Consider the following 69288-nt stretch of genomic DNA (forward strand, 5'->3'; position numbering starts at 1 on the left):
ATCCAACAATAAAAATATTCTCAGATTTGGGTCCAAGAGACAAAATCTCATCAAATGGGGGTCCGTGGCCCTAATGTGGACTAAATTAGGGGTCCTTGATATGAAAAAGGTTGAGAATCACTGATCTAGACGATTCCCCAGCAGAAGAATGACAACGACTGTGGAGTTTTTGCTAGAGTACATCTCCAGAGGAAGGCCACTCACCTTCAGACAGGTACAGTCCATCTATATTACTTCTCTCTTAGCTTATTTTAATTCCTATTCTTATTATTGTTCGTTTATAAGCTGTTGTGTATTGACAGTGATTGTGTGTCTTTATTTCTATCAAATGTCTTTTGATGAAAAGACTGAATAACAAGCAACTCAGACTGTGCAACAGTCTTGTGATTGAATACACACAGTGAGGCCTGACCCACAAGCTAAATCACAGCTGATGAGTTGTTGCTTTTTATCAATTAATGCACTCACTCATTGGTTGTGCGTGTTTTATTTGAATGTGCACGTCATGTCCAATGAATGTCTGTTTTTTCCTCCTGCCATTATTGAGAAAGTTGATGATTTGGGAGATTGTCAACCAGAAGCTCATCTACAGCCACACAAGTGCTACAGCTACACCATATACATGTAAATACCTGTTTGATTACAGCTTTGTTGTACTGCTGTTTATGTCTGAGCTGAGTGCTGAGTGATTAGTTGTTTGGCAATTAAAAACACTTTTCAAACTATGGTTTCTTGTTGTCTGATTAAATAGCATACTATTCCCAGCCAGTTTTGTGAAGTCTTAACATTTAGATTTTTTTCATTTTTTTAATCTTTTTTTTAATCTCTGTTTACTCCTATTTGTTTTTGTCTCTTACCGTGTTTTTTAAGATTTTTTTATTGTACCTTCCTATCCTGTAATGTACACGTTGGAAGCTACTGTACACCAGAATTTCCTTCGGGATCAATAAAGTAGTTATCAATCTATCAATCTATCTATCTATCTATCTATCTTTAAAAAAAAATAGCCTAATTTATCAGTTTTACTCATATATTTGCGTGTAACAACCAGCTGTACTAAAACCTTACTTCACATTTGTCAAACATTTGGACACCAGACACACAGACAAGTTTTGTGAAGATTTAGAAGAATAAATATGAATCACTAAGAGTGTTTCAGTACAGTTTACCTGTTTTACATTGTAGCTAGAAAACATTATGACATGAAGCCCCTGGAGCCATAGAAAGGTATTTGGTGTATTAGAGAATGAATATGATTCACTGAGAGCAGGTGTTTCAGTACTTTTACATTATAGAGAGCATTATGACATGAAGCCCCTGGAGCCATAGAAAGGTATTTGGTGTATTAGAGAATGAATATGAATCACTGAATTACTCAGAGCATATATTTCAGTACAGTTTGCCTGTTTTACATTATAGAGAATATTATGACATGAAGCCCCTGGGGCCAAAGAAAGGTATTTTGTGTGAATAAATATGAATCACTGAGAGCAGGTGTTTCAGTACAGTTTACCTGTTGTACATTATAGAACATGATGACATGAAGCCCCTGGGACAGGTATTTCATTCCTCTGTATCGTTACACTAGAGACCACTGACAACCTGTGAAAGACTGTAACTGTAATCAAGAAAAGAGTAGCTAAGCTACACAAGACGATCTTGCTGTTATTAAGATAATGCAGCTAAAATGCATTTTCCAATGCACTTGTATACTATCGCCCAGTATTCCATTTACAAAAGGTGCTACAGTTGTACAAATGAATTATCGGAAATCACTGTAATCACTGTGAAAGGTACAATGCTAACAACGTAAAAGTAGCGAGCTAAGCTAACATGTAAACAGTGAAAGCCAGCTCTTTGCATTTTTGATGCTCGCTGTCAGTTTACTTCTCATACCGTTCTGCTGTTCACTCACTCGTTATGTTGTATGTTAGGAACCGGTGAGAAACTCAAGGAACAACGTTAAACCAAAAAAGTAATTAACTTATTCCCCAGAACTGTAAACGTGACCTGACCTGTATGATCTGTAGCTCAGACGCAGCTGAAAATCCTGTTTGCCCACAAGGATCAGGTTCATCGTAAGTGACACTTAGATAAAATTCCACCAAAGCCATACTTACTGTGTAATCTTGCCTTGCTTGTTTGTTTTTTTGGCAACTCCACAATCAAGACAAGGAAGCAGTACTACGTCTGCCTATAAATATGAACCTCTGTCCCACACTGAACTCATTGCCTGACAGCCAGCAGGGAGACAGAACATTACAGACTCTCATCACAAACCCTCAGTGATTTCTTTCAAATACTTTTTTCCTGACTTTTCCTTGACTCAACAACATGAGTCATAAGAAGTTCGATAGAGATGTTCTACTTGAAGCTTTGTCCGTGGCCTGCCATGCCAATATAACATCTGTTCAGAAACAAAGGTCGGAGGCTGGGTTTCTGAAAGATGGGTTATCTGGAGCAGCAACACTTCCCCTGCTGACTGTCAATCAGCTCATCCCTACACTCCTGGATGCTGATCAAACCAGGTAATTATGGAAGATTGGATTTTTGGTACAATTATCTAGAGATAATGTTTCTGAAAATTCGTTCCATCTATTCTAGTCTTCCTTAATAACTTGATATCCCCAAAGACATTATGGTGTCTTTCACACTGGGGTTGTAAAACAGATTTTCCTTTTCTGCAATAGTTGTGAGACAATTTCTATGCTAGATTTTCCCATTACCAACCTGACAGCTTCACCACAAAGCAGTTATAGGCCCTTTTCACATCGTCATGGTAACAGCTAAACCAGTGCATTACAACTTCCTGTGGCAAGTTTCTTTTTGCGACTTATTGACAAACCAATCCAACAAAAACAACAAAATTGTAATGGTTATTAGCATTAGATACATAATGTAACAAATTCAACATTTTGGGCAGGTTGTGGAGCGATTTAGTGAAGGCCACAGCTGTCAACAACCTATTGAGAGAATGCATTCTGCAAAGCAGCATTCAACTGCATAGGACTGGCTACTATACGATTTGCAACACTCTCAATTCTTTACATTTACAATCTTTCAAATCAAGACCATATTCAAAAGGCAATTTAAATCTCAACATGATGAGACAACCAATTATGTGGTTTGCTTCCTCACAGCAAGGTTTCAAGATCCAGCTACGACTGCATCAAAAATGTCCTCCAAAGTGATGGGCTGGCATCAGACTTCTCCACCTTGAACTTCCAGGACACCATTGAAATAGATGGACCAGCGGAGAAGTATCACGCCATTGATGAGGATGAATTCTTCGACCACAAATACGACTATGATTTCACCCATCTGAAAGACACCAAGACATATTACAGAGGTGGGGAGGTGTATGAACGCCCATGTGGTTGGACCCGTTTCGCCATGAAGGTGCATGCGCTTCTATTTTGATTTGACTTTAAATCAACATTAATCAGTCATATTCTTCAGACCAGATAATCTGGCTACTTATCTGACAAGTCTGATCCCTCTTTAAAGAATGCATTCATACTCTGATGTGTGTTTGAGAGGGTTTGCCTTAAAGGAATAGTTCACCCAAAAATGAAAATTCTGTCATCATCTCCTCACCCTCATGCCAAATGAAACACAGGTGAAATTTGTCAGTCCATATAACACACAGGGAGGCTGCAGCACAACTTGGTAGCAGCCTTCTCCAAAACAACTGAAGTCAATGGGGACCTGTTCTTTAGAGCTCCAAAACAAAAGCAGCCACACAATCACACTGTGAATAGAAAGACCTATACACCATTATTTGTTGCAAATCAATCAGCTGTAGTTAAGATTTGCACTAAATGATGGTGTAAATATACTGTAGGTCTTTTTGGAACTCTGAAGAACTGGTCCCCACTGACTTCAGTTGTTTTGGAGAAGGCTGCTATGGAGTTGTGCTGCAGCCTCCCTGTGTGTTATATGGACAAACTTCACCTGTGTTTCAACTGGCATGAGGGGGAGGAGATGATGACACAATTTTCATTTTTGGGTGAACTATTCCTTTAAGGTATAACTGCACGCTGCAACTACATTTTTCTACAAATTTTGTGTTCATGATAAGATTAAACTTTTCTCCCCCAGGAGAAACTGGGTCATTGCAGCAGCAGATAGTAACAGGATACAGCAAACAAAAATAGAATATAAAGAGAAAAATAGAATAAAAACAAGAATATAGCAAATTGGGATTATATAATCATCCAAGCAATTCAATACAAGAACATGTTAAAGGATAATACATTTTTCAGTAGCAGTGGTCCAGGTTTCTCTGTTTCTGCACACAGTCAGCACAGTTGCAGATATCAGCGCTTGTTTTCCTCCTTCAGAAGAAGCCATTTGCTGCCATTCATTCTTGTCCAGTATGATATATACAGAGCGAGAGAATCCATCACAGGAAACATGAAGCTGAACTTTCTGTTTTCTCAGGAAATAATCCCTCAGAAACACTTTACCATCACATCCGTGGCTTTTCATTTAGGGAGCCTTTGTTAGCTGGGACAGCAGTTAGAGGATAAGTTCACAGAGAATATTGGTGCCTAACAATGAGTCCAAACAGGATTTGTCAAAAATATTTCCAAAATATTTCCAAAAAAGCCATCAGATTGTAAACAGTAGAGTTTGGTAGAAGACTATCCACTGAGTGCGGTGAGCTGCTTTCTGGGCAGTGGAGAGAAATACATCAGCTGCTCTCCATATCGTTTTCACAGACTGGCTTTTTGGAGATATTTTGATAAACACTTTAGACTCATTGTTAGCAGCAAGAGGCAATGGAGCTCACTGTTTCTACCGACAGCTGACTAGGAGCCAATATTGTCTGTGGGTCTAAATAATACAGGTATGGAAGAAACAAATTATATAGAGTATAAGTCCAAAATTGCTGTACTTATCCTTTCATTTCAAACTAGGTTCGACACCATAAAGTTTCTATTAAAAAAAAAAAAAAAAAAAAATGTGGCATCTGTTGGCATCTGTCACATTATTTACTAATGCTTATTGGTTCCTCTCAGGTCCTGGGTAAATACTCGGATGGAAATACATGGTTGGGAAATTCAAGTCGTAGCACACGGTCAGTGTCAGGGGAGTGGCCTGTGTCCTACCATGGGACGTCCCAGGATGGCGCTGAAGGCATCACCAAAGGACACTATCAGGTTAATTTTAATTTAAAAAAAAGTGCTGCAATAAATTTTAAGAAATACATTTGTGTGTGTGTGTGTGTGTGTGTGTGTGTGTGTTTGTGTACAACTGGCTATCCCTGCTGTAGGAGTCCCAACACAGCCAATTCTTGAAAGGGGAATACTACCACTATAGGAATTTAAATTTCCCTCTGTTTATATTCATTTATGTTCAAAGATGTTTAATGGATAAATTAAAATGTAATCTTGTTTGAGTGGTTAAATTTCAAGTAATTGCGTTTTTTAAAATCCATGTTTTTTTTATAGGCAATTTTAGACTATTTTGACTATTCGAGTAAACACATCACAAATTGTTCTGGTCCTGATTGGTCTGATTTGACAGACAAGACATATAAGCAATATGCATAAACAATAAAAAGAACATGAACCAACCCTCAGTTCTATCAACTCCTACCCAACCTGCACATACTCACTAACCCTTCCCACCCAAATTCCTCCCACTGGCTATGAGAAAGTAAATATTAAGAGGGGGAAAAAAAAAACGGGGTGGGGGGGCGGCATCTAGTTGTCATCCGGGTGAATGGTAGCCTTGTTCAGATACTCAATAAAGGGCTTCCAGGTCTTGTTTACCTAATTTTTTTTGTGCCAACTTCCTACTTCCTACGTCCTACTTCTGCAGGACAGGTGGACCCCTGAACTGACAGCCATAACACTTGCATCAGACGAACATTCATGTGCGCATGTGTTTTCTGACACTTTTGATTTGACTTTATAGTCAAAAAAGACTCTCGAGCTCTGTCCCGATGCCCTCTCCGGTCTAAATAGCAGGCATTTCAAAGCCTGAGATGGTTGGCCTCCACATGCAAATCACATAATTAGGGGAGAGCGGGGCCAGTTGTCACATGGGTAAGTTGTCTCAGCGGCTTTATTTCTGAAACTAAATATTTTAGAGCCAAAAGCCTAATTAGCAAATGTTTATTTTCTTAATAAGATGTTGAATACAAACAATCCAAGTCAAAACACTCTAAGATAAAAACAGTTTTGATACCTGAAAGTAAATAATGAAAATCTAACACACATCTTACATTCATTCTTTTCTGAATAAATATAATTTTGGTACCGCAAACTTTTGGCTTGTGTAGCAAGTGGCCTTACTGCTGGTCCAGCCTCACATTCAGCCACAGAGGGAGATTACTATTATTACTGTTTTCTTTAAGTGACTAAGAAGCCATTTTGCATCATAAAACATCAAATTAAATGTGTATACAGTATATTACATGTACATTAATATATCATATTGTTAGAAATTGTATCAGAATTTGTGTGTGTCTGTGCAGCCCAGGATGAGTGAGGGAGGGATTATTTTACCTGGTGTGTGGTGGGTGTCAATTTCTGAGATGAAGTATGTTGTTTTCAATAAAACGGTATGTTTTTCATGGTATTATAGTATTTATACTTAAGAGGAAATGGAATTGAGTGCATGATGACAGCACATGTTTATGTGACTACATGCCCTGACTTGGGGTAAGCTGTCACAAGTTGTCAAGTGGTATTTCATCAGTAATAACTTTTGCTTCCAGTAAATTGTTAAAAATTTAAAAATCCAATTTTTTAGAGAAGACCTTAATCTGACTAGAACAATATATATTATATCTCAGTTGTAAGGCACTGCTGAGAAATACACCAATGAGTAAAAAGTGTGACAAAATGCCCTGGTCTCCCCTACATCACTGATTAACCGGGAAATCGTATTTGATTTTGTTCATTTCATGTCACATTTTTAGTACTTTTCAGTGATGGTTCACTTAATAACAAAATAAAACCATCCAGACTAATCCTGTGTATCCATATGCAACAAGCAGCTGTTCCAACAGCATACATTCACACAAGGCTGCAGGGGAGAAAATATAGCTGCTATAAGCAGATTTGTGGGAAGGTGGGAACTGGCAGCATGTTTCAAGGAAATGTAGAGTACATCTTATCAGCAGGCAGAGCAGAGAAGCGGAACAGATCGGACTATAAATGGGATGTCCAGCACAGTCCAGACATTAACACTACGCCTGCAGGTTGTTAACATGGCTGCCTTGAAGTTCACTCTGGGTCTTGTGGCCCTCCTTGTGGTCTCCGCCTGGGCTGAGGAGGAGGTGAGCAACTCCCTGTGTGTCTGTGGAGTGTCTGTGGGTTTTCTGAAGATTTGAAGACTTAACATGAACATGATGTGAAGATTTGCTTTGCATTTACCTAGTGTCTACATGTCTAACACCAGTAATATGTTTATTCTCTGTTTTTTCCTCCCATTTTGCTGTGTGACATCTGGATTTTTCTGTGAGTATGAACACATTTTATCAGCTATAAAACTATCTAGGTGATTTCTTACTAATAAATTATGTAACTTCCCTAATTCAGGTTGGTCAGTCTGTCTCCGAGCGCCTGTGGAAGGCCAACAAGGATGTTGGTAAGACAAAAAGGATTTCACTACTTTGAGGCAAAATCCTCCTATCTCCAGCTTGGGTATTTTTTCTTGAATTGAAAGTTTACATGGTCATTCATGTGTTGAGTGAGTTTCATGACTGTTAGACACCTTGAAAATCCCTCTGTAAAATTTCCAAATACGTGAGCATTCCTACTCCTGATGCCTATGCAAACTTTGGGAGACATGTGTTTTTCTGTTTTTGTTTTTATTTGTCAAGCCACAGTCATATTATCTACAAATAGAATCACAAATAGTTTCCTGAAAGATGTTATTGCATATAGATTTTAATAATGATAAGATTAAGTTTATTTATATAGCACCATTGATACATAGAATGCAACTCTAAGTGCTTTACATAAAATAGATTGATTAAAACAATAGATTAAAAACAGTAAATGGACCATTACATTACACATTTTAAATTACATTACAATTTCAAAATCAAAAATAGTCCAGCATAGGAATGACCCTCTATGCCAACGACAACAGCAATTTTAAAATGATCAACCCATAAAGTGACGAGCAAAGAGTAAAACAGAAGAATAAAAAACACTGTAAAGGGTTAAAGGCAATGTTAATTAAAAGCTCACTGAACTCGCCTGTTTGATATCTGTTGGTAGAGTGTTCCACAGTTTGGGGGCATGATTGAAGTAGCCTGCATCCCCAATCCCCAATCTTTTTATGACCGCCAGCTTGCATTGAACGTGCCTCTCCTGAACCCAACAGTGCACACGGAGGAGGAGCCCTACGTCCTGGACGACATCGCTTATGACAATGAAAATGAGAGGAACGCTGATCCCTGCACCTCCCGCGGCTGCATGTGGGGCAAGTCCAACGACGGCAAGATCTACGTGCCTTACACCATCGCCAACCAGTACTGTAAGTAGCTTTAACACTCTGAACATTCATCCAAAGACTACGAAAAAATGAACGATGCTGCCTTGACTGTAAGAACGTCGTCCTGGGATTTATCTTTACGTTTTCATATAAAATAGATAAACAATGTTAGAGGTGAAAACGCAACCAACCCTCCAACTAGCAGCTACCCTCCAATTGTATTTGAATGGTTTTATCACAACATGAGACAAAAATTTGACACCTACTCAAAGAAAATAACTGCTGGCTTGAAAGTAAAATCCATTATGTAATATTATTGTTGTCAGTCATCTGAAGCCGTAACATTTTAGAAGATGTAATCATATATTTTGAAAACCTGAGCATTCAACATTGGTAAAGTCTTTTCATATTTTTCTTTCTTCAAAACAAACAAAATCTCCAGAAAAACATTTCTGGAATTAAACTTTCAAGCCAAATAGTTTAACATGCACATGCACACGTATGTGGTCTCTTACTTGTGTCTTCTCAGCCTCCCGCGAGCTGTCAATCATCGAGCGCGGCCTGCAGTCCTTCTCCAGCTTCTCCTGCATCCGCTTCGTCAGACGCACCAACCAGAGAGACTACCTGAGCATCCAGTCCCTCAATGGGTAACATCTGTGTGTGTGTGTGTGTGTGTGTGTGTGTGTGTGTGTGTGTGTGTAGGCCTATCATTCAGTCCAACTTGTGTTTTGCGGAATATTAATTGTAATATAATGGATATCTAGCTAGAGGCGAAATCCTGTTTTTTACATCCTCTGACCATCTTGATTAAAAAATGTCTGAGCTGAAGTTCCCATAAACTCAAAACCATTTGAAGGGTTGTAATCCAAAACATCTATATCCATTTTGGATGAAAAACATACTCATTTTGTTACTCAGTATATCCAATTTACAATTAAAAGTGTTAGGATTTTGTGGCCTTGCTAATAACAATACATAGATAGGTAACTATCATTTTACACTGTCAAATTGTGGATTTTCCTCTGTGTGGGTATCCCATTGATTTTATATAGATAACCTTCATGCCTCAGTTGCCAAATTTTGTAAAAATATTTTTTCATTCTTTAATTTTCTCTCATTATTACTCCTATTTACATGAATTACTCCTATTTACAAAAATGGATACTTTTGTTCCAGTGAGACCTCTAGCATGTGAACAAAGTGACTCCTATTGTTACATAAAGACCGACACACAAAATGAAAACAAGTCATGTTACTTTCTAAAGCAGAGTGGGAAACTTAAGTCCTTAGTTGACAAAACGATCACACTTTTACTGACTGGATTTAGAACTAACTGAACAATATACTCTACAACTCTTCAGTTCACTTGATCACTATGATAGTTAACTTCCTGGTTCGTATTTGTCCGGCTGCAGATGCTACTCGTACGTCGGTCGCCGTGGAAACGCCCAGACGGTGTCTCTGAGCCGTCAGGGCTGCATCTACCACAACACCGTCCAGCACGAGCTGCTGCACGCCCTGGGCTTCAACCACGAGCAGACCCGCTCTGACAGGGACCGCCACATCCGAGTCCTGCTGCAGAACGTCCAGTCCGGTCAGCGCACACACACACACACGCACACACACACACACACATACACACGCACACACATACACACACACACACACACATTTTTATAACTGTACTCATGATTCATCCTTTGACTACATTCTTTCCCAAACCACTAACCCTAACCTTAACCCTTATCCTAATACAAATTACATTCCCCTTGGATCGGTTTCTTGCGGGAGCAAAAAAGTAAATACAGGAACAAGGTCCTGTGTTCTGGACTAGTGCACATTGCTATGCAACATGGAGCAACGGCAGAGTTGGCATTTGTTCATAACTGTTGTAATTATCTGGGCAATATACCAGGCAACAGCAGAATGCCGAATGCACTTCAAGGAAATGCTATACCTGCTGTACCTGCTATACCTACTATACCTGGCTACAGGAGCCGTTTAGCTCAAACTTGCGGAGTAAATTGAGTACAGCTGGTAGTTGGGTCGGATCGAGGTCAGATCACGTTCCCACCACAAACGAACCGCTCCAGAGTTCGCTTGGGACCGGACCGAGACCACCTCCTCTAAAGGGTCTCGGTGTGGTTGTTTTGGCGATTACTGTGTTCACACCTGTCCAAGCGAATCGCACCAAGGGGGAAAACGAACCAGAGTCCGATTTAACCGGACTAAAAGCGCAGGTGTGGAAACGCCCTAATTCGACTCTTTGCCCTATTCCCAAATCCTAATCCTAAACTAATTTTAACCTTAATTTAATCTAATCCTAAATCCAATTTTACATCTAACCCAAGTCACAATCCTAAACTAACCTTAACTTAAATTTAACCTAATCCCTAAACCAAAATCATAATCCTAAACTAACTTTAACCTTAATTTAATCTAATCTAATCCTAAATCTAATCGCACCCCTAAACTCAATTCATAATCCTAAACTAGCCCCTTAAAGAAGTGAGGACTGGCCAAAATGTCTTCAGTCCAAAGGTCTAAAACTCAAACTATTTTTCTCAAGGATAGCAAAACATGCAAAACACATGCGCACGCACGCACACACAAACACACACACACACATTTTACCATATTTTTATATTTTTTCTGTTTCTTTTTACCCTCCAGGCATGGAGCACAACTTCAACAAGATCAACACTCTGAACCAGGGAACGCCCTACGACTACAACTCTGTCATGCAGTACCACAGGTTGGGAACGCCATCAGCCTCGCTTTACGTCTTTACTCAGATAACCATTCGCTGATTTTATAATCATTTGTTACATTCATTTAACTTTGTATACTCGTTCTTGGGAATAACATCCACTAACTCCCTCACTTGTTGAATACATGTTGAAGCTGCTGATAGACAATGTTGAGTATTTAAATTTGACTAATTTCATGCCGAAAAAGTGCAAATATCCAGCGTTTCCCCCAAATGTTATTCTTGCCAGGGTGGAAAAGCCTCTGAAACAGCATTGAGACCGTTATTCAGTGTCTTCTTTTAAATCCCTCCATCCCTAATTTCTTTCAACTTGCTTTTACAGTAACTTTTATTTATTTATTTATTTATTTATTTATTATACTTATTTTCAGTTTGTATATTAAACTACTTTTATCTTAAATTACTAGTACTACTTTTTTTCTCATTTACTTGTAAAGCACTTTGTAACTGTGTTTTGAAAAGAGCTCTATAAATAAAGTGTATTATTATTATCATGGGACACAGATGTGACATGATCAGTTCTCTGTAAAGAAAAAGAAAAAAACAGCGCAAAAATGAACTATGTCAACTGAATTTTGATGAGAGGACAAAGTCATGTTTTTTGCAGCACAATCCGCTGTTTATCGCCACTGTTGCCGAAGAGCTGAGAACCTCCAATATGGCCGCCAGAGGACACCTTGCATCACCTGAACACTCACTTAAGTGTATTCTGTGTTATCCCAGGTACGCCTTCTCCAAGAACAACCAGCCCACCATGGTTCCCATCCCCAACCAGAACGTTGAGATCGGCAAGGCCACCCAGATGAGCCAGAACGACATCACCAGGCTCAACAGGCTGTACAAGTGCTAAACAGTAAGGGCAACATGACACCTGGCATAAAATCCTCTGCTGCAGTACATCTTCCCAGTATGAATATCTGGGGCCATCCATAAGAAAATGCATGAATGTGTATATGACACATGCATGACTTTAACATTAGAAATTTCTGTTTCTTTTTCCCAACAGGTGACCGAAATGGCAAAACGGCGCCGATTCAGAAATATCACCTGACTGTTTTAAACTCTGAGGTTGTTTTTCTCTCTTTAATGAGGTTTAACTCTGTTTTGTGACAACCGCTAATAAACCTTCATTTACACATTCTGTCAAGACTTGTGTGCTCTTTGTTCTCTTAAACATACAGAGATGTTACGAAAACCTGAGGTTATTTTGTTTTTCGATTTTTAAGTTTGTATGTTGTAAAAAGGAAGATATGAATGTGAGTGTTAAGTAATGAGCATTTGAATGTTGTAAGGATTTGAGTGTTAACATTGATTCCCAAAACACGTAATATCTATTTTGTCGTTCACCAAGTCACAGTAGACTCTTATGTTTACCAAAGCACAGGATGTGATGCAGTGATGCCTTGTGCTGTTTAGGGTGTTTGTCTACACAGAAATCTGGCTTTTTAAAGGAAAGTGATTGAGTGAGAGGAAGTATGTCATTGAGGTAATCAAAAAGGACAGTTTCCATCAAAACGTCCCATTACATTAGACCCACAACACCAGAAAGATGAATAATAAATTCTGGCCTCTATACTGTCAACACTGATCAGAATGAGGTTTATGCTTAGCTTAGAAAATTAGTTATTTCTACTTCTAGCATGAGAATGACAGTGAAATAACAACATGAACACTTTATTGATCCCTGTAGGAATATGCTTACCCTGCCATACATATTCAGATTCAGAATATTCAATATATTGCAGGGAAATTACAGGAATTATCCTGAGAGTAATACAGTGATAGTTCTGAATGCTCTGAATTTTTACATGGTAACGTGCAGAGATTTGGATAACATGCAAGTCAATGAGAGCCGTCAGTCTCATGCTTACCTTACCTTTTTGTTTTATACCTGGCTAACATTTCAATTTGGTTTTGTCTTTGTTCATTCACTAATCAGTTAGATAAAAATGACAATAAACAGTTCAACCAATTCTTATCAACAAAACTTCTTCAGCAGCCCCTAAAAGAGTTTCAGATCGACCCATCCAACCTGTTTTTCATTTCTCACTTCCTCACTAGTCAGGAGTTAAAAACATTATCAGAGTTATATTGCAGGAGCATGCTGGGTAATATGTCAACCTCTTATTATTTACTGTGAACTGATACATTTGTCTTGTTGTCTATCAAACTCAGCCAACGCAGTCCATTCACCATAACTAATACACATAAAATAATCATATATCTAATAAATGATATAGTGCTGCAATTTTATCCCTTAGTAAAGTGAGCAGCTGTCAGTCACCAGATTAGTGTGATTAGTGTGACTGTCTGCCATGCACTACAAATCAATATGGAATACATAAGGTGTGATGGTTTGTGAAATGCCCTGCTTCAGCTGGATTCTGTCTAGACTGCGCTGCTCATTGACTGAAAATCTTTGAAGCCAAACATCTGGCCCAATATCATACATTCGCACAAGATTAGAAAGGCTCTTAGCCTGTCTTTATCAACTTGTTATGGGAATACGCAATGTGGCGTCAAGGTGAAATACTCTAATCAGTTGCTTAATTTTTTTTTTTACTCCATCATTAAACTGTCCTAAATATCCTAAAAAGGACAGTTATCCGGTCCAGGTGATGTTTTATAATGCAAGGTTGCACCACAAATCGTGATTCTTTCCCCTGAGAGATAAGAGGAAAAGAGGTATGTATCATTTCACTCTTTTTAACTGCTGTTTTTGAGCCCTTGTTTAACCAAGTTGATTAAGAGCACATTCACATTTATAGGAAAATATGAGGAGATATGAGCTTGTTTGTGTGTTGCTGCAGGTTATTGGTTGACATGGCTGTGCTGAAGTGCATTGTGGGTCTTGTGGCCCTGCTGGTGGTCTCTGCCTGGGCTGAGGAGGAGGTGAGCCTCCTTCTGATTGTTATGTATCTTATCTACTCTGTTCTGGAGAGAACTCACTGTAAACTGGTTTCTCTGTCCTACCTTTTTTTCTATGTTTGATGTCTGGTGAACTCGCAATTCTGTAAGTTTACTATCTTTTTTACATACAAATGCAGTATTGACCTCAAGTTAAAATGTATCAACTATTACAAAAACACTGGCATATTGAAGTTTAAAACTGTATTACATAGTATATTTTATTTAAGTTATATAATTACGCTACATAGTCTATATATTTTGGCAGGGCACCAAGAGTGAATGACACTTGACTAAAGAAAAAAATGACTATCACTATCAAATAACTATTACTATCAGAAAAGTAAAATCATTAGTATATAGTATTGATTTACCAATGCTGCATTACTCCCTCCAGATAACTCCCCTCTAATAAGGCCTCCAATGTTTCTTTCAGTTACCAAAACACACACTGTAACGTGTTGATCGTGTTGCTCTTTAATTCGAAATTCCTTAATTATGCATGCATAAATTAAACTGTAAGTTGTATGCCCCCAGTTTTGATGTCACTCTGTGTTGTTTTTTTCATCAGTGAATCAAAGTTACAATGAAAATGCATGTTGTAATGTGATAATCAAGTCTAATCAGCTTTTATGTGAGCCACAGGAGCTATGGCATTGAACTAAGATTGTATACAGTTTGCAACAATATAAATGCATTACGCATTAGTGTGATCACAGTGTTAGAACAGAACTTTTTTGTGTGATCAGTGACTAATCACTGGACCTAGTGCTTCAATTGTTCCTTCCTGTAGGTCGCTAAGGCTCTGACTACTTCAGAGCGGATTGAGAGAGTCAACAGGGATCTTGGTAAGATGTTTTAGAGTTTCCAGAGAGTTTAGTTTAGTTCACTTTTTAAACCTATAAAATTCCCTTGTTTTAAATCATCTCAAAACACACTTTTACAGATTGGCTTTTATGTAATCTTATGTTCAGTTCTGTTATGTTCTATCTTCAATTTTCCTTTTACAATAATAGTTACATTTTTATTCTGGTCCCATGTAAAATGTCTTTTGTTCCAAATTTTGTTGTATTGTGATACTATTATATAAAATTGCTGCCTGTAAAGCACTTTGTAAACCTTGTTTTAGAAAAGTGCTATATAAATAAAATTATCCTTAGTATTATTATTATTATTATCATTATTGTAAACATTAATGGGAAAAACTCTAAGTAAGAAACTACTTTCTTACTTAGAGTTTCCCATATTGGGTTTTTGCATGTTTGTTTTTTAGTAAACTGTATAATCTTGTTGTTAAATAAACAAAACTGTTTTTGCTGCAGTCCGGACTCCTGGTGAGCCCTACATAGAGGATGACATCGCCTATGAGTCTGAGGCTGAGAGGAACGCCGACCCTTGCACCTCTCGTGGCTGCATGTGGCCCAGGTCCGCTAATGGAAAGGTCTATGTGCCCTACATCATGTCCTACATATACTGTAAGCAGTAAATGGCACCCTTTTGCCTTAAATCTAATGTTTATCCATTCTACACAATTGTTTATTGTCTATGTTTGTTTTACCCAACAACTTTTGAACCTCAAACAAAAACTTGCATTTAACGGTTAATTGTGTAATATTTCTGCTTTACTGAAGCATAATATGACTAGTAAATATCACTCACTACCATTCAGGTAGTGAGTGAAACAAAGTGAACAGCCACAGCACAAGTGCTGCTTTTCGGCAAAAAACACACATTGGAAAATATTATTTGAGACTTTATTACTAATCGGGAGGGTGTTCTGGGAAATTCGGCATGTATATAATTCTCCAAACACCTCGAATTTTAACAGACCGGCACAGACAAACTAGTGACAGAAACCATGGTAATGTCAGGATCCTGATCACGACAAGCTTACATCAAACAAACAAAAATGCGCTAACTCAGTAAAACATGATAGAAGGTTCATTGTTGTTGACTGTGAAACAGTCCAACCTGCCCACCATACAGAGTGTTGTTGTCATGACAATGCTGAACGATAGAGGTGAGCATTGGACCAGAAATTACACGTAGACCCTTTGAATATCCTACCCTCAACATGTCGGTGTCTGTATTTGTGTCACGGTATATGCTGTAAAACTTGTCAATGTGCACCAGAGTCACCAATACAAATTTATTGCATTGGTGATTAAAGTGATTCTGATTTTGTCATGTAAAATCATAGTACCATGCCATTCTTGAAGCTGGCCCCATGCCTGTTTAAAGTGATTCTTCAATCACTTACCTGCTGTTCTCCCAGCCCCCCGTGAGGCGGCGGTCATCGAGCGCGGTATGGAGTCTTTCCATGCCGTTTCTTGCATTCGCTTTGTCAAACGTTCCAACCAGAGAGATTACCTGCACATCCAGCCACTTAGTGGGTAAGGACATATTTCATATAGAGCAGGAAATGCTTTACTTGTTTTGATTTGTTTTCATTTTCCTTTAAGAAAAGCTGATCCTCTGTGTTTTATTGGTGTATTATCACTTTAATTCAGTGTTTTACCACTGTACAAATGACTAAACTAAACTACAGCTGTCAAAAGATGGTGTCCTTGAATGGATTGAGCATTGTACTGAATTCTTGCAGGTGCTACTCCTCCATTGGCCGTCGTGACAATGGACAGGATCTGTCCCTGCAGCGTTCAGGCTGCATTTACCACAACACCGTCCAGCATGAGTTATTGCACGCTCTGGGCTTCCATCATGAGCAGAAACGCTCTGACCGAGACGAGTACATCCGCATTCAGCTAGAGAACGTCATCTCTGGTTTGTCTATATACAACTAACTATTAGAACCTTAACATCTATAATACTATAATAACTATACAAACACACTTTAGGGATTTATCCGATGCTCTCAGCTGGAGGGACTTACAATGGATGTAACAGCAATTTTTTTTTTAATCCCTGTTTGTAATCTTGTCTGTTTCCTTATTCATTTTATCGTTATCCTCATGTCTTGTTTTTATTTGTCTTTCATGTCTTATTTTTTTTATCCCAGTTTGTAACCCTGTCTGCACTTTATGATGTTATTTTACCTAATTTAATTTAATTTAATTTAATTTAATTTAATTTTATCTTAATTTCACTTCATGTCTGGTTTCATTTTTTGTTGTCTGTTCTAAGTACTTGTTTATTTTAACTGTTTGGAAAGCACTTTGTAACAGTTGTTTTAAAAAGTGCTATATAAAATAAAGTTTATTATTATTATTATTATTATCATTATTACAATAAGATTTAATTCCTAGATCAACAACATTACAAGCAACTAACAGTAAGGAGTGGCAGGGTCAAAGCTCCAGCATCCACACAATAGATGTATAATGAATACAGACACAGACAGACACATGCAAAATACATCTGATGTTAACTCTACTCTCTGTTCTACTTCTTTAGGAAAGGAGCACAACTTTAACAAAGTCAATACTCTGAACCAGGGCACCACCTATGACTATGGATCTGTTATGCATTACCACAAGTGGGTAAAAAACAATGTACATTTCTTTGGTGGCTACTATTTGCATTTGTGGTGGAGAGCAAGATAAATAGCATTAGTAAGTGCTTTGAGTGCCTGGAGATTTGCTTAAATGTGTTATTATGAATTAATCAGATGAGGTAAAAGACAAGGATGCCCCTTCTCGCCCAGGTACTTTTAAAAATAAATTCCCCAGATTAAACTATTCCCTCATTGTATGTACATTTTCTGTTTAAATGCTGTTGTCTGTTTTGTATTGGCTATAGCTGCTCCTATGTAGTTGCTGGGGTTACGAGACATTTTCTCCTTCGAGTGCAAAGAATCTCAGTCTTTACTACTTTTTGAATTTGCATGCCAGTTCATGAGTTTCTACGACTGATTCACTGACGTAATTTCTCCAACCGATTGGTTGGTGTTAGTTGTCAGTTTCAAAGTCTTTGACCAATCACAGTAGCAAAGCAGATTCACATAATCTGTAAATGCAACAAAAATCAAGGTGGCGTTCACTTCCAAGCTTTTAAACTGCTAATTGTTCCTGTTTTAATTCATAGGTGCCATTAGGTTTTTTAAGGACTGACAAAATCTCTAAATCTAGCTTGCTATCATCCAATTCCTTTGCCAGCGCTGCCATTTTGGTAGTTGTTGTCACAATGTAACACTTGTCATAAGTATGTTTGTCCTGCCTACATCAACCAGTCAAACAGGTATGTCAGACAGTATCTATCTGAAATAACTGCCTATGGATAGGCTTACGGCCAGACTCCTATGAATCGCCATGCAAAATCAAAAAGTGCTAAAGACTGCTATTCATGGGGGCTGGACACCAGGTAACTGCATCCTTTTATCAACACTTACAAATGATTGCTCTTTGTGGTTTCAGGTATGCCTTCTCCAAGAACAACCAGCCCACCATTGTGGCTATTCCTGACCCCAGTGTTGAGTTTGGCATGGCCAGCGAGATGAGCCAGAAGGACATCACCAGGCTCAACAGGCTGTACTGCGAAACCGTGGCTTAAACCAAAGCAATGTAATGTTTCTAATGAGTCTCTATTATTCATTATTAAAGTAATGAGTAAATGACTTATGTTATGATTGTTTAGTTAAAGTGTTGTTTTACTCAAATTTCAAAATGACATGCTACATTGTGTTGCGTTGATTGAAAGGGGTGTGATGAGAAAAGAACACAGTCAGAGCTTGGGTTTACTTGTTCAGTACATAATAGCAGTCAAAAAACTGATGCCCTACCAGCCTACTGCCATGTTTCCTCTACAACATTCCTCAATCTGTACTCTTGAAAAATGTGTCATGATTGTAAATACACTCAATAAACATTTGAGAAAAATAAAAACATTTCAGGAAATAGTTGTTATAAGGCAAGGCAAGGCAAGGCAAGTTTATTTATATAGCACATTTCAGCAACAGGGCAATTCAAAGTGCTTTACATAAAACATTAAAAGCATCGAGACAAAATGAAAGGATAAAATTCAAATAAAAGACCAAGAAAAATAAAGTTCATTAAAGAGCTAAGAGAATAAAAACCAAAAAGAAAAAAAAATAGGCTAAAATAGAATAGGACAGGTGTAAAATACAAGAACAGTGCAGTGTGAGAGATGAATAGTTATTTGATGTCATAAAAGGCAGCGGCAAACAGAAAAGTCTTCAGCTTGATTTAAAAGAACTGAGAGTTGCAGCAGACCTGCCAGTTTTCTGGGAGTTTGTTCCAGATATGTGGAGCATAGAAACTGAACGCTGCCTCTCCATGTTTAGTTTTGACTGAGAGGTCTGGATGGTTCATAACGTAGCAGAAGATCAGAAATGTATTTTGGCCCTAAAACCATTCAGTGCTTTATAAACCAACAGTAGTATTTTGAAATCAATTATAATCAATAAGCCTTTAATGTTCTCTTTTCAAACAGGTCACCAAGATGATGCTGAGAATATAGAGCCAATTCAGAAAGAATAATCCTCAAGTTCTCATTTATGTGGTTAAAACTATCTATGATGTGGTTAAAACTACACTGTTGTAACCACCATCAATAAACCTGCATTTAAGTTTGTTCTCTAAGTTTGTTCATTTACTTCAGAATTGTGTTTCTAAAAATGTAGTGTGTCCTTAAGTTATAAGGATTTGAATGTTGTAAGGATTTGAGTGTTAACATTGATAATTCCCAAAACACTTATCTATTTTGTCGTTCACCAAGTCACTGTAGACTCTTATGTTTACCAAAGCACAAGATCTAATGCAGCGATACTTGTGCTGTTCAGGGTGTTTGTCTACACTTGTTAAAGGAAAGCGATTGAGTGAGAGGAAGTATGTCATCGACGTTATCAAAAGGGCAGTTCCCATCAAGACATTCCATACATTAGACCCACAACACCAGAAAGATGAATGAAAAATTCTGGCCTCTATACTGTCAACACTGATCAGATTTAGGTTGATGCTTAGCCCAGAAAATTAGTTATTGCTACTTCTAGCATGAGAATGACAATGAAATTTGAATGAAAAATTTGAATTACCCCACTGCTTCAGACATTGCACTGGCTACCTGTATCTTTTAGAATTGATTTTAAAGTTCTTTTACTTGTTTATAAAGCTTTAAATGACCTTGCTCCTCCCTACATCAGAGATGTTCTTTCATTTTATGTTCCAGCCAGATCACTAAGGTCCTCCACCGCTTTTCTTTTAAATGTTCCTTATGTGTCCCATAAAAGTACCGGTGAGAGTGCCTTCTGTTTTTATTGCCCCTAAAGTGGATCTCACTGCCTCTGGATATTATAATGGCAAGCTCTCTCTGTATTTTTAAAAGGAAATTAAAGATCTATCTTTTTAATCTGGCTTTTAATTTGGAGTAATGTTATAGTCTTAGTTTTTAAGTTCTAATCATGGGTTTTTACTTTTTATCCCTGGTGTTTATTTTATTGTATTTTTATTTTATTTTATTGACTCTTATTTATTGATTTTTTTTTTACATTTTATTGTTTTATTGTTGTAATTTTCTATGTGAAGCACTTTGGGCTGCATGCTTGTATGAAAGGTGCTATATAAATAAAGTTGAGTTGAGTTGAGAGTTATATTGCAGGAGCATGTATATATTGGGTAATATGTCAACCTCTTATTCTATTTTACTGTGAACTAATAAATTTGTCTTGTTGTCTATGAAATTCAGCCAACGCAGTCCATTCACCATAAATAATACACACAAAATAAATAATCATATATCTAATAAATGATATAGTGCTGCAATTTTATCCCTTAGTAAAGTGAGCAGCTGTCAGTCACCAGAAAACTGTGATTAGTGTGACTGTCTGCCATGCAATACAAATCAATGTGGAATACATAAAGTGTGATGGTTTGTGAAATGCCCTGCTTCAGCTGGATTCTGTCTAGACTGCGCTGCTCATTGACTGAAAATCTTTGAAGCCAAGCATCTGGCCCAATATCATACATTCGCACAAGATTAGAAAGGCTCTTATTCCATCTTTATTAACTTGCTATGGGAATATGCAATGTGGCGTCAGGGTGAAATACTCTAATCAGTTGCCTCATTCTTTTTTTTTTACTCTATTTATTCATTTAACTGTCCTAAATATCCTAAAAAGGACAGTTATCCGGTCCAGGTGATGTTTTATAATGCAATGTCACACCACTGACCACGATTCTTCCCCCTGAGGGATAGAGGTAAGTATCAACTGCTGTTTTTGAACCCTTGTTTAACCAAGTTGACGAAGAGCACATTCACATTTACAGGAAAATATGAGGCGATATGAGCTTGTTTGTTTCTTGCTGCAGGTTATTGGTTGACATGGCTGTGCTGAACTGCATTGTGGGTCTTGTGGCCCTGCTGGTGGTCTCTGCCTGGGCTGAGGAGGAGGTGAGCCTCCTTCTGATTGTTATGTATCTCATCTACTCTGTTCTGGAGAGAACTCACTGTAAACTGGTTTCTCTGTCTTCCCTTTTTTTTCTATGTTTGATATGTGATGAACTCCCAATTCTGTAAGTTTACATCTTTTTTTTTATATACATGCAAATGCAGTATTGACCTCAAGATAAAATGCACCATATCATAACAATGCTATTACAAAAACACTGCTGTATTTCTATGTGACGTTTAAAAACTATATTATTCCATTATTATTATCTGTTATTATTATTATTATTATTATTATTATTATCATTATTATTATATTATATTATATTAATCACAATAATTAACAATAATTAATAAAAATATATATTTTATTTAAGTTATATAATTATGTTACATAGTGTAGTTAATAACTGATTAACTATCATTATCAGAAAAATAAAATCATTATTATATATTATATATGTACATATATATATATACATACATATACATATATTATACACAACAGGTTATACGCAATTTGCAGCAATATAAATGCATTGTGGATTAAGAGTGACCATAGTTAGAACTGAACTTTTTTGTGTGATCAGTGACCAATCACTGAACCTAATGCCTCCACCGTTCCTTCCTGTAGGTCGCTAAGGCTCTGACTACTTCAGAGCGGATTGAGAGAGTCAACAGGGATCTTGGTAAGATGTTTTAGAGTTTCCGGAGAGTTTAGTTTAGTTCACTTTTTAAACCTATAAAATTCCCTTGTTTTAAATAATCTCAAAACACGCTTTTACAGACTGGCTTTTATGTAATCTTATGTTCACTTCTATTATGTTCTATAATTTTTATCTTAAATTTTTCTTTTACTATAATAGTTTCATTTTATTCTGGTCCGATGTAAAATGTCTTTTGCTGTTTGTTGTGTCTTAAGTTGTTTGTTGCTTTAATTTTTTTTCTTATTGTTTTGTTCTTGCCTTGTTCTAAACTGTATTGTATTATGATACTTTTAATCTTGTTGCCTGTAAACCTTGTCTTAAAAAAGTGCTATATAAATAAAATTATTAGTATTATTATTATAAACCTTAATGGGAAAAACTCTACGTAAGGAACATGCATAAACTCAATAAGGGAATAATCTTATGTTTTTTATGTTTGTTTTTTAGTCAACTGTATAATCTTGTTGTTGTTGTTTAGGTTTCTATAAGCCCTAGCACACTTATATTTCTTTTGCATTTTGCATTTTTTCATGCATATTTTGCTGCAGTCCGGACTCCTGGTGAGCCCTACATAGAGGATGACATCGCCTATGACTCTGAGGCTGAGAGGAACGCTGACCCCTGCACCTCTCGCGGCTGCATGTGGCCCAAGTCCACTGATGGAAAGGTCTATGTGCCCTACACCATTTCCTACGAGTACTGTAAGGAGTAAATAGCATACTTTTACCTTAAATCAAATGCTTTTTTCATTGCACACAATTGCTGTCTATTTTTAGGAAGTTTTACCCAACAACTTTTGAACCTCGAACAAAAACTTGCATTTAAAAGTCTTACGCTTAACATGTCGGTGTTTGCATTTGTGTCACGGTATATGCTGTAAAAGTTGTCAGTCACCAAGACAAATTCTTGTACATTTATTGTGCTTGGTGATTAAAGTGATTCTGATTTGGTCATGTAATATCATTACCATGTCATTCTTGTAGCAGGCCCCATACCAGTTTTAAAGTGATTCTTACATTTCTGTTCTCCCAGCCCCCCGTGAGGTGTCGGTCATCGAGCGCGGTATGCAGTCTTTCCACGCCGTTTCCTGCATCCGCTTCGTCAAACGCTCCAGCCAGAGAGACTACCTGAACATCCAGTCACTCAGTGGGTAAGGACATATTTCATATAGAGCAGGAAATGCTTTGCTCGTCCTGAATTGTTTTAGTTTGTTTTCCTTTAAGATAAGCTGTTCTTTTTATAGGCTCCTTTTTTTATTTTCATCTCTTGGGATATTTTTCCTCTGTAGTTTATTGGTGTATTATCACTTTAATTTGGTGTTTTACCAGTGTGCAAATAACTAAACTAAACTAAACTAAACTAAACTAAACTAAACTAAACTAAACTAAACTAAATTAAACTAAACTAAACTAAACTAAACTAAACTAAACTAAACTAAGCTAAGCTAAGCTAAACTAAACTAAACTAAACTAAACTAAACTAAACTAAACTAAACAAATCTACTGCTGTCAAAAGATGGTGTCCTTGAATGGATTGAGTATTGTACTGAATTCTTGCAGGTGCTACTCCTCCATTGGCCGTCGTGACAATGGACAGACTCTGTCCCTGCGGCGTTCAGGCTGCATTTACCACGACACCGTCCAGCATGAGTTACTGCACGCTCTGGGCTTCCATCATGAGCAGGCACGCTCTGACCGAGATGAGTACATCCGCATTCTGCTGGAGAACGTCATCTCTGGTTTGTCTATATACAACTAACTATTATAACCTTAACATCTATAATACTATAATACCTACAACTATACAAACACAGCAGTTATATTTACACTTTAGGAATTTAGCTTATGCTCTCAGCTGGAGGGACTTACAATGGATGCAACAGCAATTTTTTTTTTGTTCTTAATCTTGTCTGTTTCCTTCTTTATTTTATCTTTATCCTCATGTCTGGTTTAATTTGTCTTTTTATATCTTTTTTTTTTTATCTCAGTTTGTAACCCTGTCTCATTATATTCATATTTTAATTGATTTGATTTGGTTTGATTTGATTTGATTTGATTTGATTTGATTTGATTTGATTTGATTTGATTTGATTTGATTTAATACTACTACTTAATTTTACTGGTTTCATTTTTAATCTCGTCTTCTGTTCTACGTACTCGGTGTACTTGTTTATCTCAACTGTTAAGCACTGGAAAGCACTTTGTAACAGTTGTTATAAAATGTGATATATAAATACAGTTTATTATTATGTATTATTATGATTATTATGATTATTATTATTATCATCATAATTATTATTACAATAAGCTTTAATTCCTAGATCAACAACATTACAAACAACCAACAGTAATGAGTGGCAGGGTCACAGCTCCAGCGTCCACACAACAGATGTATAATGAATAAGGACACAGAAGAACACACATGCACAACACATCTGATGTTAATTCTACTCTCTGTTCTATTTCTTTAGGAAAGGAGCACAACTTTAACAAAGTCAATACTCTGAACCAGGGCACCACCTATGACTATGGCTCTGTTATGCATTACAGCAAGTGGGTAAAAAAAACACTGTGTCTTTGGTGGCTACTATTTGCATTTGTAGTGGAGAGCATGATAAATAGCAATAGCAAGTGCTTTGACTGCCTGGAAAATTGCTTGAATGTATATGTTATTACGAATTAATCTGATGAGGTAAAAGACAAGGATGCTCATTCTCGCCCAGGTACTTTTAAAAATAAATTCCCCAGATTAAACTATCAAGTATGTATATTTTCTGTGTAAATCCTGTTGTCTGTTTTGTTTAGTCCATTGCTGCTCCTTTGTAGTTACTGGTTTTGCTGTCTATCTGCCGATCATTTGGTCTTTAGCTGACACTCATCAGTGATTGTTTTTTGTGGTTTCAGGTACGCCTTCTCCAAGAACAACCAGCCCACCCTTGTGGCGATCCCTGACCCCAGTGTTCAGTTTGGCACAGCCAGTGAGATGAGCCAGAAGGACATCACCAGGCTCAACAGGCTGTACTGCTAAACGGTCGTGGGTAAATGCAACTATCACAACAGACTTTGTCAGCCAACACAATTTCTCATATGAATTCCCATTATTCATTATTAAAGGAAAAGAGTAAGTGATTTGTTTGATTGTTTTGTTAAAGTGTTGTTTTACTCAAATTTCAAAATTACATACTACATTGTTTTGTGTTGTTTGAAAGGGATCTGGTGACAAAAGAACAGTCAGAGCTTGGGTTTACTTAGTTTAGTACATAATAGCAGTCAAAAAATGAATTCCTATCAACCTACTGACTTCCTTTCACCATTCCATGTCTATTCCACATTTCCTCTACAACATTCCTCAATCTGTACTGTTGAAAAATGTGTCATTGTAAATAATTCTATACACTTGGGCTGCACTCCAATTCAGGAGTTAGTGAAGTTATTCAACTGACAGTTCAGTTGAATAACTTCACTGTTTATTTATATATTCAAGATGAGGTTTCGGTTCTGCTGCCTTCTTCAGTGGCTGACATTATTGTAAATACACACAATAAACATTTGATCAGAAAAACAAAAAGATTCTGGGAAATAGATGCTATAAGCCTTTAACGTTTGTTTTCAAACAGGTGACCAAGATGCTGCTGAGAGTACAGAGCCAATTCAGAGAGAATCATCAAGTTTCTCACTTATGTGGTTAAAACTATGTTGTTGTTAAAAAAACAATGTACTGTAATCACCATCAATAAACCTGCATTTAAACATAAGTTTGTTCATTTACTTCAGAATTGTGTTTCTAAAAATTTTGGTCAGTACTGGAAATGATTTGTCACTCATAATCAATATGATGTCAAGATTTGAGTATTAAAATGAGACCAAAAGGGAGTAAAGCCATTATTTTTAGAGAAGGCGCAGCTGTAAAAATAGAGAGATTTACAGTTAGTGTAACAGTAAAATAAGTGAACAATCAACAGGGTGAGAAACCAGATAATTCAGCGTGCCATGAAAACAAAAAGTGCCACAACATTAAACAAGAAAAGTAATGTAAAACATCACTCCTAGCATCAGTTATATTAAGTCATTATTGCACATATTGACAGTGGTAAGAAGAGGTTCCACTAACGGAGGCTATTTTGTAGCATTTTGCATTTTTTTGTTGTGATCACTTTTTGCTCTGTTTTACAATCTTATATCTAAGTTCCTAATCACATGTAAATAATTCCACAGATCTGACCATATTGATCATAGCATGTATTCTGTTTGGCCAGTAGAGTATTAGCATTATAAAGATGCTTTGTCTTTAATATTTTAAATTTATAATATTTCTATTTACATGCTTTAGTTTCTTTTAACTCGCATCCTGTTCCACCTTTTACTCTTTGTACACGCTTGTTGTTTGATGCTGCAGTGACCCAGTTTCCCCTCAGGGATCAATACAGTTCAAGTTACCTTATTTTACATTTTGAAGTGTTCAGTTTTAAGCTTAACACACATGCACACATGATGATTTAACGAAATTTAATTGAGTATCAATGCATGCAAAAGCAAGTACTAGCATTAATGAAAAGCATAAGTATTCATTCTGTTCAGTATTTGAGTTTAATATTCAGTATAGTCAGATGGTCATTCTCATTAAACATCCTCCTGGTGAAGAAAAATAGGAAAAACCACAATTCATCCTGCTAGCACTGCTAGTCTATCTGCTTAGTATGTGTCAGCATGCTGTAGCCTGTGGTGCTGGAGCAGTTCATGTAAAATATCCTTTATGTAAAAATGTTTTTGTCACTAATCATTATTGTTATCAATGATTGTTTGCCACAACAAAATGAGCAACCCAATCATTTCCCTGTATTGGTTTGATATGATTGTCATTGTATTGTTAACTGCTTTGGCAGTCATGATGTCAATAAAGTATCTTTGAATTTGAAATGACTGGCAACGTATTCTCACATCATTTGCAACAACACATGCATCCAAACAAGATTAGAATAGTTTTTTTAGGTAACGGAAAGTCTCAGTATTAATTCCAACTTGTTATGGGAATATGCAAGGTGGCATCAAGGTGAAATATTCTTATCAAGCCGCAAAGTTTTTTCTCATTTCAGTGTCCAAAACCAGACTCTTATCCAGTCCAGCCTGCACTTTATAAAGCCGTGTAGAACCACAGTGACCTGGATTTCTGTCAGCACGGGCGCTGTAAGGATCATTTTCTTACCTAGTAGTCTATTTTTCAACATTTTATCAGTTTTTCATTCAGTCATGAGTTGTTGTTGATGTCTTATTAAACAGGTTCTTGGTTGACATGGCTGGTTTGAAGTTCAGTCTGGGCCTTCTGGCTCTGATTGTAGTTTCCATTGGGGCTAAAGAGAAGGAGGTGAGTTTTAGAGCCTGTTTTGTCTTTCTGTACAGGTCGATCTTTCCTTCTCTGATGTGCCTGTTTACCTTTCATTTGCTACATAATCACTATTTTTCAACTTTTCAACAGAAACTCCTGATATTAGATGTGTATTTTTATGTTTTATGATTTTCTCTATTTCTCTCTCTTATTAAGACTATGTCTGAAAGGATTGAGAAAGCTAACCGAGATATTGGTGAGACAATTTACAATTCATGTCCTGTTAACACATCGCACTTAAAGCTGCACTGGGAGAGATTTTCTATGTAAAAATACAGTCATCTTATCAGCCTACCACAAAGAAGACTGTCCCATCCAGCCTAATTGAGACACCTTGGATTCACCGTATTTGGCCAAGTTAAATTCTGGCGTCTGTATGATCACTGGTGGGAAATCAAAAAGTGAAGAATCAAAACATTCAAGTGAAATCCAAACAGTCCAGAGAAAGCTGGACTCACCAACATTAGATCTTTTCCTCTCTCGTCTCTTTGGTTTCCTTCGGTGTAAAGCATCACAGACCGGCGATGAGTTACAGGATTTCTTGCTGCCATTTGGGGCTGCCAGTGTGTGAAATCTGCATAGTGCAGCTTTAATGGCTGAAAACCTCAACAGAGAAAAGTCATCATTGGACCACAGGATGTCAGCTCTCTCATGTCGCTGATTTCAGAGTGTGTTTTGAATGTTTTGAAGCAGTCGGTTCTCCCGCTGGGTTCTATGTGGTGGACGACATCGCCTACGACTCAGAGAGTGAGAGGAACGCCGACCCCTGCACCTCCTACAACTGCAAGTGGGAGCAGACCGGTGACGGCATGGTGTACGTGCCGTTCATCATCGCAAACCACTACTGTAAGTTATTATGAATAAGTCTAATTAAAAGAATTACGGCAACACTATACTACACAGAGCAAAGGCCCATTCACACCTAGAGCAAGATAACTATAACTGTAAAAAGATTTAAATCATTCCAAATCAGCAGTAGACTGTCTGTGTTCCCACTACAACAATAACTATAAAAACATCCAAAACTAGAACTATATTTTTGGATCGATCTATAAAATTATACATATACTAATACATATACTGTACATATACTGTACAATATATGGAGAACATATGACAATATTACATAAATGATCATGTATATATATGTTCTACATGCATTTACAGATATTTATATACATGGTAGGCTACAGAAATACGTTTGACATGGAAAACATTTAAGTGTCTCTTATCCCAGGATTAGAGCATTATCCAAGAATAATTTGACATATGAGCTTATCCCAGAATTCACTATACTGTACATCAGTGTTTTTACTGATATTCTGAAATGGCTTATTTATGAATATAGACTCTGTGGCGTATGTGGTATGGCCATAAGTTTCAATAATAATAATTATAAACTTTTCAAAAACACAGTTACAAAGTGGTTTACAAATAAAAGGGGAAATGAATGAATAAACATATACATGGTAAGACAACTGTAGAGTAAAAACCAGTGACTTAAAATAGTTTGATACTTTAAGATACTAACTGAAGAAAGTTTAATAAAGAAATATACTGTAAAAGGAAAAAAAAATCAAAAGTGAGTCTTAAGAAGTGATTTGAAAGAAGACACTGTAGTTTTGGGTATGGATGTAAACGTTTGCATTACTATTGATTCTGTTTTTGTACTGACCCTGTGCCTTGTCTTGGTTTTATATCGGCAGCCTCTCGGGAGCGGGCCATCATCGAGCGCGGCCTGCTGTCCTTCCACAGCGTCTCCTGCATCCGCTTCGTCCCCCGCAACCAGGAGAGAGACTACCTCCACATCCAGGCTCTGGACGGGTTCGTCCTCAGGGCTTTCTGGCTTTATGTTTTTTCACCCCTGTCCCTAAGAGTCTCTGCTTTCACTGTAAACAAGGGAGATGCCTTTCATAAATAATTACAAGGGTTTTGCCATCCACCTCAGTCTGATGCCTGATTCTGATTTTAGGCCTTGAGTTCAGTTCAGTTCAGTTCAGTTCAGTTCAGTTCAGTTCAGTTCAGTTCAGTTCAGTTCAGTTCAGTTTAGTTTAGTTTAGTTTTGTTTTGTTTCGTTTCGTTTCGTTTCGTTTCGTTTCGTTCAGTTCAGCAAAAATAAAGTAATTAAAAGGTGCTGCATGTATCATTTTTACACACCAATATATCATTCTCAAATTAATAGTGATACCTTAGTATAAGACTTGATATCATACAGAGGTCGAGATGATTGCTCTCCTCTATCCCAGACAAGTAGTATTGTTAGTGCTAGTGTTTCTCCCTCCCTGAAGAGGATCGACATGTTGGAAGTGATTTTTCCATCTTCCTTTCTCTCCTTCCACCACCTGCTGTTTTCTTCTGAAAGCTTTAGCTCTATTTGCTCTGGAAGTACAGCGCCCTGTTCCTGTTTTGCACCATAAAGCGATCCAGCAGATTTCCCTCCAAATCCGACCAGGTGGAGAAACAATGGAAAATGCAGAATAGACTGCCAATCTCCTTAGTGATGGTCTCATTTGTTTACAGTAACTATACTAATGTTTCCAAATTAATGTGGTAATGATTTATCGATGTTAAAATGCCACACGCAGCACCTTTAAAAGCATCAGGTTAGCCAATACATATATCAACCAATATATATATCTTCTTCCAAAACACATCTCAGGTGTTATTCCTACGTGGGTCGTCGTGGAAACGCCCAGACTCTGTCTCTGAAGCGGCAGGGCTGCCTGTACCACGACACGGTCCAGCACGAGCTGCTGCACGCCCTGGGCTTCCACCATGAGCAGTGCCGCTCCGACCGGGACCGCTACATCCGCATCCTGCTGGAGAACATCACTCCAGGTGGAACCACACACTATGACACACACACACACACACACACACACACACACACACACACACACACACATACATTATGGTGCACACCCTACATAATTTTCTAACTTTTAATTCTTATATGAAAAAATGGGTAACATTTTACAATAAGGGTCACTAAGTTAAGGGTTAGTTAATGCTTAATAAGCATTACCAAACCCTTACTTAACAGTTAACTAATGTGTCTGGTAATCATTTACTAATGGTGTTCATGTTAACTAAGGTATTAATTTATACATTATTTAATAGTCATCTTTATAAACTATTAAATAATGTATAAATTGATACCTTAGTTAACATGAACACCATTAGGAAATTACACATTAGTTAACTAAATTAAGGGTTAATGCTTATTAAGCATTAACTAACCCTTAACTTAGTGACCCTTATTGTAAAGTGTTATCAAAAAATGGGAAAATGATCCCAGACCAGGCACTCGTGAAGGTTTTAACTTTAAAAAGCCTTTATTAAAACTGGCTAGAACATTTTAAAAACACGTATTGGCTTTCGCCTTCATCTGGGTGTAGTTCCAAATAATCCATTCTTATGTTGTAATTGTCAGTAGCATTATGTTTCATACCCGTCATTTGCCTCCATTTTTGTTAATACTCTCTTTTTGTTTGCTGTATCCTGTCACTGTATCATAGTGTTTCCCCACAGAGAATAAGGCTAATGCTAACAGGAAAAACACCCCAAATTTTGACAATCTTTGATTCCTTTATGACTATTGTTATTTCTAATCTTTAGTCTATTAACATTTATCCTCCCATGCACACGCAGTGACTTACATACACACACACACACAGGGCACAGACACACACACACACACAAGCTCTGACTCTTAAAAAATGTGATGTGCTTGGTATTTCCTGTTTTATCTCTTGTTTTTGACCTTTGTTCTCAGAAGAGCACTTTGTGACTTTTGACTTGACTCATGTAAACTATAATTGGGTGATAACCTGTTGTGTAATGTAGAGTATTACATGCTATTCAATAGAGTGTAGCTTTTATTTTCCCCCTACTTCATCGGCAGGTTGGGAGTACGCCTTCGACAAGGAGAACACTCAGAACCAAGGAACCTCGTATGACTACAACTCCGTCATGCACTACAGCAGGTTGGTGATGCTGCAGCAGCAACCCACACACACACACACACACACACACACACACACACACACACACACACACACACACACACACACACACACAGGGATTTAGGCCTAAACACACAGACTGATAGTATAGAATATATCCTATTTATTGTCATTCTAGTGTTAAAATTGCATATAACAGTTTTAAAATGGGGTATCAACCTGATTTTCAGTAATCCTAATTCATTCATCTTGTGTCAACTTGTCTTTAACTGACTCTTGCCCCTTCGCTAACTGTCTTTAATTGTTTTTGATTGCAGGTACGCCTTCTCCGACAACGGCCAGCCGACCATGGTGGCGATCCCTGACTCCAGCGTGGTTTTCGGTGAAGCCACCGAGATGAGCCAGAACGACATCACCAGGCTCAACAGGCTGTACAACTGCAGATAAACCAGACAGGTAAACACACACACACACACACACACACACACACACACGCACACACACACACACACACACACACACACACACCACAAATACAGTATCAACACTATTTAATTTAAACAGCTAGCTTACATATCAGCTAAATGATAAAATAAACCCATTGTGCCTAATTCAGCTACTGTGCAACAACCTGGGACCAAACAAAATATTCTATTCTATTCTATTCTATTCTATTCTATTCTATTCTATTCTATTTGATGAAAGAGTATCACTGAGTTGTGTTATTTGTCATGCGGAATGTGTTTTTCTCACGTATGTGTTATTATTCTTACCTTTATTCTTGTTCACATTGCTATTGTTATTTTAATGTAACCTATGTGTAATACATTACGTTCCAGTCTTAATCTTTATCTTTATCTGAGGGTTGTAATATTGAAGATAATAATAATAATCAATAATAATGACGAATACTGTAGCTGTTACCTTGGCAATAACTGATGGGGATCTGAATAAACCGTAAGCACTTAACCACACATCTATAGTTCAAAATATTTGTGAATTAACTCTGAAATAATTCATATTTCAAACAGATGGAGGATCCATGTTCAGGACTTCTGCAGCGGTCAGGCCGGACGCTTTGCATGTGTTGTTGACGTTTGGACTGGTCACAATAAAACTAAATGGAAAACTGTGTTTCAGTGGTGGATTTTTCATGTCACATTGTTTATCATGTCACATGTCACATGGTTGAGCAGTTAGACACAAAGTGATTTTTTACTATGAATGTTGTTAGCTTCAGCTGTGTAGACTTTCTGTTTACCCTTGTTTTCTGAGACAGAAAAAAAGGGCCAAAAAACCCCCCAAAAAACAGATTTAGAAATACCCCACTACTAGAAACAGCCTCTATTATGTTCAACCATTCTTGTGTAGGAAATTGACAAATTGACAAAAATGAAATGTTATCATGGTTGAAATTTGTGTGTAATTGTTATAGGGCATTAATGCATTGCAAATAAGGAAGAAATGTTGTAGCCAATATTGATTTAACTATCACAGGAAAACATAAAGAGGACTCTATTTTATATTGGAAGTTTGACTATAACTTTCACTGTGGAAGGCTATACAGGCTATTCTCAGATTTTGGGATAATTAAACAGAAAAATATTCCAATGTCAGTATCAACATCAACAACAGAAAAATCACAATTTCTTACATACAAAGCATAGAAACAGATCAATTGCTGTGCACTGGTCTGCACCAGTCAGCCACTGTTCTGTTCAGTTAGCCTAGTGTAGTTTGACACCAATAAAATGTTATGAATGTTATTAAAATGGGTGAAATACACCTTTAAATGTTGGCTTTCACTGCCATGAAAGTAAAGTTGATTATGGATTATTAGTGAGTGTATAATCTTACAAAAGACTATAGATAGAGAAAAGAACAAAACAGCATTTTTCTTTCCAAACTGAATATACTGTACAGTAGAATGTTTTGTAATGAAACCCTCCTCCTGAAGGCTGTTAATGGGGGATTTTCACTTTAACTGGAGGTCTGATCTGTTTTACCAGCCTGGGGGAACAGCGCTATGGGAATAAGCAATGTGGCATCAAGGTGAAACAGCCTTATCAGCAGCAACAGGTTGTTTTTTTTTGTTTGTTTTATCTTCCATCATTTTTCACTCCAGTGTCCAAAAAATGTCTCTTATCCAGTCCAGATTACACTTTATAAAGCTGCGTAGAAGCACCGACCTCGCTTTGTACTGATGATTACAGGTGGAAGAATCATTTATAATTTTTATTTTCTTTACAACTTTATTTATGAGTTGTTCACGGCTGGTCTGAGTTTGGATCTTGGTCTTATTAAACAGGTTCTTGGTTGACATGGCTGGTCTGAAGTTCACTCTGGGTCTTCTGGCTCTGATCGTAGTTTCCATCGGGGCTGAAGAGAAGGAGGTGAGTTATGGAGCCTATTCAAATCAAAATCCAATCAAATTGTATGTATATAGCACATTTCATACATCAAATGCTTTACAAACACAGTTAAAGACAGTTCAAGGTCATGAAAAAGACCAAAGCCAATAACAGAAACAACATAACCAAACATTTAGAAAGTAAAAATATGGTGAAAGAAACAACTTATTCAAAAGCAGCAATAAGTTTTAAGTTAGGTTTCTGGTAACTTAGGGTTTGAGGTTTGCAACTTCTATGTCTGATTAGAGAATGACTTTTATACTACTTATACTGTATGTACTAGTGTAGTTTAACTCCTGTCTCCTTATTACAGGTTGTTAAGTCTGTCTATGAAAGGATTCAGGAAGCCAACAGGAATATTGGTGAGATGCTTTATAGTTGCTGCCATAATATCTCATATAAGAAATAAATAGAGAAATAGTTGTTAAAATCTCAGTAATAGGAAAAAAATTGTAAGTAGAAAACCATTCTCTCTCCCTCTCTCTCTCTCTCTCTCTCTCTCTCTCTCTGAGTTTGTAATGTGCTCGTTCTTTCTTGTCTTTATCTGTATTTATGTCCTTTATTCTGTGTCGAGTGCTTTGCCACAAATCTGTCCGTTAAAAAACATTTTATAGACCAAACTGACCCGACTTGACTTGAGCTGCAGGACGTCAGCTCTCTCATGTCGCTTATTTCAGAGTGTGTTTTGAATGTTTTGAAGCAGTCGGTCCTCCTGCTGGGCTCTATGTGGTGGATGACATCGCCTACGACTCAGAGAGTGAGAGGAACGCCGACCCCTGCACCTCCCACAACTGCAAGTGGGAGCAGTCCGGTGACGGCATGGTGTACGTGCCGTTCATCATCGCAAACCATTACTGTAAGTTATTTTAGATCGGTCCTTCAGAAGTAACCACAGGTGGGGTGTAACAAAGTAAAAATACTTCATTACTGTACTTAAGTAAGATTTTCAAGTATATGGAAATTCTTTAGTAGGAATAACTCCTTTAAGGGGCGTTAAGGGGGTCCTTAACGACAAAATACAATATAAACATAATTAGACAAAACATTTAACAAAACAAAACAAAACAAAACAAAAAACAAAAAAACAATAAATATCAAATAATAAGACGTACAAAATGAGAAGATCATAGTCCAAGCAGAGCATGAAAAATGGATCATTCATTGATAGATTATAGAAAAGTGTTAAAGTATTAATGTCATTAATTTTCAAATATCTGTACTTTACTCAAGTTTTTCTTTCACTGAAGACTTTTACTCACTGCATTTCAAAAGAAAAATCTGTACTTTCTACTCACTACATTTTCAAAACAGACTTGTTAGTCTCGGGAAATCATCATTTGTGGGTGAAAGCAAACATTTAAAGGCATATTTCACCCATTTCAATAACATTTTATTGGTGCCAAATTCCTCCACAAGACTGACTGACCATGTGTCGTCCTGTCCCAGTAGTCTACAGGTTTTTGTCACAACCAAACACTACAGCAGCTGATTTGTGCACCTTCAACCAGAGAGGAGGGAACTGATCAGTGAATTCAGCTGCTGAAGTGTTTGGCTGTGATGAAAACCTGCAGACTCCTGAGCCTCGATGGCACAAGGTTCAGACCCACGGCTCTATGGGATTATCAGCATGGCTGGGAGTCGTCTTTGACCCGTTGTATGATCATGAGTTAATGATACCATCCTCCTGCATTATTGATGAGTGTGTAATAACTGACCTTTCCACTTGCAGCCTCTCGGGAGCGGTCCATCATCGAGCGCGGCCTGCAGTCCTTCCACAGCTTCTCCTGCATCCGCTTTGTCCCCCGCACCAGAGAGACAGACTACATCCACATCCAGTCTCTGGACGGGTAAAGACCTTGTTCCACGATTTAATCACTCAACACAAAAAATATAAATATGACATGATATCCTCAACCTGATATGGAATGTCCGTACTTGATGGGCCCAATGATAGCCTTAGTTCAGTAGCTTCCTGTGTTCTGTGGATAAATGATGGATTTGAATCAAAATTATGCCTCTGTAGTATTTTAAACTGCTTCAAATATAAGGCAAGTGCTATATACATTTTTTAATTATTATCATTGTACATCACTTCAGTATACAACCTTGATAGACTCCCGTATAGGAATATGTAATTGAAGCTCCAATTCAAAATACTATATATTTGTTTATGAAAAATTTTATATTTTCAAAATATAGAGCATCCAGCTGATAAAAGTGTTATCATTTTGTCAACCTATAGGACTTTAGTGACCTACTATATTTCAAAGTAGTATCATAATTTGTTTTATTTAAACATTTTTATGTCCTGCAGTCTGGGTGAACACAGTAACTCTGATTAGATGTTGGAGTACCTTGCTGCATAAACTTTCATATACATTTTTTTATTGAAACTACTTTAACTCCTTAATGCTTTAAGATACACAGCTCCTATTAAGACTACTTATGTGTTATGTTTAATTAGCTTAATTAATGACCTAATTAGCATAACTGCTCATGTTTACTATATCATGTCAGGACATTAGGCAGCTCAAATGTCTCTTATTAAGTGAAAGTGCCACCATTTTTCATTTTGGAATTAAACTCTACAGTTGTAATTAATGCTGTATTACTATAATAATCCACTCTGTTAACCTCCTCCAGGTGTTACTCCTATGTGGGTCGGCGTTTCAGCGAGCAGACGCTGTCTCTGAGCCGGCAGGGCTGCGTCTATCATCATGTGGTCCAACATGAGCTGCTGCACGCCCTGGGCTTCAAACACGAGCAGTGCCGCTCCGACAGGGACCAGTACATCCAGGTCCTGCTGGAGAACGTGATACCTGGTGGGTCTCTGGATGAACACACACACACACACACACACTGACACACACATTCATGTTTTCACGCATGCACACACACACAGAAGGACAGGGATGACAGATGTGATGTGGAGGAACTGCTGCAGGATGTCACTGAAGTCTTGTTACATTGTTTTATTGTTTTATTGCTGTCTTACCGCTATCTGTCAACATGTATCTACTTCAATTCATAGCTTTCACTGTTATTATGGAGAGTGCAATGCTTTCTTACAGTCTGTGAACAATTCAAATGTCTATTGTGGTTAGTACGGGGCTTTATGCTTGTTGGGACACATCTGTAAGATATTGTTATAGGGGCATTAAGTAATCCCTGACTGTCATCGACCTCTATGGGCGACCAGAGGGAATTGCAACCTCATCAGTGGCCTCTGGAACAGCTTATGGTGGCCTGTAATTGACAAAAAGGGGAAAAAAATCTGCACACCATAATCCGCACTCCACTTACACACCTTTTCATTAGTGACTTATTTAAAAATGACAATGTTTCGAGTGGAGCTATTTTTGGTGTGCAGGTTTTTCTTCCATTTTCCCATGGTTCCTGATCTGGCACCCATTAAATATGATGTGTACCTTCTGCCGTGTAATTAACACAAATAATAAGGTCACATTTTCACAACAGAGATGAGTAAGCTCGCTAATTGGAGCAGAGATCCAACAGAAACGTCTTGATCAACAACCCTATTAAACCAACATTATGGTTTGTTTTATGGGACAGTAAAAGTCATACTTATTTCACCTTTAAGAGATGTAGACTCATTGGCAAATATAATCCAGAGTTCTGATACTCTCTTTACTCTAAGACTGACAGTGACAGTCAGCTGTTGAACCTCATAAAGACACACAGTCAACACTAATGTGATGGCTGGCTTTCCTCAGGTTGGGAGTACGCCTTCGACAAGATCGACACTCTGAACCAGGGAACCTCCTACGACTACAACTCTGTCATGCAGTACAGCAAGTAGGTGAAACACTGAGATACCACCATGCAAATTTTATTTTCTGGTATTTTTATATAAAATCCAATTACTTTTAGTTCCTGGAAAACTATATCATTTAATTTGTCACTTCATGGCGTACCAGTAGGTGTGCATAAAAAATCCAACCAATAACACTATCTGATTTTTTTTGTGCAGCTTAGAAAAATGAAAGTCCTTCCATATACTGTATATTATTCGCACTTATGCACTGCTGCACTTCTTTTAAAATGTTGTATTTTACTTGATTTTATGCATTCTATGTACTCTATTTCTTAACTTTATTTTTATTATTATTCAGTGGGTTTTATTTTCCGTCTTATGTTATGCTCATTCTATGTCTATTTTCATGCATGTAATTTCTTCGTTGTAAAGCACTTTGAGCTGCATTTCTTGTATGAAAGGTGCTATACAAATATAGTTTATTATTATTATTATTATTATTATGCAACAAAATTGCAAAAAATTGCATTGGAGTCAGATTCAAACCCACAACATGGCATGCACCTTAGCTTACCAAGCTACCAGGCCGCTTCTCTCAGAGTGTAATTTGTTCGAATGCAGGTTCGCTTTCTCCAAGAACAACCAGCCCACCATGGTGGCCATCCCCGACCCAAACGTGGAGTTTGGCAAAGCCACCGAGATGAGCCAGACCGACATCACCAGGCTCAACAGGCTGTACAACTGCAGATAAACCAGACTGGTAAACACACACACACACACACACACAGAGCTTTAAACTGCATAGAGGGAATAAATATGGATGTCTATTATAATCGTGCTACGATGTGCTACATCTGCTTGAGTGTGCATATGTGTGCGTATGTGTGTGAGTGTGTGTCTAAGACAAAGTCATCCCTAGGTGCAGTCGACCTCTTACGACGTCATTCAACAGCTTAGAAACAAACACATACACACACACACACACACACACACACACACACACATACTGCGCATACATACATACCCACAGGAAGAGAGTTGTTAATCTCTTCCGCTTGAATTTGAACTTTGTTTTTCAGACAGACGGTGGACACAGTGCAGATATAACTGGGCCTCCACATCAAGGTGTTCTGTTGAACCGCATTTTCACGGGCTGGCAACCGCTTCAATAAAATTGCCAAATATATTTGTATCGTCTGAATTTTTTTAAATTTCTTTTTGTGTCTTTTTTCTTTTTGGTTTCCTTTTTTGTTACTCATTTGGATTGAAAACAAAATAGTTGATTCCAATGGGGATATTAGATTTTGCATTCAGTGTCTCAAAGGTCTCTGCAGACCTTATAGTATAAGGTGTCTGAGTAAGTAGTTCAATGCAGTGTGACTTCTAAATATTAGCCTTGGTAGTTTCAAATTCTTAAATGCTATTAGGCAATTCTTAGAACTGGGTGAATAAAACAGAAATGTTGCTTCAAATCCTACAGCAGTGTGTCCATCAACAGCCAGTCAGTGTCTCGCTGAAGACACTGAACCCCAGCCTGCTCTCTCACTCCGGGTATCAGTGTCAGCTAAATGACTAAAATGTAGGCAGAAGAATTGTTCCAATAAAAATATAAGCTAACAATTTAAATCAGATACATTTAAATCAGATTATCCATAACAAAAATACTTTTTAAATGACGAGACAACAAAGAGATCTTTTTTAGATGCATATTTATTGAATACAGAATGTAACATGCAGTGAGAAAAGTAAATTGGAAATGTCGTTCCACCACCTTAGACCAAACAAGAAAATCCTTCAGTCAAGCAATTCCTGTTTTCATGTCGGAAAATGTCCTTGTTTAGGAAGAAAAATAAAACTTGGAAGTAAAGTTTAATAGTTAAATAAAGGCATCTGTCATGGGATTGCATTTGCTGCATTTACCTGACAGAATGAATAGTTAATTGCATAGTTACTTTAAATAATTTGTCACAGTGTGGTGATACAAAGTTGAAACCACAACATTATTTTACATATTTAACAGACTTTCCCTTTACTTACAGATGTCCTCATTAGCAAATGTATATCAGTCAGAAAACTGCAGCCAGTGCTAACATGGACCGGACTGGCTGGCCTGTTTAGCACTTGTACAGCAGGTTGATGCGGTTGATGTCATGCTGGCTCATCTGCCTGGCAGTGCCAAAGACGGCGTTGCGGTTGGGGATGGCCACCATGGTGGGATTGTAGTTGTCCTTGGAGAAAGCCAATCTGGAAGAAGCAAGGACACAACCACAGTCAGTCATTACCTTGCATTGACATAGTCAGCACAAGCAGTGTTTATATACACAACTATAATGCTTTACAGAGTGATGGTCCTTAAAGGAAACCAAAAACATCCATGTGTCCCCAGTGGATCATTAGCTCCAATGCTACATGCTAACACTTTAGCATTCACTGTGTTGAGTGATAGTAGTATTATCTCAAAAGTGAGAAAATCAGAAATTGTAGCAGCTCTAAAGGTAAATAGTAAGGAATCTTAAATGATATGATAATAATAATAGATTACATTTATATAGCGCTTTTCTAAGTACTCAAAGCGCTTCACATATCGGGCCAGTTTGCACCAGAACGCTCACCAGACATCAGCTATCTCAGTGGAAAGTAGAGGACTGAAAGAGCCAATTAGGTAACGAGGGATGATTAGGTGGCCATGATGGAAGGAAGGCCTATAGGGGGGTTTTGCACCGGGGTTACACCCCTACTCTTGCGATGAGTGCCGATGGGATCTTTATTGACCACAGAGTCAGGACCTCGGTTTAACGTCTCATCCAAAGGACGGTGCTCACTCACAGGACAGAGTCCCTGTCTCTGCCCTGGGGAATTGGGGATATTATTCATGAGACCAGAGGGAAGAGCGCCTCCTACTGGTCCTCCAACACCACTTCCAGCACCACGTGGTTTCCCATCCAAGGACTAACCACAGCCAGACCTGCTTAGCTTCCCAGACAAGCTAGTGATGTGATGCAGGAGCTACGGTGCTGGCCAAAACACTACAGCAGCTGATTTGTGCATTTTAGCTTTTTCTTCCATTGCACACTGTGTAAGTCACTCTGGATAAAATCAGCTCAGTGCCTAAAATGTGCATGTCAAATGTACATGAGTAAAATATAGAGAGGATTAAGTGGGTTTCTTGGTTCTACTGACCTGCCGTAATGCATCACAGAGCCGTAGTCGTAGGGAGTTCCCTGGTTCAGAGTGTCGATCTTCCTGAAGTTGTGTTCCTGACCTAAAGGACACAGAGTTAACATACTGTTCAAACCAGCACATACTGTAGGTGTGGTACATTTGATGGGAAAGAATTGAAAAATCAAGTCAAATCAAATCACACAACAAAAAACAAATTGTATTGTGTGTGTGTGTGTGTGTGTATCTAGGGTTGGGGAATAATTCACTATAGTCATTTATCATCTTTCAATAGAATCATATATGATGAAATCATGATTTTGAGTTATCGTGATGCACAATGTTTTTTCTAAATCAATGATAAAAAGCAAACTATTTAAAACTATTTAAAATCTCTAACAAAATGAGACCTGAAACATATCTGGGAATCTTATTTGAAAATTATTGAGTTTGATCGTACATTATATTGCCATGCAGTTCAATGCGATGAACATCAATTTGATTTTTAACAATTTTTTGCATACCGATATCATTATACATCAATATCAAAATAATTTCTTATGAATATCGTGGAATTAATTTTGTCCATATCACCCAGCCCTACATAATCTCAATTCAATTCAATTCAATTCAATTCAATGTGCTTTATTGGCATGAAAGTTTAAAAACAAACAATATTGCCAAAGCATATAACAAGAAATTAACCATCAATTAACCAGTGAAATGAATCCCATCCCCTTCCATGTATTAGTGTGTGTGTGTGTGTGTTGCTGTGTATTCAGACCCCTCACTGTCCACTGACTATCAGGATTTTTGTGTTTATGTTGTAAACACAAAGTTGTAGTAATAAAGTATTAGTTGTTTGTTTTCATTGTTTGTAACATTGCTGTATCCGACCTTTCATGACGTTCTGCAGCAGGACCTGGATGTGCCGGTCCCGGTCGGAGCGGCACTGTTCGTGGTTGAAGCCGAGGGCGTGCAGCAGCTCGTGCTGGACCGTCCCGTAGTAGATGCAGCCCTGACGGCTCAGAGACACCGTCTGGCTGTTGCCCTGGCGACCCACGTAGGAGTAGCATCTGTAGAGATATGGGATAACACAGTACAGTAAATTAGCCTTTGTAGGCAGCAGGACGGCCTTGTGGTTTGAAGAACTATCCTGTAACCAAAATGTCACTAAATCCCAGTCACAACAGCCTGAGTGTTCCCATCATGCATCCTGATGAAGTGCGCTTGAGCAAATGCCTAAAATGTAAAGGTAGAAGTAGGAGTAGTAGCAGTGGTAGTAGTGGCAGCAGTAATAGTAGCTGTAGTCATAGTTGTAGTAGTAGCAGTAGTAGTAGTAGTAGTGGTAATATTTGTAGTGGCAGTAGTAGTAGTCTTCATTGTAATAGCAGTGGTGTAATAGTAGTAGCAGTAATAGTAGTCTTTGTCATTGTTCTATTGGTTGTAGTAATAGAAGTAGTAGTAGCAGTTGTAGCAGTAGTGGCAGTATCAGTAGTAGCAGTAACTCTATCATTAGTAGTAGTAGTAGTACTGGTAATATTTGCAGTGTTAGTACTAGCAGTAGTAGTGGTTGTAATAGTAGTAGTAGTAGCAGTAGTAGTATTAGTAGTGGTGGTTGTAGCAGCAGCAGCAGTAGCAGTAGTAGTAGTCTTTGTTGTCATAGTATTGGTTGTAGCAATAGTAGCAGTAGTAGTAGTAGCAGTTGCAGCAGTAGTAGTAGTATTCATTGTTGTCATAATATTGGTTGTAATAAAGTAGTAGCAGTTGTAGCACTAGTAGCAGTATGAGTAGTTTCTGTCAGAAGTGCAATACAGTAAACTTGAGTGCATATATTTTTTAGCAAGGCACCAGTGGGAATTGAACCCCTAACCCTGCTGCTGCCATGCTCTACCCATTGATCTGCACAGGGGAATGAAAGCCCTATAACCAAGCCAGTGTTTTAGTGCCTTGCTCCACCTGCTGGGCTACAGGACACCACAGAGCTGAGACCTGCACACACTAATCCCCTCAGAGTGTTGATGTACCCCTGAAGAGACTGGATGTAGATGTAGTCCCTCTGGTTGGAGCGGGGGACGAAGCGAATGCAGGTAGAGTGGGCGAAGGAGTTGATGCCACTGTTGATGATATTCAGCTCCCGGGAGGCTGGAGGTAAACATTAGGGGGAAAAACACATGAAAAGGGTTGAGTAATCATAAAAAAGAACAAGTAGCATCTGTAGGGTCATTAACATTTTCAATTAGTTAAAAAAGATATTCAGCATTGCTTTTGAGATTGACAAAAATGGCGAAAACAATCTCATATATACTATTTCTACTACTACTATTGCGGAGCCTACTGCTACTGCTACTACAACTACCACTACCACTACTGCTACTGCTACTACTTTTAACATTTTTTATTTTAAATGTTTATAAAACTATGTTACAAAAGTGCTTTAGAATCAATAATAAAATAGATAAAAGCCAATAAGATAAACAATGAAAATGGTATGCATGCATTAAAACTAGGGTACACAGAAGAATAAAACAGGGAAATACAGCAGGAATTAAACAGGTAAGCACAAACTCTGAGTGTACAAATGTGTTTTAGATTTAAAAAGATGACAGTGACTTTTGCCAGCCTCAGCTTTCCAGGCAGAAGCTTACCACCCAGACTAGAGGACAGCATGGTATACTTACAGTAGTGGTTAGCGATGACGTAGGGAATGTAGACCTTGCCGTCGTTGGCCTTCCCCCACATGCAGCCTCGCAGGACGCAGGGGTCGGCGTTCCTCAGGGTGGGCAGACGAGGCTGGGCGATGTCACCCTCCACCCGGGGGCCGTCCCGGCTGTGCTCTGCAGAGAGGAGGAGGAGGAGGAGGAGGAGGAGGAGGAGGCATGGAAAATAATCCTGTAAGCCAAACAGTTATGGTTTTGATGCACACAACCACCAAGCTGTGTCCATCAACTGTCATGCGGCCTGACAAAGTATTCTTTTTTTTTTTTTTTTTTTAAATACTTTTTGAGTTTTAAACAAGGAACAGCACATCACACAGAACAGTGCATAATAACCTCCCCACCCCAGACAGCTATACAACACATCCAATAAAAACACATAGACATAGTTACACAAGATGAATTAATAATAAATAAAATCAAAATAAATAAATAAATAAATAAAAAGGCACAGAATTAAACCTAAATAGGCAGCAAAGAAGTATGTTAATTAATCATATGAAATTAAGTAAAATATTGTTTCCAGTCCACTGTATATGTAAGTTTAGGGTAACCAGTCATCAGAAGCTGTACCATGTTGTGTGTCCCATAATTGGGGTTATGAGAGGGGTCCTCCACTCAGAAAAGTGCCTACTCCTTAGAAGTAAGTTCTTCAGGTCTGTAGGTAAATAATCTAGGAAAGGTGACCAAACCTTCAAAAACAGCTCATCCTTTCCTCTTAAGACAGCCTGTAATCTTTCATGGGGGAGGGTGTTAAATATCTTGGCGGGGAGTCTTTGATCCAATTGTGCAAGATGCACTTCCGAGCAATTAAAAGGAGCTTCTCAAGAAGTTTGTAGTGTGATGCAGGGAGCACCAGGGTCTTTTTTGTGTTCTTGAGCAAGACAGTGAACCTTCTACCTGTAAGCCGCTCTGGATAAGATTGTCAGCTAAAATGCCTAAAATGAACGTAAAATAGGCTTTGGTTCAGGGATTGTTACAGTGCATGTGGTCACATGGGTCACCAGGTTAAAACAAACACTAAGAATTATTTGCATATTGCTGTTGTCGTGAAAATCATGTAACTCCAATTTTGGGGATTTTCATTTTTTGACAGGATCACTTGGTCCTCTATGAGCTGGGGGAAATTCTACAGCTCTTGTGCTTATGAAACCCTTTCAGAAGCCATTGGATAAAGCCAAAAATGCATGATGTTCAAGCTAAAAGCAAGCCGATTTTTCTTCCTGAAAAGTTGGACATTTTGGAGATGCAAGGTTTCCACTCCACAGCACTATTTGAGCCAGTGCTGCTGCGGTCGCTGTGTCTTACCAACATGGCTGTTGGCTCTCTCCAGCAGCTCTGATACAGTCAGACCTCCGTCGTCTCCATCATCGTTGTCATTATTATCAGCGTTTTGTTTCTTGACAACCTGCACAGAGGAGGAGACGGCGTTTCTGCTGCGTTACTGAACAACCACAGAAGCAGCAGATAGCTTTATGACATCTGATGAAAATGTTTTGAATGAAAGACATTTGAGAATATCACAAAGCAGCAATGTCAGCAATATGGTGACTAAAGCCTAAAGGTTAGCGATGCAGGCTTATGACCACAATAGTGCAAGGTTGCCAGGTCTACTGCATGGGGTAATCTATGTGTGGGAGGTGACTGACTGATGCTATCCCTCCCTTAACAAGGATGCTCAAAGTGCCTTGATCAGACTCTTAACTAGGGACTAAATGCTGTTTCAGAGCTGTTTTATACTGCAAAATATCAACTATTGGCAACTTCTAAGGAAAGTAAAAAGTAATGAAATATGGCTAAAAATATTGGTATCGACCTTCAAAGCCCCATATCGATCAAACCCTGACAGCTTCCTCTCCCTGAAACCCAGGGATGGACGATTTTTAAATTTTTTGATCGATTCCAACTCTTCCGACTCCTTGTAATGGAATTGTCTAAATGAAAATTAACACAAAAAATGTGTACGTTTTTAAGTTTTACGCCAGTTGGCATTCTATCAATGAGCCTTGAATCATCCCCCCCCCCATTAGTATAGATAAGCCTAAATCAGAATGAATTAATGACAAATTTGTTTAAATTAAACAGTTTCTTCAATTCCAGAGTTTGGAGTCGAGATTGCAACAGGAGTCAACTCCAGTTCTGTTTATTAGTAGAATCAACTCTCAGAATCAATGTGATGGACTCGAGAAACGATTCTTTTGGAGTCGACTCTCCATCCCTACTGAAACCTAATTCCCCAGACTGTTGCTCTCAAATCTCATGTACTGTGGAGAGTACAGGCAATGGTACTTACCCTCGCCTCGGTCCAGGCTGAGACTACAAGCAGGGCCAGGAGACCCAGGATGCACTTCACCACAGCCATGTTACCGAATAACCTGCAGGCTGAAAGACACGACCGGTCAGACGGACACACACAGCAGTTCCAGCATTACTTAGTAGCAGGCAGTATTGGTCACTTACCTTTGCCGCTTCACTTCAGGTAGGAAGGTAGGGAATGTGACGTTCTGTCATGGCAGGGGGATCCATTCTCTTTTATAGGGAAACCTGCAGAAGTCCATCTTCCGCTGACAGTACGCAGGTCATTATCGCCCTAATCCTGCAAATAAGGACGTATTCACCTTGTAAAACCTTGTGTGTTGATTCTTTACATCTTTCTCACTGACGCCAAAGTCCACGCTTAGCAGATGTATGGCCGCATTAATCCAGCAAATATAGATGGTGTTTACATTGATAAAGTGTTTGATGTTGATATTGATCTTGGTTAAGCGCTCTAACCACTTTCAGATTAAGTGTTCACTCACTGGAAACAGATAGTCGTCGTCGTTGTCAGGTGCTGTGTCCTTGTTCTTGATCAGGTCAGAGGGGGTGACTGGGGACTGATGGGTTGCCACATCAGTCTGTTGGGTTTTGACGTGTCCATCCTTGTCTGCGTGTCCTTAGTGAACCTGGTCTGACTTAAAGGAACAATGGAGGCCTTGTACAGAGAGCTGGACCAGGACCTCTCTGCTTGGCAGACTGCATCAAATACAGCAGTATGGGAAAACAGTCTATTTAAGGGATTGTTTACTCACCACTATTATCCTAATGCCACTACTATTAATTATACCACTATGTGAATTGCTACTACCATTACTACTAATGCTACTACTGCTATACTACTACCACTACTAGTACTACCACTATTAGTTATAATGCTACATCTACTACTACTACTAATACCAGTATTACCAAAACCACTACTACCACTATTACTAATTACACCTCTACATCTACTACTACTACTGCTACACAACTACTACTCCTCATACTACCACTACTACCTCTACTACTAATACTGCTACTACTACCACTACTGCTATTCGCTACTCGGACTACTGCTACTGCTGCCACTACTAGTAGTACTACTAGAACAACTACTACCATTACTACCATTATTACTACAAGTAATACTGCTACCACTACTACTGATTTGATTTGATATAAGTGTCAATTAATGGAAACAAAGGTGGAAGTATGGTGGCAGGTGTATAGAAAAGCAAAACACATAGTACAGTAAGTAGAAAAGTAGAAAAGCAAAACACATAGGACATACAGTAACACACGTATTGACTACTACTGCTCCTACTGCTATACTACCTCAACTAGTACTACTGCTGCTACGACTAATGTTGCTAGGACTATTACTACTACTACTGTTCCTCCTATTACTTCTAGTACTACTACCACCACTACTTAAAGTATTACCTCTGCTGCTACAACAATGTGGGACTCCCAACAAACAAATTAAGAGTACTGCTAAGCATAATAACAGCAATAACAAGTTATCAGCTAAATACAGTTTTCAGTTCTTAATTACCAGCATATCTCTTTCTCTCTCTGAACACATGTACAACACATGCACACCTTCCCTCATGTCCCCTCTATTACAGCTATTTCAAATGATTTTATTCCTCTCAGTATTTATACATAGTGATGGCTTTGTTAGCTCCTATGTCTTGAGTTTCAGTGTCATTTGGATTTTCTGTTCAATTTATGTCAATTCACATTTATCATCTTGATTTTGTCCTTCCTTTTGGAGTGCTTGGGGCACACTTTGTACTTCTTCTGTTTTTATTATTTTATTCCTGCTAGTTCACCTTACCTGACCTTACCTTTCCTTACCTTATCTAATATCCACCCAGATTAAAGCTTGTGTAAATGTTAAAACATTAGTAGTGATAAATGAACAGCCTATATATGCTCAACACCCTGGCACACGTCCAGCATGATATATCATGAAGCGATATGGCAGGCCCAATACTGTGTGATCCTGTGTTTAATTATTTGGTAAGGAATACAACACGCCGACTAAGATAAAAATGAACATGATCTAAAGTCAACATGTAGCTCTATCGAGGGTTTCATATCTGACAAATGGGAGATTCTGTAAGTTATCTAAGACACACCTGCTGAGTCGACAAAATGTGGAATATTTCACTGCTGTTGTGAGATAATTCAACTCATTACAATTTTAGATACATGGTTATTGGTGTGTAGATTGAGGTTCATGACCCTAAGGCTTGAAACTTAAAAAAAAAAAAAAAAGATTATGTAAACACATTACATGGCTGTCAGTGAGAAAGTAAGCATTCTTTTCTTCCTGAGGAATGAAATTTGCAAATTTTGTTTTGTCTGACAGTGGCAATTTGCATCATGTGCACTGTTAAATCTGTAGAATAAAAGTTTATTCACATTTAATCATGATAATGTTAATCAGTATGCACTGTCTCTTTAAAATGACTTATGTAAATGGATAAATACAAATATAACAGAGGTGAAATACATGAAGTGTCTGTTTTTATCTATTTGTTGGTTTATTTGGATCCTTATTAGTGTTTAACATAACAGCAAATACTTTCCCAGTGTTCCACATCAGAAACAATCCAAAATTAAACTCAGAGTTACTTTAATCACTTTAATTGTCATGTACAGTAAATGTAGAGGAATTGGTGACACATGAGTGAAACCATATGAAACAAGGCATAAGAAACTACAAAACAAGACATCATGCTAAATAATGCTACATAAATGAAGACAGATATTAATCGCAATAAAAGAATATAGCCGCATGCAGTGATTGTATGGGTCCAAGAACAAAAGGGAACAGACACTCTTCTTCTCTATGATTCTCTGGTTACTGTGAGCCTTGAGTGGCTGATCTTCCTGCACAATTTGGGGAGAAATTTGGGGAAAATGTCAAGTCACTTGGTTTGTACAGTGTGATAAACGCACTTGTTTCAGCTCATTATCAGTAGCAGAGCATAACAGTATGAACACCAGCTTTCCTGCCTTGTTTTTGCAAGGCTACATGCTGCAAAACATTTCCCACCTGTGTCCCATGTACAATTATTAGGAAAAAAAAATGTCATCAATTCAGTATGTTCATTGCCAATATGATACGAATCACTGTCATTATCTCCACTGTCATCCTCATCACAAACATCATCATCATATCCAGTACAAATGTTGCACCTATTGTGTTTTGCAGAGTGAAAACAGCATCTTTCAGGCCCCGACTGAACTGTTCAATTTCTTAAAGCTGGTGTTAATACACCAGAAAAGCTTTACTATTTAAATGAAGTGGTACATTCACATACAGTATATTTGTGAGATACACTATACATTACCACAGTATATAAAGCATACTGACATAAAGCAGGCTTATGCCAATATAACCTACAAAAAACAAAAGTAGAATCTGAATTATTTCTCTTTTAGAACAATATTCTTCTGACTTTTCAATCCTTGATAGCAGTTCACTTATATCAAAGGTCAGCCACAAAATTCCTGACTCAGATTGGATAAAAAATGAAAAACTCCACTGTTTGTCCAACATGTTTGTTGAAACTGGCCGACCTTCAAATCAAAGGGTAGATTGTAAGAAGTCGCCACACCAAAAGCCTATTTAACTTCTTCTGCTTCACTCCTATATAAGGAACCCTGAAGGTGATTTAGAAACACTTCGTCCAACCAAATATCCAGAATGAAGAGCCTGGTGTTTCTCCTGTTGGTGACTGTGGCGAGTGCCACACAGTATTCTCGCTGTGAGTGGGCCAGGGTGCTGCAGGCTTACGGGATGGATGGCTACTATGGCATCAGCCTGGCCAACTGTGAGTAACAGACTGTGAAGTGTGTGAAGTGTGTGTGTCTGCATGTGTGTTTGTGGGTGGAGGGGATTAAAGCTTAACAATTAATAAAAAAATAAAAAAAAATAAAAAAACATTGAAATCACAATATGAACTTCTGCAATTTCCCAATCGCAAAGGCTGCAATTCATTTCTTAAGAGAGAGACGATTTCTGAACACAGTGTTTTAGAGCTGCAGGTAATCTTCGGTCCATGAATCAATACAGTATTGGTGAAAACCTTTCAACATACTCAAACTCAGTAAATCCTGCACACTGACATCTGACATTTTTTTTAACAAAATCACTTTTCTTTTAACAATTTTACAAGCAAAACTTGAATCGCAGTTTAAATTGCAACTGCAATATTCTTTGAAATAATCACAATTACATTTTTTAGCAATATCTTTTAGCCCTAGAGAGGGGAAGTCAAATCACATACAGTCCATACTGTATCCGGACCTGGATGTGTTACTCATTTGTATGCACTGGATGTATTACTTATTTAAACAAGGTTTTGTTGCCTGTCTTTGACCCTTCAGACAGGAGACGTCTGACTTGGACGATGTCTCTCTGTCTGTCTGTTGTGACCTTGCTGTGTTTGCTCAGGGGTTTGCCTTACCCAGTGGGAATCGGACTTCAACACCGACGCGATCGACCACGACTCAGACGGCTCCACTGACTACGGCATCTTCCAGATCAACAGCCGTTGGTGGTGTGAAGACTACCGCACCCCCGGGAGCGAGAACGCCTGTGGCATCCAGTGCAGCGGTCAGTCACATGCACCAAATTTTTAGTGAGGTCCAAACTCTTTGCACCTGCAGGTCCTCCCCCACAAAAACTCTACCTATTTAAAACCAGTTTTGGCAGTTTTATAATAAATTTGCATAATTGCTGTCCATCTGAATCTGCAGAAATACCTTACACAGGGTTGTACTTGTCAGTCAAGCCAAATGATTTTAGCAAATTGACCACTGTGCATGATTGTTTGGCTGCCATTAAGGATTGGATGTCTCTCAATTTCTTCCAACTAAACTCAGAGAAAACAGAAATTCTGGTTATTGCTCCTGATCACTTTGCTACACATATTAATCAGTGTATTGGTTCTCTTGCAAATAACATAAAACCCTCTTCTAGAAATCTAGGTGTTATCTTTGACCCATACCTGAATTTTAACTTACATGCAAAAAAACTTGCTCAATTCTGCTTTCTCCAGCTCCATAACATAGCCAAAATTAAATCAGTCTTGTCGGCTAAGGATATGGAAACACTTATACATGCTTTTATTTCTTCACCTCTGGATTACTGCAATTCCTTTAAATTGCCACTAGTTTTATTTCCCTTTGTAAAGCACTTTGTAACTCTTGTTTAGAAAAGCTTGTTTAGAAAATAAATAAAGTGTTACTTACTTACTTATTGTCCTGCAACTCTGGAAATCCCAATATCCCAATATATTCCTCCCAATGTATAATGCGGGGAGGGATCATTTAAGTGTAAACCAATGGGAGATCAGTTAGGGAGAGAATGGCAGTTTGATTTGATGGGAGGGGTGGCGCTGTTCAAAAACCTGTGATGGTTTTATTGGTTATAGAAGATCAAAAAGAATTTGCACAAAAGCTAAAAAAAAAAAAAAAAAACAAAGCCAGCTGATGCACAAGATTTTCTGTTCTCCAGGAAGTAAAAGTAGCCTAATGATGTTTTGATATAAATACAAGAAAATATATTTTGTTTGGCATAAATTGTCAAATAGTGATATGGTATGATAGAATGAGCTAAAAAAAAAAAAGGCATTTTTTTCATTTCAGTGTGACTTTAACTGGTCATTTGCAATTAGCTGCCATAAGCAGACTGACCTTTTAGCAATAAAACTGTGAAAATAGCGAAAGTAGTTCCTGCTAGTTCAAATCTCTACCCTAGATTTCATATTTCCTTCTTATTTAGGCTAAATTTTATCAATCTATACAAACTGCCAGACTTAGCCGCATGCACAACTTCCTTTAAAATACAGATTTCCTCTTTTTCTCACAGAACTTCTGACCGATGATGTCGGCATAGCTATCAACTGTGCCAAACGTGTGGTTCGGGACCCCAACGGCATCGGAGCATGGTAGGGACTACACATAACAAACAAATAAGGCTTCAGACACTTTAACTAGACTGTTAATGCTTGTGTTAGGTTATGTACCTTTCCATATTATGAAAGAAGCCTCAGTAATGTATTTATGCTGGTTGCAGGGTGGCTTGGCGCAGTCACTGTCAGTACCAAGACCTCAGCTCCTATGTGGAAGGATGTGGCCTGTAAGACCTGGAACCAGGATAAACCAACACACACACACTCTGTGGCTGCCATAATAAAGTTATCTATCCTTTTATGCTTGATGTCTAATAGAATTATAATAACATGTAGAGTTACTGAGGATATATGATTCTTTTGAAATCAAGTTTACTCAAATCTTTACTCAGTGTCAGATTGTCATTCAATGAATGGTAGCTTACATCCTTCACACATCCAACTGTGTATATTGTGTCAACTTTACTTAGAAGTTATGAGCAATAAATAGTAATGGAGTAATTTGAATCACGCATTCAAGCAGCAGACCCTCATCAAGATTTGATTGCAACACAATCAGATACTTTCTGCTTTTAAGTAAGTAAAGGCAGTATCAATAGCAGTGCATATATCAACAAATAATAAAAGAATTTGACAGCAAAGATGTGTATTCTAAAATTATTTCATGGAGTAGCAGAAAACACACACTGAGAGACTTTTATGTACAAAGGCTAAATTGCAATGTACAGTAGTACAGTGCTGCACTCTACAGTGCTGCACTCTAACAGCTAATAAACTAACTGTCTAACTATTACTGTATTAGCTCTAATTGAGTTAATGTATCTCACAAACGTATGTGTATCTCACAAACTTATGTGAATCCTTATGCCTGTAGTGAAACTGAAAATGCCTTTATAAAATAATGTAAAAATAAACAAGTGGTGATGAATTATCTACCAATTCATACTACATGCACTGGTAAAGTCAAAATGAACAATGGTGTAATTAAATCTTGTGCAAATGAAACAAAATTAGCTATGATGAATTAACAACCTATATATACTCAAAGCAAAGCTACATTGATGCAATATTGCTGCAGATGCAGTAGGCCTACATTATTATACATATAATACTGCATGAACCCACATGAAATGTCCAATAGGTTTTTGCTAACTTTGCAGCACGTTGACTGTAATAAAAATGAGCCAAAGACAAAACGACCACGAATACACATCAGCAGCCAATCATAACTGCTTCATACAAACTTAGTGTTACAGTCTGTTCAAGTACTTGCTCTTGAGGCAGATATCAGCTCCACACTGTTTAAGATAAAGCTTTATCCATACAAACCCCATTGTTATTACTGTTCAGCCTGTAATTATCACCTGATTCTGTTTGCATAATCTATGGAACTGACTGCAACTCCACTTCTGTGTAGTCTGTCCTATTTATTATTTATTTATTATTACCTAGTGTTACTGAGTGCTCTATTGTATTTTGTATTTTTTGTATTTATTTAGTTGCACAGTGAAACAATCATTCTACAAGACAAAATACACGTAAAACACACATGAAGAAATCAAAAGAAACCCTTGAGGCTTGTGAGGGGATCTCACCTAAACAAGACAGTGAAAAAGAGGAAATAATAAAGCAATTTGCATCAATAATATAAACAAAGACATAATATGTAAAATAAAATAATACAATGAAATAAATAAACTAAACAATATTGGTGTATTGACTATATAATAACTCAAATCAATTGTCTGTGGATGCTGCTATCACCTGAACTTCGATTGCCAAGATGGGAGACTAATTAAAGTCTCTTCTACTGTAATTTTGTTTAATTTTTTTAATGATATGTAGAAAACCTATATAACTTGAAACTTATAAAAATGATTATATAACACGTTATGTAAACACATTACATTGTGTCAGTGAGAGAAAGTAAATATTATTTTCTCCTGAAAAATTTAATTTGTAAATTTCATTTCGTCTGACAGTGGCAATTTGCATTATGTGCACTGTTAAATCAGTAAAACAGTAATGTTTTTACATTTATACATGATTTTTATGTTAATTGTTGTGCACTATCGCTTTAAAGTGAGTTATGTAAATATTTGTTGGTCTATTTGTTCGTTTATAGTGGTTAACATAACAGCAAATACTTTCCCAGGGTTCCACATCAGAAACAATCCAAAACTAACCCTCCCTCAGAATTACTTTAATCAGAATCATTGTAATTGTCATGAACAAGTAAATGTAGAGGAATTGGTGACACATGAATGAAACCATATGAAAAAAGGCATAATAAACTACACAACAAGACGTTGCCTGGAAGCATACTGCAAAACCCAGATTGCCCAATTATTAGGGAATAAATCATGTCATCAATTCATTATGATCCTTGCCAATATGATACCAATCAACATCAGTATCTCCACTGTCATCCTCATCACAAACATCATCATCATGGCCAGTACAAATGTTGCACCTACTGTATGTTGCATGGTGAAAACAACATCTTTGTGGGCATCCTGGTCCTTTGTCGCATGTCATCCCCCTCTCTCTCCCAGTCTTTCCTGTCTGTCTTGACTATAAAACTATGTAATGAAGGTGAAAATCCCCCAAATAATATTTATAAAATGTATTATTATTATTATTATTATTTATAAAATAATAGAGATAGACAGGAAAGAATGGGAGAGAGAGAGAGCTGACATGCGACAAAGATCTTAAAGCTTTTTCCTTATTATAGGAGCATTAACACACCAGAAAACTTTACTGTTTAAACAAAGTGGTACATTCACATAAGTTTGTAAAATACATTAACTCAATTAGAGCAAAACAATACAACTTGTATTCCGCCGAGACACAAAATAGGATAAATGTGACAAGAACAGAACTTAATTCTTTATTGAGGTACAGCGCTGAAGTCCTTGTGCATAAAACTAGAACGTATTATTTCAGTGGAGCTAAATCAAAGCCATCTCCTTGCGCTTATACTGAGGAATAATGAAAAATATACTCAAATATCATGACCATTAATACACCTCTAGGTTTGCTGAGCAATCCACAGGACTATTAGTGCAGAATTTAGATCATTTTATTCTACCCTTTATATATCAGTCATTTCTTTCGACATTAATTTATGCAAAAAGAACTTGATCTGCCACGTCCTCTGCTGAAGAGGCTAAGACTCTTTGTGCCCCTATATCATTAAAGGAATTGAAGGAGGCTCTGATCAAGATGAAAAAGGGCAAATCTCTTGGATGGGATGGGATTCCTCCTGAGCTTTACCACACATTTTGGGATGAATTGGGCCAATCACTGTTAGACATGATCGTATTCTCAATTGAAAGGGGTTCCTTCAATAAAAACACAAATTCCTCTATTATCACACTGTTACATAAGCCAAATAAAGACCTGACACAATGCGGGAGCTATAGACCTCTATCACTCTTAAAGTCTGAAGTTAAACTATGCCAAAGTTCTCGCTACCTGCCTGGAGGGCTATATGACAAAACTTATTCATAATGATCAGACGGTCTTTATTAAAACTTGTCTGGCGTCTGATAATATTCATTGTCTACTCCATGTCATTCATGCTGCTAAAGAGATCAGCTCCCCTTGTGCTGTTTTATCCCTAGATGCTGAAAAAGAATTTGATAGATTAGAATGGGACTATCTCTGACAGCAATGGATCAATTTTAGGCAGGAGTTTAGGCACGGATTTTATCAACATGACTAAAGTTTTAAATGCTAATCCCTGCAGTGGTTATTACTGGTAACAATTGCTCCTCACAATTCCCGGTTTTACGTGGGACACGTCAGGGATGCCCCCTTTCTCCTCTACTGTTTGCCCTTTCTCTCTAGCCTCTAGCACAGAAAATCCGAAAAACATTCGTTATCCATCCCATCACTTTTAGTAACACTTTACACCAAATATCTCTTTATGCTGATGATATTGTACTATATGTTGGTCACGCAGCCTCTTCAGTTCCTCATTTGCTTCCCACATTCGATCGTTTTAGCTCTTTTTCTGGTTACAAAATTAATTGCAGGGTTCATACAGTTTTTCACCAATGATTTTCAATGACTTTTCAATGACTCCACAACATTTAACTTAATTTCCATGACCAAAAGAAATTACTTTATCTCAGCAGTACCACTGAAAATTTAGTGTAGTAATAACGAATAAGTGCATTGGGGTATGAATGCCAGTGTTAACTACTGATTCCACAGCTCACAGTACACTTTCTCTCACCGCAGGCAAATCTTGCTGCAATCTGGCTGTCTGGGAACATCGTTGGGAAAAGACGGCTTGTATCCTCGGATGACATGAACGAGTAGTGCGAATTCAAATTTTGAATGCCCATAGTAGCAACAGTGAGGACTTTGTTTTTGGTTGAAACGTCTACACTTGTCTGTTTCTTTGCGGTGGAAACTGCAGTAACATCGCTGGATGTCTTTGCAGCACCAGCACTTACGTTCATAAAGTCACTGATAAGAATTGTGCTGCCTGCAACAGCGGCTGCGGTCTGTTGCTTTTTCCCCTTCACGTGGCTAGTAAGCGTGGCCTCTCCCATATTCGAAATATCAAAGGTTTTACAGCACAGCTTGCATGTAGCACATCTTGGGTCAGTGTCTTTTGCCAGCCATACTTGGTACTTTTACTTAAAAAGCCATCTGTTGTTGAAGCTGCACTTGCCTGGCATATTGTCGGCAAAGTAAGTTCGCTAACTGCTACATTAGCAGAAAGCAACTGTAGTGGGCGGCCATTTAAATAGACCGCCTTGTTATGAGTATGGATTATGATTGGTGTGTGTGGCGATCAGCTGGTAGATTACTGGCAACCTGTGACTTCTTTGTCCTGCCTGAACTAACGCGATGCTTCATTTCAGTCAGGACACTTTAGTCACAAGATAAAACCATTAATTGCAACTAATGGTAATACAGTTATGTTTGGCGGTTATGGCTCTGCTCTATCAGCTCCCTGCTTACCCAGCAAGCGTGCTGAAGGTATAGCAGGGAGGCCATGCAAATCTCCCAGAACCATATACCAAACATAACTGCTGCAGCCAATTCTTAGTAAGTTACCAACTGATCAGTAATAGAAAGATTAATGTGTAGCAACAAGCTTGTGGCAGATCGCAAGCAGTGCCCTGAGACAAGCCTACATGAAAGGATGCAAGCATGCATCCTGTAAGAGCTCATTCTACAATTACATGAACCTATGGTTAATCCAGTGCAATTTCCCTTGAATATAGCTATAGAATCATAAGGCGAAATATGCAAACTGCAGAGTCTAGAAACAAGGGAAATATAACAGAGTCAGTATACGTGAACCCAGTCAACCAACTTATGCAGCATCTCTTATGTCATATACAATATATTAACAACAGCAATATGTATCAATTAGGCTATATGCACTCATGGCTTTTGAGCTGAGATACTATCAAGATTCCAGATGAATATAAGGAAGAGATTGTTTGTGGAGTGCAATAAATCCCCCAAAACAAAATGCTTCTCACTATAATGAGCTGCATTTAATTATTTCTGACCCATGCAAAGCAACAAGCAATTGTAGTTACAAGCTTACAAGCCCTGTTAACCAGCAGCATGTCAGCATTGCACAGCACTACTGAATTGAAATTGGAGCTCAGCCAGCCACCCATAATGATGCATCCTTGCACCAAGATAAGAGCAAATATTCAATGCAAATACTCAGCTTAGGTGAAGTGGAGCAATGGAAACTACATCTCCTGGCATAGTTATCAGCAATGTGGCGTCATTGCTTGTGATGAAATCCCTGGGTCCATGCCGGAGTCTAATGGCCAGCCGCTGGCTGGAAAAGACTTTTCAAGGCTTGAAGCGGACATTATGTGGCCGTCGGCTCGAAGTAATCTGAGTTCAGACTTTCGCTCTTTTGTGGAAGTCGCAGCAGTGTCGGTGGCGTGATGAGCCTCACAAACGTCATTCTTTCCTTGACAATGCCTTGAAGCTTTATTAGTGGACTATATTTTGCGAGATGGGAGCTCCGACAGCAGGCTTGGAGGCCAATGGTACTGCCTCCAGAGATTCTTCATCTGACAAAAAGTGAGACATCTTGAGCCCAAGAAATCAGCACAACCAACAGCAACTTGTAGCAGGTACTGGTCATGAGCAGCATGACCAGTAACAGCACCAGTAGCATAAAGCTTTACCGAGCAGCAGATTGTGTGCAGCAGTTGTGAAGTAAGAATCAGTATAGGAGGAGGCCATTTAAATAGGCCGCCTTGTTATGAGAATGGATTATGATTGGTGTGCGTGGCGATCAGCATCTAGCAAAGTGTGACTACCGTGTCGTGTAGATATATAAAGCATAATCACACAGTAAGGCAGATTGATGCCAATATAACCCATGAAAAACAAAAGCAAAATCTGAATTCTTTATTTTTTAGAATAGTATTCTTCCAACTTTTCAATCCTTCAAAGCAGTTCACTTACATATAAGAATTATAACACTGCCATTCGTTTTGTTCAAAGGTCAACCACAAAAATTCTGACTCATGTCGGGTAAAAAATGAAAAACTCCACTGTTTCAACATGTTTGTTGAAACTGGCCGACCTTCAAAGCAAAGGGTAGATTGTAAGAAGTCGCCACACCCAAAGCCTATTTAACTTCTTCTGGTTCACTCCTATATAAAGAACACAGAGGGCGATTTGGAGACACTTTGTCCAACCAAATATCCAGAATGAAGAGGCTGGTGTTTCTACTGTTGGCCGCTGTGGCGAGTGCCAGAGTTTATGATCACTGTGAGTGGGCCAGGGTGCTGAAGGCTCACGGGATGGATGGCTACTATGGCCACAGCCTGGCCAACTGTGAGTAACAGACTGTGAAGTGTGTGTGTCTGCATGTGTGTTTGTGGGTAGAGGGGATTAGAGCTGAACAATTAATATAAAAAAATCAAAATTTCCAAAATTACAATTTCCAAAACGTAGAGGCTGCAATTAATTTCTTATGAGAGAGTTTGGTCCAAAATGGATTTCTGAACAAGGTGTTTTAGAGCTGCAGGTAATCTTTGGTCCAGTACAATATTGGTGAAAACCTTTCATCATACTCAAACTCAGTAAATCCTGCACACTGACATCTGACTTTTTTTTTTAACAAAATCACTTTTCTAGTGATTTTATTCTAAATTTCGAAAAGTTCAAAACTTCTAAAAAGCATTTCTAAAAAAGTTCTGTCAAATAATCGCAATTCGATTTTTGACAATATATTTCATGTATTACTCATTTGCATGCTTTATTTTCAGAATGAGATGAGGTGTAACAAGGTTTTGCTGCCTGTCTTTGACCCTTCAGACAGGAGACCTCTGACTTGGATGATGTCTCTCTCTCTGTCTGTCTGTTGTGACCTTACTGTGTTTGCTCAGGGGTTTGCCTTTCCAAGTGGGAGTCGGACTACAACACCGAAGCAATCCACCACAACTCAGACGGCTCTACTGACTACGGCATCTTCCAGATCAACAGCCGCTACTGGTGTGAAGACTACCGCACCCCCGGAGGCAAGAACGTCTGTGGCATCCTGTGCAGCGGTCAGTCACATGCACCAAGCTTTTAGTGAGGTCCAAACTCTTAAAATCGCAGGTCCTCCCCCCAAAAAATCTACCCATTTAAAACCAGTTTTGTAATTTTATTGTAGATTTGCAAAACTGCAAAAATGCTTTATTGTCCTGCAACTGTGGAGATCCAGACATATATATATGTATCCCAATATATTCCTCCCAATATATAATGCAGTGAGGGATCATTCAAAAGTGTAAACCAATGGGAGGTCAGTTAGGAAGAGAAACGCAGTTTGATTTGATGGGAGGGACAGAGGGGCGGGATTGTGAATATGTGATGGTTTTATTGGTTGGAATTTTTATCTACACCTCCTGGTACAACATGAGGTCAGAATTAAAGATACACTGTTTGTGATTTGATATAAAAATACAAGAACATACTTTTATACAATACTTTTGCCATTTTTTGGGGATAAATTGTCACTTTAAGTGTTTATATGCAATTGGCTGCCATAAGCAGGCTGACCTTTTAGTAATATACACTTGTTAGTAGTTTTTATTATGTCCTCTAGATTCATAAATTTAAAAAAAATCCTCCTTCACTTTCTATGACAACAGCAAAAGTACCATATTTTCATATTTCAAGGTTTTATATTTCCTTTACATTTCCTCTAAATTTGATCAATCCGCACAACACTGCTAGCCTTAGCTGCATTCCTTTAAAATACAGGTTTCCTATTTTTCTCACAGAACTTCTGACTGGTGATGTCAGCATAGCTATTCGCTGTGCCAAACGTGTGGTTCAGGACCCCAACGGCATCGGAGCATGGTAAAGACTATATATAACATACAAATAAGGTTTCAGATGCTTTAACTAGACTGTTATGCTTTTGTCATGTGACTTTACATATTGTGAAATTAGCCTCAGTAATGTATTTATGCTGGTTGCAGGGTGGCTTGGCGTAATCACTGTCAGTACCAAGACCTCAGCTCCTATGTAGCAGGATGTGGCGTCTAAGACCTGGAACCAGGATAAACCAACACACACACACACACACACACACACACACACACACACACACACACACACACACTGTGGCTGCCATAATAAAGTTATCTATCCTTTCTTTGCTTGATGTCTAATAGAATTATAACAACACGTAGAGTTACTGAGGCTATATGATTCTTTTGAAATCAAGTTGACTCAGTTTCAGATTGTCATTCAATGAATGGTAGCTTACATCCTTCACACATCCAAATTAAATAAATATTTTCTGTGTATATTTTGTCCACTTTATGTAGAAGTTATGAGCAATGAATAGTAATGGAATAATTTGATTCATGCATTCAAGCAGCAGACCCTCATCAAGATTTGATTGCAACACAATCAGGCACTACTTTCAGCTTTATAGTAAGTAAAAGTTGCATCAATAGCAGTACATATATCAAAAATAATAAAACAATTTGAGGGCCAAGAAATGTATTTAAAATTAGTATAAAAAGGCATAAAAATGGCAGTATTTCATATCAAATCCTGAAGTTTCTCCAAGCACTTTGGAGGAAATTTCTACTGGATCCCACATGTTCTGGACTTTAAGCTAAAGTCCTAAATTGCAATGTACAGTAGTGTAGCGCGGCTCTCTAAAACTAATAAACGAATTGTCCATTGGGAGGCGACATAACCTCACAGTACTGAAAGAGCTCACACCAGAGACTGTGGCTGTTGGTTGGCTGTACTGTTAGCCATGTAGCAATCAGGGTTCAGTCAATAGTTCAGTCAATATGGTTTTTTGAAAGCCAACTAGGATACCAGTATTTTTGAATTGGAGCCACCAATGGTCAGTGATTTCTTCTGATATTCAACATCTTTACATTTGACCATTTTCATGCAAAAAAAAAAAAGAAATACAAGGATTCAGTGTTTCTGATATATACTGATATATCGGTCTAACCCTGGTAGCTGTACATTATTAGCAGCAAACTGAGAGGCTTTACTTGGTTCCACAGAATGACAGGCCTTGGGATTTCCTTTCCTTTCTTTCCCTTTCTTTTCCTTTCCTTTCCTTTCTTTTCCTTTCCTTTCCTTATCCCTACAGTCAAACTGAAAATGCCTTTATTAAATAATGTTTAAAAAAATTATTATCCACCAATTCATATTAAATGCACTGGTAAAGTCAGCTTAACAGTCTATATATACTCAAAGCACAGCTACATTGGTGCAATGTTGTTGCAGATGCAGTTGGCCTACATTATTATACATACCGTATGAACCCACATGAAAGGTCCAAGGTTGCTAACTAATGCAGCACGCTGACTGTGATGAAACGAAAGTTACACATGTAACTACGGTTCTATGAATTCTGGATGACCGCCAGAGACACTGCATAACACTGGATATCCTTCTCACGCACGTGCAGGTCCAGTGTTTATACCAACAGAGTGACGTGTGACCCAGGATGACGTAGGGCACCACCAGCCCCATAGTATAAATGGCCCTGTCATCCTGAGTTTTTTTTTTTTTTTTGTCATCCTGAGTTTTGTCCCTACAGAATCTTCTCGTCAGGATTCTGAGTGACAAGAAACTCTGGCAGTAAATTTCATTCTATTTCATTCTTTCTGACCGCCAGAGGCAGTGCTTAACACTCGATGACTATTATCAACAAGGTCACGAGGAATCCCGCACCCACCTCACTGAGAACAGGCTGTGGGCTAAGGTAGAACAGCTGTCGCTTGGGGAGCAGCGACATTGACCCTGTAGAATCTGGCAAAGGTGCACGGTGAAGACCAGGTAGCCGCCAAGCATATGTCATCTAGAGGCACGCCCATCAATGCTGCCCAGGATGTGGAGACACTCCTGGTGGAATGGCCCTTAATATTAAAAGGTACAGGAAGGCTCTTTGATCTGTGGGCCTGAGCAATGGCTTCCACAATCCAATTGGAAAGCCTCTGTTTAGACAAGGTGTGACCCTTCCTGTGTCCACCGTAGCAGACGAATAGTCCATCAGACTGGCAAAAGCTAGCTGTCACCGCTAAATACTGCCTAAGGACCCTTACTGGGCAGAGCAGCACTGTTCTCTCACTCGCTTTACCTTGCATGTGCACAGGATCATACGCCACTAGCTCAGTGCCCCAATTGGCATAGGAGGTAGACAGCGTCTTTGGCAAAAAAGAGGGGTTAGGCCACGGGCATGCATACCTAACTCACAGACAGGGCATGAAGCTCACTCACTCGTTTTGCTTAAACTATGGCCAGCAGAAATGTTGTCTTAGCAGACAGCCATTTCAACTCTTTCTGCCCCCCAGGTTCAAAAGGTGGTTGGTAAAGGCCTTCAAGTACCAACGGTAAATCCCATGAAGGAACTTTCATCAATTGGGGGGGCTTCTGTCACTGAGCCCCCTTTAAAAAACGGGCAACAAGGCTGTGTGCTCCAACAGTCTAGTTCCCCACCCCAACATGCCCAGCTGAGATCACCCTGGAGTCCAAGATTGTCTGGACCACCACCTGGTAACAGTCATTCAGAAGTGGATCCGGCCCTTCAGAAGCCAAATGTACAACTTTAGACGCTCCGGGTTCAGATGCCAAATGCGTCTCGGCCAGGGATGGCCAGGGATGGGCCAACCCGTCCTGTCCCAGTCTCTGCTCTCCTGCAGGAGGTGTGTGGCGAGAGAGGAAATCTGCCACATTGTTCTGCAGGCCCGGTAGATAGATGGCTCTGAGGCTCGCCACTCGAGGGAAGGCCCATAACAGGAGCTGTCGTGCCACTCGCAGTATGTCAGGAGATAAAGAGAGGCCGAATGGGAGCACCTTGAACTGATAAGCCTGGCCTTGAAGGCAAAACGCAGGAACTGCCTGTGATGCAGCGCCACTGGAACATGGAAGTATGTGTCCTTCAAACTGATGACCGTTGTCTAGCAAATGATGTCAGACTAGCAAACTGACATCTGGTTTGATTTGCCTGGATGCTTCACTCCAGTGCCTGCTGAGCTGCAGGACCAAACGTCTCACCCGGCACCACAGGGAGAGAGCGGAGGACCCTCCTACATAGCTGTGAAAGCGGAGACTGTGCTGGCCGTACCTCACAGCGGGCAAGTGTTAATGTTGACATTAGCCTGCCAAGCTCTCTTGTCATGAATGCAAATGCCTGTAATGAAGTGTCACTAATGCTCTTGTTAGGGCCCCTGAGGCCTGCAAGGACTGGGAAAGGGTCGATATGAGGTAGGACATTGAGTTCCTCATGCGGCCCATGCGAGCAGCAATGTCCAGATGTCCTGATGATATGGCCCGCATTGGTCTTCTGCATGAGAGGGACACTGCAAGGGAAATATTTTAACCATGTAAACTCCCTCCAGAGTTGGTGTCAAGTGAGTGCACTTGAAATCAGTATAGGCAAAACCAAAGAACTTGTCATACCCAACAATAAATGGGACAGTTTAAACCAATCCCACTTTTTAACAATCACTGGGCACCCTGTAGAAATAGTCAGTTGTTTCAAATATCTGGGAACCTGCATAGACAGCGACCTAAATTTTATAGATAACACAGATTATATTTGTAAAAAGGCTATGTAGAGTTTATATCTACTCAGGAAGCTAAATGACTTGTGACGGGTGAGCAAAAATATCTTAGAAATGGTGTACAAGAACCTGGTGGAAAGCATCTTATCTTTTAACATGGTCATGTGGTATGGAAACCTTAATGTCAAAAACAAAGGGAAACTGTTGAGAGTGGTAAACATGGCTAGTAAAATCATCGGGAAGACACCGGTGCAACTAAGTGACAAGTATGTATTAAACACAAGGAAGAAAGCTCTTTACATTACAAGTGATCCTTCCCACCCATTGTGCCTTCAGGGAGGCGCTATAAGCAACCACAAGCCACCAAAAATGTGTTCAGCAAATTGTTTTTGCCGAATGCAATTAAGATATTAAATGCATAGTCCAGCTTCCTGAGCTACTCCTGTAGGGTTGTGGATTGTGGATAATAATGTTTCTAACTAACTAATATCTTACTCCTAAAAGGCGTCATTTGATGAAAATTATTTCATCCCCAAATTGTGGCTCTTTCATACGCATGTACTGGGACTGCCCTGATGTAAAGAGATTCTGGAAACGTGTCTTCCACTCTGAGTGATATCCTTGATGTTACTATACCTTATTTACATGGACTCTTAGTTCTTCTATTCCTTTTGTTCAAAGGTCAGCCACCAAAACGCTGACTCATGTCGGGTAAAAACATGCAAAACTCCACTGTTTCAACATGTTTGTTGACACTGGCCGACATTCAAAGCAAATGGTAGAAGTCGCCACACCGATGCCTACTAAGTTCCTCTGGTTCACTCCTATATAAGAAACACTGAAGGTGATTTAGAAACAATTCAGCCAACTAAATATTCAGAATGAAGAGCCTGGTGTTTCTCCTGTTGCTGGCTGTGGCGAGTGCCAGACAGTATACTCGCTGTGAGTGGGCCAGGGTTCTGAGGGCTAATGGGATGGATGGCTACTGTGGCAACAGTCTGGCCAACTGTGAGTAACAGACTGTGAAGTGTGTGTGTCTGCATGTGTGTTTGTGGGTGGAGGGGATTACAGCTGAACAATTAATAAAAAAATTAAAATTGAAAAAAACATTGAAATCACAATATGAACTTCTGCAATTTCCCAATCCCAAAGGCTGCAATTAATTTCTTAAGAGAGAGAGGATTTCTGAACACAGTGTTTTAGAGCTGCAGGTAATCTTCGGTCCATGAATCAATACAGTATTGGTGAAAACCTTTCAACATACTCAAACACACTGACATCTGACATTTTTTAACAAAATCACTTTTCTTTTAACAATTTTAAAGTTCTATAAAACAAGAAAAACTTGGTGATGATATGAATCGCAGTTTAAATCGCAATTGCAATAGTCGACGATTTTTTATCAATATCTTTCAGCCCTAGAGGGGAAGTCAAATCACATACAGTCCATACTGTATCTGGACCTGGATGTGTTACTCATTTGCATGCACTTTATTTTCAGAATGAGATCAGATGAAACAAGGTTTTGTTGCCTGTCTTTGACCCTTCAGACAGGAGACGTCTGACTTGGATGATGCCTTGCTCTCTGTCTGTCTGTTCTGACCTTGCTGTGTTTGCTCAGGGGTTTGCCTTTCCAAGTGGGAGTCGGGCTACAACACCGGAGCGACCAACCACAACTCAGACGGCTCTACTGACTACGGCATCTTCCAGATCAACAGCCGCTACTGGTGTGAAGACAACCACACCCCTGGGGGCAGGAACGTCTGTGGCATCCAGTGCAGCGGTCAGTCACATGCACCAAACTTTCAGTGAGGTCCAAAGTTTTAGCGCCTGCAGGTTCTCCCCCACAAAAAATCTATCCATTTAAAACCAGTTTGGGCAATTTTATAATAGATTTGTGTATTTTCTGTCCATCTGAAACTGCAAAAATGCCTTGTTGTCCTGCAACTGTGGAGATCCAGATATATATCTCAATATATCCCTCCCAATATATAATGCAGTGAGGGATCATTCAAAAGTGTAAAAGAGGGGAGCCCTGGTGGCTCACAGAGTAGGGCACGTACCGTAGGGCACGTACCATAAGGCTCAGTCCTTCTTGCAGCGACCCAGGTTCAAATCCGGCCCGTGGTCCTTTGCTGCATGTCCTCCCCTCGCTCCCTCTCCCATGCCTTCCTGTCTCTCTCTCACTATATCTCTCAAATAAAGCATAAAATGCCAAAAATAAATCTTTACAAAAAAAAAAAGAGTAAACCAGTGGGAGATCAGTTAGGGAGATAAAGGCAGTTTGATTTGGGAGGGACAGAGGGGTGGGATTGTTCAAAAATATGTGATGGTTTTATTGGTTGGAATTTTTACCTACGCTTCGTGGTACACAATGAGGTCACCATTAAAGATACACTGTTTTCCGGGAAGGAAAAGTAATGAGATATTGATATAAAAATATTTTTTTTGTATTATTATTTTTTTTTGTATAAATTGTCAAATAGGTGTATGGTATGATAGAATGAGCTAAAAAGGCAAAAAACAAAAGTAAATTTTCATTTCAGTGTGACTATAAGTGATCATATGCAATTAGCCGCCGCTTTTAGTAATAAACTTGTTAGTAGTTTTGTATTATATGCTCTAAAACATTTCTGAATCCACCTTTACTTCCTATGAAAACAGGGAAAGTAGTTCCTTCTAGTTCAAATCTCTACCGTATTTTCATATTTCCTTTCTATTTCCTCTACATTTTATCAATCCGCACAACACTGCTAGCCTAAGCCGCATGCTCAACTTCCTTTAAAATACAGATTTCCTCTTTTTCTCACAGAACTTCTGACTGGTGATGTCAGCATAGCTATCCGCTGTGCCAAACGTGTGGTTCGGGACCCCAACGGCATCAGAGCATGGTAGGGACTACATATAACAAACAAATAAGGCTTCAGATGCTTTAACTAGACCGTTATGCTTTTGTCATGTGACTTTCCATATTGTGAAAGAAGCTTCAGTACAGTATTTATGCTGGTTGCAGGGTGGCTTGGCGTAGTCACTGTATGAACCAGGACGTCAGCTCCTATGTGGCAGGATGTGGCGTCTAAGACCTGGAACCAGGATAAACCAACACACACACACACACACACACACACACACACACACACTGTGGCTGCCATAATAAAGTTATCTATCTTTTCTTTGCTTGATGTCTAATAGAATTATAACAACACGTAGAGTTACTGAGGCTATATGATTCTTTTGAAATCAAGTTTACTCAGTTTCAGATTGTCATTCAATGAATGGTAGCTTACATCCTTCACACATCCAAATTAAATAAATATTTTCTGTGTATATTTTGTCCACTTTATGTAGAAGTTATGAGCAATGAATAGTAATGGAATAATTTGATTCATGCATTCAAGCAGAAGACCCTCATCAAGAATTGATTGCAACACAATCAGGCACTACTTTCAGCTTTATAGTAAGTAAAAGTTGCATCAATAGCAGTACATATATCAAAAATAATACAACAATTTGAGGGCCAAGAAATGTATTTAAAAAAAATTGTATAAAAAGGCATATAAATGGCAGTATTTCATATCAAATCCTGAAGTTTCTCCAAGCACTTTGGAGGAAATTTCTACTGGATACACAGTGGCTGCCATAAATAAACCATAATAAACTTCATGGCGGTGTATTGAGACTTCCATCCTTTCTTTGCTTGATGTCTAATATAATCATATTAACACAGAGTTACTGATGCTATATGATTCTTTTGTAATCAAGTTTTTGTCTACTTTATTTAGCAGTTATGAGCAATGAATAGTAATGGAGTAATTTGATTCATGCATTCAAGCAGCAGACCCTCATCAAGATAGATTTGATTGCAGTGTTTATTATTTGGCCAACACACAATCAGATGCTACTTTCTGCTTTTAAGTAAGTAAAAGCAATATCAATAGCAGTACATACATCAAAAATAATAAAAGAAATTTACAGCAAAGATTTATATAGTAGCAGAAAAAGCACACTGAGAGAATCTAATACACAAGTGCTACAAAGGCATAAAAATGGCAGTATTTCATATAAAATCCTTAAGTTTCTTCAAACACTTTCGACTGTATCCCACATGCTCTGGACTTTAAATGAGTCCAGATAAAGACCTAAACAGTAATGGACAGTATTGTAGTGCTATTCTCTAAAAGCCAGTACCCTACTGTCCACTGGGAGGCAACATATCCTCACACTACTAACTAGTTTGTTGGCCAATGATTTATTCTGGTATTCAACATCTTTCATGCAAAAAAATAAAAAAAAATCAAGGATTCAGTGTTCCTCCCCTAGTCTTGGTGAGGTAGAAAAGCCTCTGAAACATTTAGACCATGAGACAATAAAACTCTACACTGAAACCATGAAATAAATAAACCCAGAAATTCAATTTCATTGCAGGTTTTACTGGATGTTTCTGTGTAGCTGTGGTCAGGGAAGACACCCCATCATACTGGCTGATATCTGATATTTAGTAAAAGGCCAATATCGACCCGGTCTATCGGTCTAATCCTGGTAGCTACACATTATTATCAGCAAACTGAGAGGCTTTACTTTGTTCCACAGAGTGACAGGCTGTGGGACATTTCCTTTGCTTCTAACCCAGCCTGTAATTATCACCTGATTCTGTTTGCATAATCTATGGAACTGACTGCAACTCCACTTCTGTTACCTTGTAGTCCGTCCGATTTATTATTAGTGTTACCAAGTGTTATATAGTATTTTGTATTTTTTTATTTATTTATTTGCACAGTGAAACAATCATTCTACAAGACAAAAAACACGTAAAACACATGTGAAGAAATAAAAAAAAACCCTCGGGGCTTGTGAGGGGATCTCACCTAAACAAGACAGTCAAAAACAGGTAATAAAAGCAGTAAAAGTAAAATAAAATAATAAAATGCATATTGGTGTATTCACTATATAATAACTTATCAATTGCCTGTGGATGCTGCTGTCACCCGAACTTCTATCCATCTATTGGATTGCCAGGATGGAAGAATAATTAAAGTCTCATCTAGTGTAATTTTATTTGATTTGACTCCACTAGTATCATCTACTAGTGGAGTGGTTTGATATACAAAAAATCTTGACACAAAACTGTATTGAAAATGTGAAATTATCACCCCCATTAGCTGATTTTCCACTTATTTAAAAACACATCCAGTGAGATTTTTAAGACCTAATATTAATGATGAGACATAAGACTGTCATTTTCTTGCAGTTCATGCTATAATCCCATAATTATGGTCTCAGTCGTAATAGGTAATAGTGTAGGGTTTTATTGTGGAGGAAAAGCTGTGGTGAAAGGTTTAAGGTTTAATTGAGGGGACTGAAGGTGGGTATGTTTGCCAGGAAAACATAAAGCCTCACA

The 69288-nt window shown here is 38.4% G+C and overlaps 10 protein-coding genes across 11 annotated transcripts; 9 read left to right on the forward strand and 1 right to left on the reverse strand.

Annotated features, from left to right (window-relative positions):
- The first annotated feature begins 2233 nt into the window (after window positions 1–2233).
- LOC139645084 (uncharacterized) lies at window positions 2234–5994 on the forward strand. Its single transcript, XM_071520689.1, has 4 exons — window positions 2234–2528; window positions 3141–3399; window positions 5025–5165; window positions 5926–5994. The coding sequence occupies exons 1-4, from the start codon at window positions 2335–2337 to the stop codon at window positions 5992–5994; spliced, it is 663 nt and encodes a 220-aa protein (XP_071376790.1). The 5' UTR covers window positions 2234–2334.
- A 1231-nt stretch (window positions 5995–7225) lies between these two features.
- On the forward strand, window positions 7226–12369 carry LOC139645081 (high choriolytic enzyme 2-like). The gene is made up of 8 exons (XM_071520686.1): window positions 7226–7294; window positions 7557–7605; window positions 8350–8502; window positions 8990–9107; window positions 9876–10054; window positions 11134–11215; window positions 11954–12083; window positions 12237–12369. The coding sequence occupies exons 1-7, from the start codon at window positions 7226–7228 to the stop codon at window positions 12078–12080; spliced, it is 777 nt and encodes a 258-aa protein (XP_071376787.1). The 3' UTR covers window positions 12081–12083; window positions 12237–12369.
- A 1684-nt stretch (window positions 12370–14053) lies between these two features.
- Window positions 14054–18643, forward strand: LOC139645091 (high choriolytic enzyme 1-like). Its single transcript, XM_071520697.1, has 7 exons — window positions 14054–14122; window positions 14940–14985; window positions 15460–15612; window positions 16413–16530; window positions 16740–16918; window positions 17549–17630; window positions 18508–18643. The coding sequence occupies exons 1-7, from the start codon at window positions 14054–14056 to the stop codon at window positions 18641–18643; spliced, it is 783 nt and encodes a 260-aa protein (XP_071376798.1).
- A 2787-nt stretch (window positions 18644–21430) lies between these two features.
- Window positions 21431–25230, forward strand: LOC139645085 (high choriolytic enzyme 1-like). Its single transcript, XM_071520690.1, has 7 exons — window positions 21431–21499; window positions 22140–22185; window positions 22752–22904; window positions 23236–23353; window positions 23763–23941; window positions 24674–24755; window positions 25107–25230. The coding sequence occupies exons 1-7, from the start codon at window positions 21431–21433 to the stop codon at window positions 25228–25230; spliced, it is 771 nt and encodes a 256-aa protein (XP_071376791.1).
- A 2262-nt stretch (window positions 25231–27492) lies between these two features.
- Window positions 27493–31997, forward strand: LOC139645088 (hatching enzyme 1.2-like). The gene is made up of 7 exons (XM_071520693.1): window positions 27493–27564; window positions 27742–27781; window positions 28279–28431; window positions 29292–29409; window positions 30245–30423; window positions 31490–31571; window positions 31868–31997. The coding sequence occupies exons 1-7, from the start codon at window positions 27493–27495 to the stop codon at window positions 31995–31997; spliced, it is 774 nt and encodes a 257-aa protein (XP_071376794.1).
- Window positions 31998–33871: 1874 nt separating this feature from the next.
- Window positions 33872–38487, forward strand: LOC139645086 (high choriolytic enzyme 1-like). Of its 2 annotated transcripts, none has more exons than XM_071520691.1 (7): window positions 33872–33943; window positions 34275–34323; window positions 34665–34817; window positions 35691–35808; window positions 36605–36783; window positions 37696–37777; window positions 38358–38487. In XM_071520691.1, the coding sequence occupies exons 1-7, from the start codon at window positions 33872–33874 to the stop codon at window positions 38485–38487; spliced, it is 783 nt and encodes a 260-aa protein (XP_071376792.1). The 2 variants fall into 2 exon arrangements, with proteins under 2 accessions (XP_071376792.1, XP_071376793.1); XM_071520692.1 differs by having other exon boundaries at window positions 34284–34323.
- A 1363-nt stretch (window positions 38488–39850) lies between these two features.
- On the reverse strand, window positions 39851–45974 carry LOC139645089 (low choriolytic enzyme-like). The gene is made up of 7 exons (XM_071520694.1): window positions 45906–45974; window positions 44921–45020; window positions 43577–43732; window positions 42923–43040; window positions 41793–41971; window positions 40917–40998; window positions 39851–39980 (listed from the first exon to the last, which is right to left on the reverse strand). Exons 1-7 carry the CDS (start codon window positions 45972–45974, stop codon window positions 39851–39853), a joined length of 834 nt encoding a protein of 277 aa, XP_071376795.1.
- A 3657-nt stretch (window positions 45975–49631) lies between these two features.
- LOC139645090 (lysozyme C-like) lies at window positions 49632–52077 on the forward strand. The gene is made up of 4 exons (XM_071520695.1): window positions 49632–49761; window positions 50385–50546; window positions 51804–51882; window positions 52011–52077. The coding sequence occupies exons 1-4, from the start codon at window positions 49635–49637 to the stop codon at window positions 52075–52077; spliced, it is 435 nt and encodes a 144-aa protein (XP_071376796.1). The 5' UTR covers window positions 49632–49634.
- A 6485-nt stretch (window positions 52078–58562) lies between these two features.
- Window positions 58563–60393, forward strand: LOC139645082 (lysozyme C II-like). The gene is made up of 4 exons (XM_071520687.1): window positions 58563–58689; window positions 59244–59405; window positions 60126–60204; window positions 60327–60393. The coding sequence occupies exons 1-4, from the start codon at window positions 58563–58565 to the stop codon at window positions 60391–60393; spliced, it is 435 nt and encodes a 144-aa protein (XP_071376788.1).
- A 4375-nt stretch (window positions 60394–64768) lies between these two features.
- On the forward strand, window positions 64769–66970 carry LOC139645083 (lysozyme C II-like). Its single transcript, XM_071520688.1, has 4 exons — window positions 64769–64898; window positions 65512–65673; window positions 66703–66781; window positions 66904–66970. The coding sequence occupies exons 1-4, from the start codon at window positions 64772–64774 to the stop codon at window positions 66968–66970; spliced, it is 435 nt and encodes a 144-aa protein (XP_071376789.1). The 5' UTR covers window positions 64769–64771.
- Window positions 66971–69288: the final 2318 nt, after the last annotated feature.

The sequence above is a fragment of the Centroberyx affinis genome, unplaced genomic scaffold (assembly GCF_046629955.1).
Source record: "Centroberyx affinis isolate AG114_WGS23_722 - 3 ecotype Tasmania unplaced genomic scaffold, CSIRO-AGI_Caff_v1 ptg000822l_1, whole genome shotgun sequence".
In the NCBI taxonomy this organism is placed as follows: Eukaryota; Metazoa; Chordata; class Actinopteri; order Beryciformes; family Berycidae; genus Centroberyx; species Centroberyx affinis.

Coding starts and splice junctions, on each gene's coding strand:
- LOC139645084 (XM_071520689.1), top strand. CDS start 2,335: ATGAGTCATAAGAAGTTCGATAGAGATGTTCTACTTGAAGCTTTGTCC. Junction 2,529..3,140: donor CTGGATGCTGATCAAACCAG/GTAATTATGGAA, acceptor GCTTCCTCACAG/CAAGGTTTCAAGATCCAGCT. Junction 3,400..5,024: donor GGACCCGTTTCGCCATGAAG/GTGCATGCGCTT, acceptor GGTTCCTCTCAG/GTCCTGGGTAAATACTCGGA.
- LOC139645081 (XM_071520686.1), top strand. CDS start 7,226: ATGGCTGCCTTGAAGTTCACTCTGGGTCTTGTGGCCCTCCTTGTGGTC. Junction 7,295..7,556: donor CCGCCTGGGCTGAGGAGGAG/GTGAGCAACTCC, acceptor TCCCTAATTCAG/GTTGGTCAGTCTGTCTCCGA. Junction 7,606..8,349: donor GAAGGCCAACAAGGATGTTG/GTAAGACAAAAA, acceptor TGAACCCAACAG/TGCACACGGAGGAGGAGCCC.
- LOC139645091 (XM_071520697.1), top strand. CDS start 14,054: ATGGCTGTGCTGAAGTGCATTGTGGGTCTTGTGGCCCTGCTGGTGGTC. Junction 14,123..14,939: donor CTGCCTGGGCTGAGGAGGAG/GTGAGCCTCCTT, acceptor TAGGTCGCTAAG/GCTCTGACTACTTCAGAGCG. Junction 16,919..17,548: donor GCTAGAGAACGTCATCTCTG/GTTTGTCTATAT, acceptor CTACTTCTTTAG/GAAAGGAGCACAACTTTAAC.
- LOC139645085 (XM_071520690.1), top strand. CDS start 21,431: ATGGCTGTGCTGAACTGCATTGTGGGTCTTGTGGCCCTGCTGGTGGTC. Junction 23,942..24,673: donor GCTGGAGAACGTCATCTCTG/GTTTGTCTATAT, acceptor CTATTTCTTTAG/GAAAGGAGCACAACTTTAAC. Junction 24,756..25,106: donor TCTGTTATGCATTACAGCAA/GTGGGTAAAAAA, acceptor TTGTGGTTTCAG/GTACGCCTTCTCCAAGAACA.
- LOC139645088 (XM_071520693.1), top strand. CDS start 27,493: ATGGCTGGTTTGAAGTTCAGTCTGGGCCTTCTGGCTCTGATTGTAGTT. Junction 27,565..27,741: donor TTGGGGCTAAAGAGAAGGAG/GTGAGTTTTAGA, acceptor TCTCTTATTAAG/ACTATGTCTGAAAGGATTGA. Junction 27,782..28,278: donor GAAAGCTAACCGAGATATTG/GTGAGACAATTT, acceptor GTTTTGAAGCAG/TCGGTTCTCCCGCTGGGTTC.
- LOC139645086 (XM_071520691.1), top strand. CDS start 33,872: ATGGCTGGTCTGAAGTTCACTCTGGGTCTTCTGGCTCTGATCGTAGTT. Junction 33,944..34,274: donor TCGGGGCTGAAGAGAAGGAG/GTGAGTTATGGA, acceptor TCCTTATTACAG/GTTGTTAAGTCTGTCTATGA. Junction 36,784..37,695: donor GCTGGAGAACGTGATACCTG/GTGGGTCTCTGG, acceptor GGCTTTCCTCAG/GTTGGGAGTACGCCTTCGAC.
- LOC139645089 (XM_071520694.1), bottom strand. CDS start 45,974: ATGGCTGTGGTGAAGTGCATCCTGGGTCTCCTGGCCCTGCTTGTAGTC. Junction 43,041..43,576: donor CGTCATCGCTAACCACTACT/GTAAGTATACCA, acceptor GTTTACCTCCAG/CCTCCCGGGAGCTGAATATC. Junction 41,972..42,922: donor TACATCCAGTCTCTTCAGGG/GTACATCAACAC, acceptor ATATCTCTACAG/ATGCTACTCCTACGTGGGTC.
- LOC139645090 (XM_071520695.1), top strand. CDS start 49,635: ATGAAGAGCCTGGTGTTTCTCCTGTTGGTGACTGTGGCGAGTGCCACA. Junction 50,547..51,803: donor CTGTGGCATCCAGTGCAGCG/GTCAGTCACATG, acceptor TTTTTCTCACAG/AACTTCTGACCGATGATGTC. Junction 51,883..52,010: donor CCCAACGGCATCGGAGCATG/GTAGGGACTACA, acceptor TGCTGGTTGCAG/GGTGGCTTGGCGCAGTCACT.
- LOC139645082 (XM_071520687.1), top strand. CDS start 58,563: ATGAAGAGGCTGGTGTTTCTACTGTTGGCCGCTGTGGCGAGTGCCAGA. Junction 58,690..59,243: donor TGGCCACAGCCTGGCCAACT/GTGAGTAACAGA, acceptor GTGTTTGCTCAG/GGGTTTGCCTTTCCAAGTGG. Junction 60,205..60,326: donor CCCAACGGCATCGGAGCATG/GTAAAGACTATA, acceptor TGCTGGTTGCAG/GGTGGCTTGGCGTAATCACT.
- LOC139645083 (XM_071520688.1), top strand. CDS start 64,772: ATGAAGAGCCTGGTGTTTCTCCTGTTGCTGGCTGTGGCGAGTGCCAGA. Junction 64,899..65,511: donor TGGCAACAGTCTGGCCAACT/GTGAGTAACAGA, acceptor GTGTTTGCTCAG/GGGTTTGCCTTTCCAAGTGG. Junction 66,782..66,903: donor CCCAACGGCATCAGAGCATG/GTAGGGACTACA, acceptor TGCTGGTTGCAG/GGTGGCTTGGCGTAGTCACT.